General features: G+C 37.8%; 2 protein-coding genes and 1 long non-coding RNA gene across 6 annotated transcripts; 2 read left to right on the top strand and 1 right to left on the bottom strand.

Moving 5' to 3' along the window:
- The first annotated feature begins 8,083 nt into the window (after nt 1-8,083).
- LOC311086464 lies at nt 8,084-14,774 on the top strand. The gene is made up of 3 exons (XR_014607080.1): nt 8,084-8,242; nt 12,300-12,605; nt 12,922-14,774. It is a non-coding gene; the product is annotated as an uncharacterized lncRNA (long non-coding RNA).
- Nucleotides 14,775-46,342: 31,568 nt separating this feature from the next.
- Nucleotides 46,343-47,709, top strand: rasd4 (rasd family member 4). The gene has a single exon (XM_084119124.1). It carries the CDS (start codon nt 46,499-46,501, stop codon nt 47,123-47,125), a length of 627 nt encoding a protein of 208 aa, XP_083975250.1. The 5' UTR covers nt 46,343-46,498; the 3' UTR covers nt 47,126-47,709.
- Nucleotides 47,710-51,416: 3,707 nt separating this feature from the next.
- On the bottom strand, nt 51,417-71,789 carry prpsap1 (phosphoribosyl pyrophosphate synthetase-associated protein 1). 4 transcript variants are annotated; one of them, XM_084119039.1, is made up of 12 exons: nt 70,605-71,789; nt 70,070-70,122; nt 67,902-67,968; nt 67,394-67,566; nt 67,109-67,224; nt 66,948-67,003; nt 63,866-64,011; nt 61,336-61,374; nt 55,366-55,436; nt 55,127-55,273; nt 53,553-53,741; nt 51,417-51,806 (listed from the first exon to the last, which is right to left on the bottom strand). In XM_084119039.1, the coding sequence occupies exons 1-11, from the start codon at nt 70,685-70,687 to the stop codon at nt 53,583-53,585; spliced, it is 1,110 nt and encodes a 369-aa protein (XP_083975165.1). In that variant the 5' UTR covers nt 70,688-71,789; the 3' UTR covers nt 51,417-51,806; nt 53,553-53,582. The 4 variants fall into 4 exon arrangements, with proteins under 4 accessions (XP_083975165.1, XP_083975164.1, XP_083975167.1 ...); XM_084119038.1 differs by having other exon boundaries at nt 51,417-53,741; nt 70,605-71,785; XM_084119041.1 differs by lacking the exon at nt 61,336-61,374 and having other exon boundaries at nt 70,605-71,143.
- Between the last annotated feature and the right edge of the window lie 300 nt (nt 71,790-72,089).

Raw genomic sequence — 72,089 nt, 5'->3', positions numbered from 1 at the left:
GCGTTGCCTCATCGTGGGCCTGGTCTAGCGGGTTTTCCTTACAGGAAATATGTACGGCGGCGGGCTGGGCCTCGCCGTCTACATTCATAAGGTTCTACAACCTAGAAGTTCCCGCCCTGCAGGCCAGGTTGTTTTCGGTTTAGCCGAATCAGCTGTCTAACCAGGACACTGATTTCGCAGGCGCACAGCGCCACCGAAGACTTCACCGCACTTGCAAGCCAAGTATTTTCGGTGTATTCGAGTCAGCTGTCTAAACACGGCACTGATATCGTAGACGCACAGCGCCGCCGAAGTTTTCTGGGCAGAATTGTGTAAGACCCATGTTTTTCCCACATTAGCCAGGCTCCCTCCTGCCTATGTGATGTTATATCGCGTCTAGAACGCACCTATTTGGGCGAAAGTGTGTAAGTCCCACATTTCCCACATCAGCCAGGCTCTCCCTGCCTATGTGACGCTGTATCGCGCTTAAGGGCGCATCCATTTGGGCGAAATTACGTAAGACCCACATTTCCCACATTAGCCAGGCCTCCCCCTGCCTATGTGATGTTATATCGCGTCTTAGGACGCAGCTATCTGAGGGTGGTTGTCCCCCCCCCCCCCCCTCCAGACTCTCCGAAGTCTACCGGGTGATTATGCACTGTATACCTGGACTAGCTTCCAGTGGTCGGTGTTTTCTCATCCCAGCACGCACGGCGTCTTACAAGTGGTTCCCGCAGCGTTCTACGAACGCAGTACGAGAGAACTCTCGTAAGAGAACGTACTCGGTTACTAACGTAACCTCGGTTCTCTCTAGAAGAGGGAACGAGTACTGCGTTCCCTGCCGTGCGCGCGGTTCGCTCTGGTTCGCTTCGGCGATGAAAACCAGTTGAATCAGCCTACTCGAGCTCCTTTTATAGGGGATGGCCACACCCGTTTCGGCGGGATGTGACGAGGAGCGCGCGAAGCACTCTCATTGGTCTGATGTTGCATCAGCCCTCGCTCGATAGGCTCATGCAGTTGCCGCAGAACAGCCAATGAGTGAGCGAGCCGTCTCGCCATGGCTGTGCACTGCCGCAATGCGTTTTACAAATATGAAAATTAAGGATAATTTTGCTTCAGTATTTCGTGAAAAGAGACTTTTCCCGCAGCGTTCTACGAACGCAGTACTCGTTCCCTCTTCTAGAGAGAACCGAGGTTACGTTAGTAACCGAGTACGTTTCCAGCGCCTGTACTGAACTGTAATGGGCAACATCGAGACTATGATGAGAAAAAAACAGGTACTTGAGGATCCTGTCCTTTTAAGAGTTGTATCTTGTGATATCACATCCTGTTTTGGTTCCTTTAGATGGTCCATGTTGAGTTCATATTTCAGTCGAATCACATCAGAGTTCGTTTGAAAGGAAATGAAAAGTTGGGTTTCGGTCCGTTTTAATCCAACCAAACCTACCAAGTGTGAACACACCCTTAGTGGCTGTTTACACGACACCGCTTTCAACTAAAAACGTAAAACATTTTTTGCATTTTGGCTATTCGTTTACATGACAACAGCGTTTTGGGTGCCTGAAAACTCAAAGTTTTGAAAATGGGTTGTAAAATGCGATTTTTTGAAAACAGTCTCTGTGTAAACAACAAAAACCCAAATCTCTGAAGACGATGATGTCATGTACATTGCGTATTATATGTTCAATCTATAGTGTTTCATCGCCATCTAATGGCCTGGCAGCAGAATACAGGGGTTTTATTTGTTTACGCGGATCCGTGTGAATGGGGATCATTTTGACAATGGTGTCGTCTGTACACGAAAAACTCAAAGGAAAAACGTATCTGTATTATCGTTGTCGTGTAAACATACCCTCAATCTGAAATTATTGAATTGGCTAAAAGGTTTTTTTGTTTATATGCATTTGTTTTTTATATATAAAATGCACATGCAAGAGGATGGAATCTGTAGCTATTTGTGAATGAAGCATTTGAGTTTTTTGGCTTCTCTGTAGAAGATTCCAGAAGAGTCTGTAAACAAGTTACACCTATAGGGTACCTTACACCGACATTTAGTGAAATTAAGTGCTTGTATGTTAATTACCAGCAGCTGTTGGTATCAAATATGAAGCAGATTGCAGTTATATACTCAGGCTACGTTTACACGGAAACGATCTGAAGAGAAAACGCAAAAGTGATCACTTTTTACTCTGCGTTTAGACGAGCGTTATGGGGGGGGAATCTGCGTGCATACGGTGACGCAAAAGTGTGTGAAATTCAATGTAGTATGCACTCCAGGCGGCTAGGTGGCAATGTGAAGCACTGATCGGTGCCTTCACTGTCTAGCAGACTTTTGCGTTTTTACCGTTTAGACGGAAACGCGACGGTGGAGCGTTTTTAAGATTTCCACTCTGGAGGGTGGTTTCACTTTTTTGCGTTTTTAAGCCCCAAAAACGCCGTCGCCGTCTAAACGAAAGGCACATCTGATAAAATATTTTTACGTTTTCACCCGCGAGCGTTCTCGTGTAAACAGGGCCTTAAGGATGATCCTGTCTGTTTAACAAACATGCCAGTCTCATTATCCTTTAAATATGTGGGTGTAAACCAGTGGTTCCCAACCCTGCTCCTGGAGTACCCCCAACACCGCACATTTTCTTTGTCTCCCTAATCAAACACACCTGATTCAACTCATCAGCTCATTATCACATGGGTTAATGAGCTGATGAGTTGAATCAGGTGTGTTTGATTAGGGAGACAAAGAAAATGTGCAATGTTGGGGTGCCTTCAGGACAGGTTTGGGAACCACTGCCCTAAAGGAAAGATTTTTGTTCATTTTTGTCTGAATGGTGAAATCAATTAACTTAATGTTGCGGATCAGAATACCAAAGAGAATGATAATGATTCAGAAGAAAGGTATTTACAAAACTATGTAGCCCAGGAATGGACTGGCCCGTCTACAGCTTGAGACTCTGAAAGGCTGCAGACATAAACGCACAGCAACAGTGTCATCTGCTGGTTCATAAATGTCACACAACTTTCAGAGGACTTTTGAGACAAATCAGCATCCAGCAGACTGAATAAAGTAAATAAATAATCATAATAAGCACAGACGACACATCAGCACAAAGCTGAAGCTGCCATGATAAGTGACATGAAAGTTTTTGAGCCGTAAATGTCATTTGATTAATTATTACCCATAATGCACCTGAAAGTCATTCACTACAGCAACCTTGGCCCTGTCCCAAATGGCACACTCGATGTGAACTACCAGTAGAGTGCTGGAGGGATGACGCATTTTTGTAAGCCAACCTGAAGCAACACTGGTTCCCTCAACAAAAACTCTATATGATTTTTCCATTGCAGAAAATCAGCTCTGAGACCAACATAAGTTTGTTGCACGTAAAACGATTGTTCATCATGATAATATTCATAAATAAACACATCTTTTATGGATTTTGAAGCCCAAATACAACTGTCAGAAGTGTATAGGATATAAACAAACCACAACGGTCGCATGACTTCAATGACAACTTATTCAGACTTTATATAAATAATAATAATAATAAAAATAAAAAAACATTTTCCTTGAGAGTTTGAGTTATAGTTTGTAAGAGTGTGATTAAAAGCACAATAAGGCTGTGAAAGTCACTAGTAGATGAGTTTATAAGTAAAAATCACAAGGGGTATTACTGATGTATTTTATGCTGTAGAGTAAAACGTGAAAATATCTTGAGCTTGTGTTAATCACAGACCTTATTTCAGACATTTAACCAAAAACCCATTCAAACACCTCATTGACTTTGGGACAATGGAAACAGGAAGTGCTAAAATGCAACTCGTTTCCCAGTTTTGCCCTACAAAAATATGTCAACCCTGCAGGACTGTGTAGGGACTGATGTCCATGCTAACCAGCCAAACACTGATGCTTTATTCTTAAAGGATAAAATAAAGTCCAACCCGACAGCATTTTCTTGCTAAAAATCACTCAGACGTATTCAAATAAGTTACAAATGGTTACATGTTAACTTTAATAATTTGATTTATGCTGCATTTCCATCATGTCAGAATTACATGATGGAAAGTTTCTGGATTGTGAAAAAAATGCTCATGTCTATGTAGTTTTCTGAAAAATGTATATTTTAGCCTAAACCATCAGACTTACAGAAAACATTTACCTTCTGGAATATATTTTCTTTACATTCTTTCTCCCATCAACCTCACAAATCTCAGCCTAACAAACTCCCTCGGAATTCTGCTTTTGGGGGTGAAGAAGATAAGGCTCTGTTTTGACATTTAAGATATAGAGATGATCCATGGAGCGGCTACACAAAATAATTGAACCTTCTCTACGACATTCCTCAATTTCTCACCCATATTTGACTATTGTCTACACTGAAAACAATTATATGATCAATAAGTTAGGACAACACATGTTTTTACATTGCTTTAACTCATCAAAATAAGTTAAGCAATTTTCTACTTTTTTTTATACGTTATACAAGATTCAACTCATTCTTTCAGACAGTTTATTGTAATTTAAGTTGAAATGACTAAAACATCCAAGCTGATTGTACTTAAAAATTTAAGAAAAGGAATGTTCATCATGGCAAACTTTGATTGTTGTCCTGACAAAGACATTTTTAAAAGGTTTAAACAATCTGAACATCGGCAATGAAAACTTGTACATGTTCAGGTCTGGAAACCTTTATCTCTTTTTAGCTCTATTTTTCCCCTTTCCTTTTGCACCACTAACACTGTTTTGTCTTTAAAAGAGCACTTCAACATTAACAACAGACATAGAGCTGCACTTTTGAGCTCTCACTGTCTGTGCAAATATTTGTTTAAGATTGTTTTTTAAGATGTGGTATGTAGGTGTTGTACATCTCATCTGAGATTTCAAGTTATTTATCTGATTATGCCACTGAGGTTCTCTCATGCTTTCAGACTGAGGAGGAGGAAGAGCCAGACTTTGTCATTTCATTACTGATAGAGACAGTACATTTACATTTATGAATTTGGCAGATGCATTTAACTTTTAATACCATACATTTTAAAAGTATTTTAACTTTTATGTGTTTAAACGTTTTAACATTATATGATTTAAATATTCACATTATTATTATTTAAAAGTTTTGCATAAAAAAAAATGGGTTTGGATATTATAATATATAATATTTGTCTGCAAAGCAAATTTCAAGTATTTAAGCATATATGTCAAGTGATGAATCCAAATTTTGACTGTTAGTAATTTCTTAGGGCATCACATTGTGATATTTTTTTTATAATTATTTTTTTTTTTACAAACTACTGAACTGCAGGATTTGGGGATTTTGAAAGGATTCATTAATGCTGCCTTCAAAACAGAATGTTGCATAAACACTGGATTCAGACGTGCCTCAATGCCTCCTACTTCAGCATTTTACAGGTTTTGAACAGAGCCAAGAACATCAAAGACAGAACCCTAAAAATAAAAGCTAACAAAGAACAATCAACAAACCCAGCCTTGTTAGAAGGATATCAAGCTGACTCAACAGCGTGGAGCAAGACAGCCCAGGATTATGTTTACACAGAATTTCTCATGCTCGCTGATCTGTCAGTTGCTTCAGTTTTTGCAGGTTGAACACAATTAGATAAAAAGCATGTTAGAGCAAAAATTGAGACATACCAGAAAAGTTTAAAAGTTCAGAAACGTTCTATGCATAGGAGGAAAATGCAAAAAAAAAAAAAAAAAATTCTAAACTACTGTGTTGTAGTTTGAGTATATTATTTTGAGTGACATCATATAGGATAAGACGTTTTAGTAACACTTTACAATAAGGTTCATTAGTTAACTAACATGAACTAAGAATGAATACTTCTACAGCATTTATTAATCTTGGTAAATATTAATTTCGACATTTACTAATAAATTATTCAAATCAAAAGTTGTGCTTTTTAACATTAGTTAATGCACTGTGAACTAACATTAACAAACAATGAACAGCTGTATTTTTATTAACTAACATTAACAAAGATGAATACATACAGTAACACATGTATTGCTCATTGTTAGTTATTGTTAGTTAATAATGTTAACAAATGAACCTTATTGTAAAGTGTTACTGACGTTTTTATTATATGTTTTTGATTGACAAGTTGTCTTTTGCTTATGTCTCAGCCCCTCTAAAAATGCAATCTCTTTCTATGCTTGCTAAAAAGTGCTATCTGAAGGTCAGTCATGACAACTCTTTGTATAGTGTTAGCATGTTAGATATGACAATGTTCATGTATTTGGTCTTGGCGGACTAGATCTGCTACACTGCTGTTATAAATTCACGGACACGCTGCTGTACACGATCCTGTAGCAGATCTATGCAGGTGGAGCTGGGGAAGGTGGAGGGTTTCAGAGGAACTCGGATAACGTGCTGCAAGACTAGCTTACAAACAATGAACCAGGCTATTTAAATGCACTGCAAAAAATGCTTTTGTTTCCAGTCCAAATATAAAAAAATTCTTAAATCAAACCATATATATTTAGAACAATAATATCTTAGTAAAAACCTAAAGTAATATTGACAAATAGCAATGCGCCAACAATCCACCTGAACACACCTCGTTTTCAGACCAGCAGCCCATGGGCGCACAGATGGTCGCATATGCATTTGCTATTTAAACAGCGTGGCGCAGGACGTGAAGATGATAACTGCGTCGGGCTGAAACTAGCAAAAAACACTTGCGTCAGCCTGGCGCCGCATTGCACCAGGTGTATGATAGTATATATATATGATAATATATATATGTGTGTGTGTGTGTGTGTTGTGCATTTTTTTTTTTTTTTTTTTTTTTTGGTGTGTCTTTAACTCTTGCTATGTAGTTTATCATTATTTTAAAATAATAATAATTAAACAAATATATAAATTTGTTTTCAGTGAGTCACAGCTGCAAATCTGGTCAGAGAAGTTTTGTAAATGTATACCTTGAAAAGCGTCTGCCAAATGCATAAATGTAAATGTAAATGAAGATGTCTATGAGAACATTTTCTGACTGAGATAAGGAGCTAAAAGATTGTTTCCAGTTCGTTTTGAGTGTTGGGTTTCTTTTTGACTTAGAGCCAGATGAGTGAACCTCTGTAATATGAGTGGGAGCACAATTCCCCCTCTATCCTGTGAAGACAGATGTCTCCCAGAGCGCATGTGTTTCTGGATGATTTCCACTTTTAGAGATTAGTTACACAATTAATCATGAAATGTTCTTTGCATCTATAAAGCAAAGGGGCAAAGAAATGAACCCCTAAAGGCATTATGACATAACTCAAACATAAAAAGACACTTTATATAGTCATATTTCAGCACAGAAGATCTGATCGCAACCACTGACTGTTACCACTGACATCCACTGACTGTTAAAACATCCCACCAAGGCTCATCAGCCTTCTGTCCTGCATTGCCCCAGCATGCCAGTGCAGCACAAGTGCCTGTCTGAACATTCAGGAGGTGTTAAAGTATCAGATAAATGCAGGAGTTTGTGTCTCAGTCACCCGTGATTGTGTCTGCAGAACTGATCATGATCTCCAATGTTTACTTTAGAATTTAAAACATCTGCTACAATAATATTGAAAACATGTCAATTCAAAAAGACAATACACATTTTTGTAAGAGTTCCAAAGATTCTGCCTGGGCCTGCTGTTTAAAAAAAAAAAAAAACTTTTATTGGACCAATTCATTGCACAATAGGTAAGTAATGTTGTGTGAGCTTTGGTTTCTGGCACTGGTACAAGTACATTCCTGGAAGAGTTTACTTTTGCCTTTTAAAACGGTAAAACTCTAGTATAAATGCCGTAGCATTCCAGATATACAGTAGGTTAATGAAACACCATGAGGTGTTGGATGTTTGAGAGAATCTCTTAATAAGTCAAAGGATGGGAGGTATATAAATATCCCATGCAATCCCTTTATTTAATGGATATTTCAAGAAAAGTCAAGACACAGACTAATGACAAATATGTTTGCTTTTTGAATTCCCTTTTAAAGCCAAAGATGGTTAGTCTGACATTGCTTAGGGCAAAACGATAGAGGAGAGGGGTGAACAAAACGTGTCAGTTACAGGGTGGGCAAGTGGCTACTTGTCAGCTTTAGGGGAAATTCGCCTCTTCATAGTCAGTGAGTCAGAAAGAGTGTAGACCGAGACTGCCGAAACTTTCTTCTTCCACTCAGCACATATCTACCAACTTCTGAAAAACAAAAAAAAAAGATGTTAGTCATTATGGCATTTTTAATTGTTCTCCTGGTATCAGGAAACACCACAGGTAAGACATTTCAGACATTTAGTTCTTCATAAGTTAATTGATGACTTCCCTTGCATAAATGTATTATGGTTCACCAAATTACTTTAAAGAAGTGCACTTATTTTGATGTGTTGACTAACATACTAAAAAACACATATAAAGTACTTGATTGTAATTTTAACTGCAGTGTGGTTTCTGATATTACATTTAAAGTTAATATATTTTAAATGTACCAAATTGCAAATTCATTGGTCATGTTCAATTCAAATACATGACATACACGTTTCAATAGATATTGCATTAAAGTATATTTGAAGCTTGTCAGTGCATTCAGCAGTAGGGGAGCGCAGGGCACAACCTAACGCTGGGTTAAATGTCACACGGACCTTTTACATATAGATATTGGAGAAAGTGAAGATATTGGACAAAGAGTGTTTTGACACCATGCAAGTACATTTTTTCATCATACGTTTTTTTAGGTTTCTGAGTTGGGTTTGTACGTCACCAAATCTATCTTTATATTACCTTAATCACTGTCTTGTTGGCTAAAACATAGGACCATTTTGAAACATGTCAGCAAGTGTTAGCTAGGCTTAAACTATTTTTTACACAGCGGGGTTAGTTGTAGCACAGTGTTACAACTAAGCCACCAAGTGTACACTGATAATGCAATGAAAACAGGGAGCCACACAACTTTTCAGGTTTGAGTATTTATTTATATATTTATTTTGCCACATTTAACTTTGTTGGACTTTCACAAACAATGTTGGAATTTAAATGTCAAAGTATGATTTTTTTCCACATGTGTTTACTATGCATTTTTCACTTGTTTATTAAGAATAGCCTGCTTTTCATGCATTAATTTTTATTATTACTGTTATTAGTATTATTATTAATAATTTTGCATGCAGCTGCCACACACAAATATAATTCAATTGCAATTACAATATCTGATGATTTTATTTATTTATTTATTGCAAAACTGTGCAGCCCTTTCCTATATCTCTATCCATGATATTGATCCATAATAAGGATTATTGGATGAGGGATGGATGTTTGGATATCTATCTATACAGATGTACAAACAATAAAAAACTATACAAATAAAATAGTACTGAATTATGTGTGTTACACACAAGTCTACTGTCTCTGTCTGTTACAATTTACACAAGTCAACCCTCTGTCTGTTGCAATTAACCCCGCATATGGGGTAAGTTGTAACATTTGCACTTTCAATGCACCTGGTAGGTCCTAGAAAAAAACTTTAAGTGTCCATTTGTAGCAGAGAAGTGTATGTTGCCTGTGTAAATAAAAAAGATTAATCTAACTTATTTTTTTATATATATATAATATATAGCCAAAACCAAAATGTGTTAGGTTGTGCCCCGCTCTCCTTCCCTATCAGTCAGTCACTACGAGTTACGTCAGAGACTGACGAATAGGGGTTTCGCAACAGAGCCCTATGACCTTCGCGTTTCAGCGGATTCACAATCCTGCTGCTGGTCTGTGCAGTGGTTTACACACGGCTCATGTTTCTCCCCTGGACGTTTCAGCACTGCTGAAAGAGTTTTTCTTTTCTAAAAGAGCTGCACGGGCACGTTTTTTTAAAAGATGTCTCACCCTTGTGTTTCTGGATGTGGGCGCATGGTCCATCTGCCTGATGGTCATGAGCGCTGCCTAGCCTATTTGGGCTTTAATCATGCCCAGGCAGCGCTCGTGGATGAGTCATGTTCCCTTTGCGGGAACATGCCCATCACGGTGTTAAACCTTTAGAACCTGAAGCTAAAATACTTTTTCACATATTTCGATTTTTTGACTGTTACATTCTAAAACAATGTGCTATCTTCATGTGCAAGGTGTCATCTTTTTCAGGAAAAAAAAATAGCTTTCAACAAATTACAGTTATTGACCATTACTGTGTGGTGAGTTTGTAAATATAATTTAAATAGAAAAAAAAAACGAGAATACATTTACTGATTTTTATTTAGAAATAAACAGAACAATCACGAACGAAAGAAACTAACACTTTAAAGTTGAAAAATTAAGTATAATACATATATACAAGTCTTTTTCATTTAGGACACTTTTTTTCATACACGCACACATACAAATGCATGCATTCATACCAGGCACGCACACATACACATGCGCACACCACATGCTAAGATACGTGAAAGAGTAACGGCCATCCGCCTCCCAAGTTTCATTAAAAATCATCCCAATCCCCTCTTCTCCTGTCTAACACTTATTTCGCCATGTATTTGTTTGTTTCTTTTCATTTGATGCAATCCAAAACACTCGCTTCGTATCTCTCTGTTCAAATCCTTCCTTCCCGCTCTACCAGAAAGCTGCTGTCATTTGCTGACGGAAAGCATGAAATAACCGTAATAAGCCGTATATTGCCGAAAAGCGCATGTTGTCTACTGTCAGGGGCAATTTGAATGGTTTTGATAGTGTAAACAATTGAAGAGTTATGGTAAAATAAATATAGCTTGCTGGTATGTCTCGGCGACGACACAGCCGGTTTAAAAGGCTTAAGGTCAAGACTAAATGACCTCCGTGGAGGTAGAGTCCCCTGCTTGCCTGGGCAGCTGAGAGCATTGGGTTGGAGTGGTGCCCTCACCCGAGCGCTCAAGGCTGGATGATTGGTTTTGGTTCCAGGGGGCGGCGCATGCTGTTACCGGCCCCCAGTACCTTCCGGAAGTGCATCAGGAGGTCACCAGGTCGTGGAAGTCCCCGATGACTTCCCGTGGCTCGGCAGCGTCCTCTGCCTTCTCTTCCCTCGATGGCGCGGCGGCCAACGAGTACACTGGGGTCCCCCCGGTGGAGCGCGCTGTGGCGATGCAATTGTGTGATCCAAAGCACCCCTGTAGGTTTTCGCCCATTCTCGTTGCCAAAACCTATAGAGCTGCGGGGCAGGCCGGCTCCGCTCTGCATGCCATGGCCATCCTTCCAGTCTATCAGGCAAAGGTGCTCAGGGACATGCACGAGGGAAGGGCTGACCCGGGGCTCATGCAAGAGCTGTGCACTGCCACCGCCCTCGCTCTACTGGCGACAAAGGTCATTGCGCGATCCCTGGGTCAGGTGATGTCCATCTGTGTGGTCCAGGAACGACATCTATGGCTCAACCTGGCCGATATGCTGGAGGCTGAGAGAACTTGTTTTCTCAACTCCCCCACATCCCAGGCAGGGCTCTTCGGCGGTGCGGTCGAGAACTTCGCACAACAGTTCTCGACCGCCCAGAAGCAGACTGAGGCGATAAAGCATATCCTGCCCCGACGGCCAGCTGCTGCCTCCACCCAGCTGTCGGTGCAGCCCCCTCAGTCTGCTTCCCACCGAGGCTGGCCTCCTGCGACTCCCGCCCCTCCTGCTCGGCCCAAGCAGCAGCCTTCACCTGGGCCGAAGCAAGGAGGTGGTCACAGGAAGGCGGCACAGCCCATCTCCACCCCTAAAGCCTGCCAAACGCAAGGCTAAGCGGCACTCCTGAGACGGGCAGCTCGGAGCAAGGGCGCAGTTCTTTCTAGGAGCTGGTAGCAGGACCACTCCTTCCCCCAGTGCAGGGCCGGGGGGCAATCTTTTGTTTTCCTTCCCCCGCCGCTGGCCTCACAGTCGGCGGCACCCAAAAATTGTTAAAGAAAGAACTGACTCCCGTTCCTCCGAGCCCCAAGAGGCCGTGGATGGCAGTGTGCGACACTATGTCTCGCCACTCTCGTCACCCTCTGTCGCCAGACCCCTGTCAGAGCAGGCCGCCGCGGAATACCCATCTATCCCTGGCCTTCTCTGTCAGGAGACTTGTCGGAACTTGACCACGCCTCCACACCGGGACAAGGAAGTTTCTCTACAACTTATGTATGACTACAATGTTGGAAGGAAATTTTCATGCTGTTAACAATGTAATTAATTGTTTTGCATTTTTACCACATAGCATGGGTTTCATGACAACATTCGAAAGCCTTTGATTTTCTTTTTGATGTTCAACCTTTGAAATTAAGGAATTATTTTGCTTAGCATTTATTAAGTTGTCAGAATGCATAGAAATGTTTAAGCCAATGCTAACATTGTTTTATGATACATGCAGATGAAAAGGTCCTGGATGCTTTCCCAAACCAGACAATGAATTGCAATGAGAGGACTGTCTTACAGTGCAACATCAGCACATCAATGGAGTTTCAAATTGTTGCAATATACTGGACAAAACAAGCAGAAGAAGGTTTTAAATGTGATCCAACATCTAGCAACAACCCTCCAGGATATGAGTGCAACTACACAAAGGAAGCATTAACATTAACTATTTTACATCCTACACCAGCAAACATAGATGTATATTTTTGTTGTATAATGACGAACTCTGGACACGGAAAAGAGAAAATCAACGTTTCTTTAGGTCAGTTCATTGTTCTATTATTATTATGTTCATTTATCAGTACAAAGTTGCTTGCATGATGCATATTTTAATGAATTCATGAATATTTGAATGTACGAGTGAATCAGTCACTTAATATGTAGAAAATGCTACATCCTTATGAGAAACTTAAAAAGTAATATTTTAAAAATAATTTAACATAAGTTTAAAATGTGTCAACCTTCTTTGTATTTTTAAAACATTTGTATTCAATTTAACAAAATTAATTTTATTTCGGAAAATAAAAACATCACATCATTAACCCTGGTAACTTGTGTTTGTAAATGTATTTACGCAGGAGAGTGCAGTGGAGAATTCTCCCAAAATATGACTGGGCCCGGACAAATGGAATGTAGCTTTAATAGTGTGTATCCAGACGGAATAATAAACTGGTTTCATTACGACGAGAACGTGACTTCCAACTCTAATATCAAAAGCCTGAAGAACTCTGATGGAACATTCAACATCTCAAGTATCCTAAACATTCAAGACAATAAGAGATATAACTGCTCTCTGTGGTCAATCAAAAATGGACGATACCTTAAAGATCAAGAGTTTGAAGTGGGAGTGGAAGTTGGTGTTGCTTACAGTCAAGAGGACACGACCAGTACTCAAGATAATATGCAGCATTGTTTATCATTGACTCTTCTCCTTCTTGCCCTGATGTTTTCATTGAGAACCTGTTTGTCTTTATAATCTTTATAAATCAACTCAACTCCTACCCAAATATCACAAGACCTGATAAAAAATAATAATAAAAAAAGATCTGGTGGGTTTAAATAAATGACATTTGTAAGATAGACTGATCATCTAATCAATATTTTCAGGGGAAGAACTGCCTGCCATGAAGAAAATCTAGATCTAGGGAAATTTAAGGCTAGGGAATGGTAACACTTTACTTGCTCATGGATGCAGTTGGTCTGACACTCCCAGCCATGTTGGCATGACTTATTGTGAGGTGAGGGATGAGTTATTTCTTGATTGGGCAGTCTTCATTGAAACTCATTCGACCTCCTAAAGACAGAGAAAGAGTGCAGAAAGACTAAAAACTTTTCTTTCTTTTTTTTCTTTTTTTTTTAACTAAACTAGCATCTGGTTATGGAAGCTATTGATTTGGTAACTCATGATTTCTAACTGTAAATAGAGTCTAACTATATATTATCTAACAATTTACATTAACTATAACACACAATATAAAATACCACTACTAGCTCGATTTCTGAGAGGTCAACTAAAGCGTTAAAACGCTGGTAAAAACTTACCAACCAGTGTGCCTGAGAAACACTGAAATTAATGGGGTTCAAAGCTGGAACTCTTCACAGACAGACTCCATACATTTTAATATCCTATGGACATTTTATGTCCATACATTTTAATGGCAATATATTTTTTTGTGTAGGTTGCCAGGTCTTTCCCAAATCCTCCCCAGTACATGGCTTGGGTCTCACACACACACATTCACACCTGCAGACAATGTAGCATCTCCAATTCACCTAAACTGCATGTTTTGGATTGCGAGGGAAACCGGAGCACCTGGAGGAAACCCACACAGACACAGGGAGAACATGCAAACTCCACACAGACAGGACTCAGCCAGAGTCCTCTCCTCAGCTCAGCTCAGCTCAGCCAGAGACTCGAACCAGGGACATCTTGCTGTGACGTGACAGTGCTACCCACTGAGCCTCCCTATTCTTTACTATATATATTTAGATATGTTTTGATCGTTGTCACCATTGCTGAGGTTTGTGAGTGTTGATGTATAAGAGTGTCTCCATTTTTACATAAAAGATGTTGTAAAATTGTTCATTCTTCATGTTTTCAGTGTTAATGCATTTCCATACTCTTTCTATTACAGAGGTTGAATTTATTTGTTTTTTTTTCTACTCATTAATGCTTCTATTTTTTTTTTGTTAAGTCAGTCATAAAACTACAGAAAAAAAAACAGTTATTTAAATCACTTTAATGCAGTCATTTACTACCCTTAAAGCAGACATGTTGATATGTTTTTTAATTATCTCTTTCTTTGTCATTGCAGAAATGTTCTCTGAAAAGGCTATTGTAATTGCATTAAAAACATTAAAAGTCAAGGGCCAAGAGCCCAACGAAAGGGCCAAGAGCCTCTCCTTGTTTCATTCTGTATTTTGTTTTTGAATTAGTAAAAAAAAAAAAAAAAATTAAATATGCTGTTGGTAATATATATGCTTTTGTTCCCATGAAGACACATTATTTTTTCTTTTCTTTTTTATAAATGCAGCTTTTGGCTTGTGGTAGACAATCAAATTTGACCCTTGTTTCTTAAATTGAAAAGCAAACTACTGCAAACTAAATAAGTCACAAACATATAGCCTAGTCCTTATAATGTTATCGGAGAGTATCGTAACTCTAGCCACTGAATGATTTTGCATTAGCTTGTCTTAATGCTTCTGCACTTTTTGACATCATGCCCATACACACAGATCAATGATGCCTTCTTTCCCCACTTCACAAGCCACCAAAGATTTCCATCTGAAATCCCATAAGTACTCAAACACCCTCATATAAGCTTATGTGATTTTCACTAGTACATTTCACTACTCCTAGAAGTTGCATGCAGTTTTACAAAACCCCACTAGGAGGCAGATTCACACTTCACTACATTTATCACTGGCATTGTGGTTCTCAGCTGGTTTTGCACCAGGATCCTGATTTTACATTAAAGACCAAGTGATGACCCAACACAGTAACAAAATAATGAATGATGATTTTGATGCCTACAACAAAATATATGAGAAATGTTTTCTCTTCTCAAAACTAATGAAATTTGATTTATGCTTACAGTGAGGAAAATAAGTATTTGAACACCCTCCTATTTTGCAAGTTCTCCCACTTAGAAATCATGGAGGGGTCTGAAATTGTCATCGTAGGTGCATGTCCACTGTGAGAGACATAATCTAAAAAAAAAAATCCAGAAATCACAATGTATGATTTTTTAACTATTTATTTGTATGATACAGCTGCAAATAAGTATTTGAACACCTGAGAAAATCAATGTTAATATTTGGTACAGTAGCCTTTGTTTGCAATTACAGAGGTCAAACGTTTCCTGTAGTTTTTCACCAGGTTTACACACACTGCAGGAGGGATTTTGGCCCACTCCTCCACACAGATCTTCTCTAGATCAGTCAGGTTTCTGGGCTGTCGCTGAGAAATACGGAGTTTGAGCTCCCTCCAAAGATTCTCTATTGGGTTTAGGTCTGGAGACTGGCTAGGCCACGCCAGAAAATTGATATGCTTCTTACAGAGCCACTCCTTGGTTATCCTGGCTGTGTGCTTCGGGTCATTGTCATGTTGGAAGACCCAGCCTCGACCCATCTTCAATGCTCTAACTGAGGGAAGGAGGTTGTTCCCCAAAATCTCGCAATACATGGCCCCGGTCATCCTCTCCTTAATACAGTGCAGTCGCCCTGTCCCATGTGCAGAAAAACACCCCCAAAGCATGATGCTACCACCCTCATGCTTCACAGTAGGGATGGTGTTCTTGGGATGGTACTCATCATTCTTCTTCCTCCAAACACGTTTAGTGGAATTATGACCAAAAAGTTCTATTTTGGTCTCATCTGACCACATGACTTTCTCCCATGACTCCTCTGGATCATCCAAATGGTCATTGGCAAACTTAAGACGGGCCTTGACATGTGCTGGTTTAAGCAGGGGAACCTTCCGTGCCATGCATGATTTCAAACCATGACGTCTTAGTGTATTACCAACAGTAACCTTGGAAACGGTGGTCCCAGCTCTTTTCAGGTCATTGACCAGCTCCTCCCGTGTAGTTCTGGGCTGATTTCTCACCTTTCTTAGGATCATTGAGACCCCACGAGGTGAGATCTTGCATGGAGCCCCAGTCCGAGGGAGATTGACAGTCATGTTTAGCTTCTTCCATTTTCTAATGATTGCTCCAACAGTGGACCTTTTTTCACCAAGCTGCTTGGCAATTTCCCCGTAGCCCTTTCCAGCCTTGTGGAGGTGTACAATTTTGTCTCTAGTGTCTTTGGACAGCTCTTTGGTCTTGGCCATGTTAGTAGTTGGATTCTTACTGATTGTATGGGGTGGACAGGTGTCTTTATGCAGCTAACAACCTCAAACAGGTGCATCTAATTTAGGATAATAAATGGAGTGGAGGTGGACATTTTAAAGGCAGACTAACAGGTCTTTGAGGGTCAAAATTCTAGCTGATAGACAGGTTTTCAAATACTTATTTGCAGCTGTATCATACAAATAAATAGTTAAAAAATCATATATTGTGATTTCTGGATTTTTTTTTTAGATTATGTCTCTCACAGTGGACATGCACCTACGATGACAATTTCAGACCCCTCCATGATTTCTAAGTGGGAGAACTTGCAAAATAGCAGGGTGTTCAAATACTTATTTTCCTCACTGTATTTGCTCATTTCAAAAGTAGGTCTTATTAGTGTTATTTAAAAAGTATATCAACTTTAATTCAAGGTGCAATGGCACAAGAAAAACAAAGACACAACAATGGCATATGGCTCCTGATAGCAACAAAGTTTGAGCCAAGTCTGGTTTAGTATTTAGCACTTGTGGTTTGGTTCTGGCAGGGGCATCGCAAGACCCTTTGGTAACACTTTAGAATACTCTTCCGCCATTAATGAATTACTACACTAACATTAGTTACTACTAATAACTAACAAGAAACTCTGATTAACAAATTAGTGTGTAATAGTGCTCAGTTGAATGTGGTAGTTCACTAGCTAATCAAGTTCCGTGGTGATAGGAAAATCCTTGAGTGCATTTGTTTCGCGATGACTTCAGGTCGCAGGTTTTGTATCCCCTATTTATATAAAGCAACTAGCGCAGACATCCCTGTGAACTCTTCTGTACAACTGAATAATACCATATTGACTTGTTTGGTTTTAAATGGGAGATGATCCATTTTTTACTTGTTAGCACAGTGTAGTTCAATAGAGCAGACAGAAACACCAGCCATGGAGAATCATCTTCACTTTAGGAGGAAGGATAGGTTTGTCTGATCACAGGAGGCTCTCAGGGACCATTTCCTTTTGCCTGGAGATCATGTCATGGATAGTAGATTTATAAGAAGAAGAGCACAGTTATAGTAAGTCGGTACCAGAGAGCTACTTTAAACAGACATTAAGATTACACTCTATGTACAGTAAGCATCAATTCATGCAAACGGCTCTCATGCATGGGAGACTCATCATCACATTATATTTGTATTGCATTTTATTACATTAATAAAGTGCATTGTGTAAAACATTTTATTGTCACTTTTGTTAACTGAATAATTATAGAGGGAAGTATCTGAGGAGTCTGTCTCATGAATACCGGTACATGTGTATTCTGTCTTGTATATTTTGCTGTTTTTATTTTTAGCTAAATTCGATTAGGCACTTTCTTAAAGTGACCCTATCTTGCTATTTTAAAGGTTCTTAATTTTGTCTTAGAGGTCTCCTACAATAGAGCTCCGGAGGCTGACGTCATGCAATCTAAACTCCGCCATTTTGGCAGTCAACCAGGAGAGCGCCAGAGCGGCTTTTGCGTTATCGATAGCGGTCGGGTCGAATAATAATTCAAAACAATTACTATTTCAACATGGTGGACAGCTGCTGTGCGCCTGGATTCCAGAACAGGTGGAGGAAAGCATTTAAAAGCATTTTAAATGCTTATGGAAAGTGTGTGAAAAAATGTGTTTTATGTTCAGTCACAATTGTGACCGGTGGGATAATGTGTAAACTAATATCAGTTTATATATATATATATATATATATATATATATATATATATATACCAGATACATTATCCCACCGGTTTATGATTGGACATAAACACAAATTTTCACACACTGTCCATAAACATTTAAAAAAAAAAAAATTTCAATGGGCAACTAATGACACATCATTCGGATATTTTCATGTCTGGGAAAAAATTGGGATTAAAGGATTAAGATTTCATACTGAGTCTACTGTTCTCACAGTGATATTGCTATCCTTGCTACAAACAAACAAGGACAGCAAGCGTCGATAACAACACAGTTGACTTGCCTTTCCAATGACGACAGAGCAGGTTTAAGCTGGTATACTCCAAAATTGAATATTGATAACAAAGTTTGATTGCATCCATTTGTACCCTCCAGGCTTTTGTAGGGCTTTAAAGAGTCTCCGGAATAGGACGAGGGAAAGTTAATGAAGTAACGTTAGTTATATAACGTTATATCAGGATACTGCAGTTCAGGAAAGCTAACGTTATAAGTTACTTCCTTTATTAATACTCATGAAAAGCACTCCGGGGGCATTACAGGGATCTGTTATGTTTAATCTATTAAAGGTAGGGTAGGTAGGAATTGTCTAAAAAACTTCTTTTCCAAATTTGTTTAAACTTTATTTATATATCAATACATAATTAAAATGTAAGTACTCTGAAAAAGAAAGTATAAAAATCGAGTGTCTGTAGACCTCTCACGACTGTTTTAAAGACAGCTCATTATTTCCATTCACTCCACCCCCTCCCTTCTGGGCTCCTTCCAAAGCCACGCCCCCAAAACACATGAACGCGCGACTCCGACCGCTGAACTGGAAGACGCATTATTTACCTGAGAGGAGTGGAGAGGAAGGAGCACAGTGCATGTAGTGACATCATGTCAGAATCACATGTAATAAAAAAATCGAACTTTATCATTATGAATATAAACAAATAAGATGTATTTTAGTACTCACTATCAAGCTAGCATATTGATAAAGTTTAAAATATATATTTTTTGATTCGCTAACGAGCTAGTTATATCTATAAGACAAAGCTAAAAACAGGTTGCATTGCATACACGTTTTTCCATTACCATCAGTTACACTGTACAAGATGAATTTCGTGTAAGATTCATAACATGGTGTTCTGCATGTAAGAGTTTACATGATGAAAGCATTGTTGACTCTGATGAGGACTACACTCCAGAGACAAGTACCGCATCGTCAGCTCGAGGACAGGTCCGGGGTCGAGGGCGAAGCAGAGGAGGTCGTGCAAGAGGCCGTGCAACTAGGGTCCGAGGATATTGACGCGTTTTATTCAAAGACTTTTTGTTCATTACCTTTTCTAGTACTGTCTTCCTTTTTTGCCTTGTTTGCCTTCGCTGACTGCATATGCCGGTAATGTGAATTTTGATTGCTCTTTCTCTGCCATTGTTTTACTATTCCTAGGTTCCGTGCCTCTTGAATTCTTCAAATCAAACGGGTGCGCGTAAGTGGGCAGATCCCGTGGCAAAAGGGTGGTAGCCATGGTTGCGAGAGAGTGACAGTCGCCTAAGCCAATCCTTTGTTTCGTCCCGAATGGAAATAATGAGCTGTGTTTAATGCAGATTAAACGGTCTAGAGTCACTCGATTTTTATACTCTTTTTTTTCAGAGTACTTACATTTTAATTATGTATTGATATATATAGAAAGTTTAAACAAATTTGGAAAAAAGTTTTTTATAAAATTCCTACCTACCCTACCTTTAAGTTTTGCTATGTACAGGTCTATATCTTTTTAATTAAAGTGCGCAGTGAACTCTGTTGCCTTAAAACTCATGCTGCCGTCATCCGTTCACGCTCGTCTCGTACGGCCTCTTTACTGCCAAAATGGCGGTGTAAACAGAATAGGTCACGTGACGTCCGGAGCTCTATAGGCTTTAATTTTCTCATAATTGCAGCATCACCTCTTTTTTTAAATGTTTCAATAACAGATTCAATCTCCAAACCCCTATTACCCCTGCTCTGATTGGTCAGATATCCCAGTCTGTTGTGATTGGTCTACTCTGCTCTGATTGGTCAGATATCCCAGTCTGTTGTGATTGGTCTACTCTGCTCTGATTCGTCAGATGGTCCAGTCTGTTGTGATTGGTCTACTCTGCTCTGATTGGTCAGATGGTCCAGTCTGTTGTGATTGGTCTACTCTGCTCTGATTGGTCAGATGACTCAGTCTGTTGTGATTGGTCTACTCTGCTCTGATTGGTCAGATGACCTAGTCTGTTGTGATTTGTCTACTCTGCTCTGATTGGTCAGATGGCCCAGTCTGTTGTGATTGGTCTACTCTGCTCTGATTGGTCAGATGCCCCAGTCTGTTGTGATTGGTCTACTCTGCTCTGATTGGTCAGATTGCCCAGTCTGTTGTGATTGGTCTACTCTGCTCTGATTCCTCAGATGACTCAGTCTGTTGTGATTGGTCTACTCTGCTCTGATTGGTCAGATGACCTAGTCTGTTGTGATTTGTCTACTCTGCTCTGATTGGTCAGATGGCCCAGTCTGTTGTGATTGGTCTACTCTGCTCTGATTGGTCAGATGACCCAGTCTGTTGTGATTGGTCTATTGGACATACCCCTTAGCATATCTGAATTTCCGCTCCGGATCCTCCTCAGTGCTTGTATGCATAGTGATATGAACAGTAACGATGGTGAAAGCTTTGCCATGTCAATTTGAACACGAGTCCTCATTCTTTAGACCTTTAACATTCACAAACAGTATTACACGTTATTACACACCACATGAGAGGTAATATCCAAAATAGCATAATTAAATAAAAATATCAAATCTGCTAATGAAACAACACAAAATACTATTTGCTTATGATATTTGCTTATCTTGTCAATGAATCTTCTTTTTGCAATGTTTTGATATTTTTACTGGACTACAGATGTAAAGTGGGTCAAATATATTCTTATTCATAAAACGAGTACAAAATATGTCAATAATGTGAAAATAGGAATATAAAATTGACTATTGCCTTGTTTCTCAGTAGGTTAGAGGTTCAAGCTCCTCTGCAGTGAGTTTCATTGATTGTGGTTCTCAAAGCCCAGTATCACACAGTCACACACCTGAGCTTCTGCCGGCAGAGTCAGCGTTGCCATGGTGAACGCAGGTTTACAATGCTTCTCGCTCACGAGGAAACATTTCTGAATGCCAGCTACACAACAACAGCTGATTAGCTCCACTTATTTTATTCTCTCCAAATGCACTCTAATTAGTCAAAGATGGGTTTGAAAAACAGCACAGAAATCTGTGATGCATTATTCGCTGTGAAATGTTATTTAACAAGAACAACCAACATGACATTTTACATATTTATAAATATCTTACAATTGTGTATGCTTTATACAATATGCAAACCCCAAGGTTTATGTTTAGGGGTCAGACTTTCATGGTGAAAGTTTATCTACACTTACAAATCATACGAATTCATATGAAATAGCCAATTATGTTCCTTCAGCCAGGGCTTCAGAATATTTTATCTGTATTTTTTTCCTGTCAGCAGGATAAATCTGAAAATTGGCTGATGGGCTTCTCACTCATAATCTTCAATAGCTTTCATTCCATCCAGAGGAGATGTGCAACTCACATTTTTCTATTTAGTTCAGATGTGAAGTCTTCTTTTAGCAGTCCACCTGTGTCGTACACGTTAGTCAAGTTCCATCATCATAAATTGGATGATATTCTGTCAGCACTGTATATAACTCAATGGATATAAATGCCTTGGCAGTTAAAAGCAGAGAAAAATTAATTGGCCTAGTCTGCCGTAAGGCTCTGCCTCTGTCATTCAGTTCCAAGAAGTATCTGCAATGCAGATAGTGTTTGATTAGTTGCTCAGAGGTGCATCCATAATGTGTTAGCAACGGTGTTCCTCATCACTTCTATTAACTATGCAAGGTATGATTTATATTTGTAAATCATTTGTTCATTTTTTAGAAAATATAGACATTAAATCTTGTGAGCTACCATGATATCATCCCCCTCATCCTCTAAAACCATAAGCATAAATATGCAAGGTAAAAAAAAAACACACAAAAAAAAACACATTACATATAAAGCAGCTTCACTTGCAGTGTTAAATATTGGCTGCCGAGAGCAGGAAGGCATCACAATTTAAGAAAAATTCAAAACATGAATTATCAATGTCATACTATTTAGGCTGCATATATTTGATAGATAACACAGTTAAAACTGAAATATTGTAAAATATTATTAAACTTTCAAAATAACTGCTTTCTATTGTAATATATTGCAAAATGTCATTTATTTGATGGAAAAGCAGAATTTTCATTACTCCAGTCTTCAGTGTCACATGATCCTTCAGAAATCAATCTAATATGATGATTTGATGCTCAAGAAACATTTCAGTCTTGAAAACAGCTGTGCTGCTTAATGTATTAGTGGAAACCCTGAAACAGATTGGGCTCTTTGGGATTCTTTCAAAAGAACAGCATTTATTGCTAAAATATACATTTTTGTAACACTATCTTTACATGACATTTGATCAATTTAATGTCCTTTCTTAAAAATAAAAATAAATAAAGCTTACTGACCCCAGACATTTGAACAGCATGTGTACACAGACCAACTTTAGATGTCTGGATGATATTTAACCCACTATGGAGTTTAGGGAGTTCAATTCCCTGTATTTACACTGAAATCCAAGGTGTGTAAATAGAAAGCTGTACTGACGGCTATTGTTCTCTGTTTACCCAATTGCATAAGGTGGTTAAAGTCAACACCACTGCAATGCAAATGCCCATTAAGGATGGCGGTGAATATCCTTCTTTGACCGTCTGTGTTAGGGGTTGTGTAATCTTTAAACCACTGCTTGCATCTCTGATTATTCCTGAGGAAACACCCCATCTGTCCTCTCTGTAAGAGCCCAGATGAATAGCGTCGTGAGAAGTTCAGAGGATTCGCCCTTTATAATTCACAACACATTTAGTGGGAACAATGCAAGATGCACTGGTTGAACATGTGCGAGACTAGACGTGTTAAACAAAAGGTAGGAATTAAACAAAAGCCCATATATGAGTCCTTTGTATAAATAAATGGAGACTTCAAGAAAGAGCGTGTGCTCGGCATGTAATGGGCTTGTCTTGGAATATATTTCAGTAATATTGTTCACATGAATCAAATCTTACTTGGACCTGGGATATAAAACCCTGTAGAACATCTTACATCTGCACTCTTAATAATTGTCAGCACACACTCAAGAGTGTGATTTTCCCTGTTCTTCTAAATTGCATTATTGCGTCACGACCCTGTAAAATCACACAACACAGAACCTGTTACAAAGCTCTTAGAAACACCAATTTTTATATTTTGGCAAGACAAGAGAATTAACAAGAGTTAAATCTACAGTATCAATAATATGATTAAATTCAGTTCAAATGGCACAGTAAGTAACATGGAAGTCAGTAAATAACCAAGACCAGCAAAATGTGCCAAAAAACTTCTACTAGTATAAATACTTGCAGGATGATTTTTCCATCCAAGCTTCTATAGCTGCAACAATGATGAATTGTACCTGTGCTTTATGTGCCAAATTAGTGGAGGACATGCTGGCCTCTAAATCAGTCACAATATTGTGCAATTAAAAAAAATGCCTGTCTCTGATCCAGTTTTGTCCACTTTCCTTCCTTTTATAGAAGCATCACTACAATACCTCCCAAATGCAATTCGGCAATTACCCGTGCGATGGATTGTGGGGGCTGAGGTAAGCCTTTGTGATGGATATCACTGTATCATTCTGTTCAGGGAAAATGGACACTCCATACAAATGATTTTAAATCTTTCAGCTGTGCCTGGTTTATTTGCCCATTTATAGACATTCAGTCTATGTTCTCAGCATGATATGAAAATTGTGCAAAGAGCATCTTGTGCTTCAATGGAAATAAATACAATTCTGACCATCTCTCAAAGATTTCAGCGCATTAACAGTTCAGAAACTTAAACGTTTCTCCATAATTTAGTTGTTTAATTTTTTCCTTAAAAATCCTAAATATATACAGTATTCAGCGTGCTCTAAGACTTAGGTCTTAGGTATCTACTCTGTTAATAAATAATTTTATAAAAATAGTAAATATATTTCATACCATACACTGGAAAAAAAATCTAAGAAATAGCAAAACTATTGAAAGAACATTTAAGTACAGGCTAATCAGTTCTTCTTGGTGGCTTTAAAGGGGTTATGGCATGATAAATCACATTTGTATGGATTTTTTTACTTTTTTTTTTACATTTTGACAGGTATTTGTATTTAAACATTATAATCCCATTATAATCACTGACGCTGTCTACACTGGATACAGTTTACGGATGCACGTTCAGTTCAACAAGGCACAGAGTAATAGAGAGTTTGCAAAGAAACTATTGTTAAAATATAAAGCAGCCAACTGTATTGCATCTCACAGCAGCTGCATCACAAACCGTAAGTAGATGATTTCATAATGCTTTGTCTGTAAATTATGTTTTTTGTGTGTGTGTGTGTGTGTGTGTGTGTGTGTGTGTGTGTGTGTATGTGTGTGTGTGTGTGTGTGTGTGTGCAAAAAAAACATACTTTAAGTTTACTTTTAACTGAACTGAAAGAAAAAACACAGCAAAAACTTAGGTAGGTTGGTCTATCTTGTAACGTACTTGGTTGTAGCAATCACTCGCACAGTGAAGAAGGAAACATGTAGAAAGTAACCAAACATTAATAAACATATGTAGACCGACAGCCACTGGAAGGAAAATAATGGTTTTAAACACTGGGACTAATGGGATAATTAATGAGACAACAGGTGGGAATAATGAATGAATCATTACACAGCAAAGCTAGGTCACTCAAGGAACTCAAGATGACCAAACATGTAACACCAATACAAAAAAAATACAAAATGTTTTACAGTGATGATAATCTTAATATGTCGTGTAAGTGACGGTAAAGTAGATCTACTTGTCCAAGAAGGACTTTTGTTTAAAGATCTTCCCTGTTGTCCTGTTTGCTCAAACAATTTATGAGAACAAAACATTCTGTCCGCCTGAAATAGACCCGAGATCTAGATCTTGGCACTCTATTATTAAATATTAATTCTTCTAGAACAAAGCTTTGTCTTTGTCTTTTGTCTTGTTTGCTTCACACATTTCCTCTTCATTTTATCAAGACAAGCAAACATCGTCTGTCTGGTGAACAGGTTTACCTTTCCCTCATATATTGAACGGCACACATCTGATACACTTCAACTGACAAGGGCACACGCCACCTTACTACATTCATTCATCTCATTCAGTTCATTTAGTGCCTTCATGCGGATCTTAAACTTAGTCGTGTGACCCTCTCTCGGTTTAGTGGTTAACGTCATCGCTCGCGTTGTAGGCCATTAATATGCCACATTAAACCAGCAAACACATCATGACCACATGGCCGCTCAAACCCAAACACAGAGTCATCATGGTTGACTACGCTGTGTTGACAGTGGTGCACATTCAGTCCTTCAAGGGAAGGTTTTGTTATAATGCCATTTACTCACCCTGTATAGGTGAGTTTATCTCGAGGTGTGTGTGTTTGGTAGTGAGGGCATGTTATATGGAGGTTTATGGGGAGTAATAAAATCTTACTAGCTAATAGTATTATGTATTCTCATTGGACATTCGGACACTTACTATTAAACTTTGATAGCAGTGACAGCCAATAGCCATGATTTTATTTATAACAGAGAGCCCCATAAGAACTGTTCTTTTAAAATATGCATTAAAAATCGAGGTTATGTGCTTTCATGCCCTAAATACCCCCTGGCCTCCCCGAACTGCATTAAATATAGATATAGTTCTAAAAATCGTTCAGAATATAAAAGAATAGAAGAGTTCACACCACAACTATATGGATGACACAGCACAGGAAACGCTGATCAACGATTAAAAACAATAAAAGCCAATCAGAATCCATCCTGCTTTAAAGAGCTCGAGCATTTAAAACGACAGATGACAAAACTGAATAAACAGAATGATACCGTCCACGGGTGTGGATGCTAATATAGTTGTTGTTATAGTTATCTTTATAGTTAACGTTAGTGGTGTTAATGGGCCTTAAAACCAATGAATCTTTCCAGCTAAAAGCATGATGCAGTTTCAACAATTGTGTTGCCATGGGAATGGTAGTCCACAAATCTGTTATAAAAAAAAAAATCATCATGTACACAACACAGATAAAAGAAGTTATACAAAACTCACAACACAACTGAACATCCTTTGATACATTTAACTCATTAATGTGCATTGTATTAACAAAAATGAATATAATTTGCATGTTCCCATCTACTCATTTAATGGGTTATATAGAATAAGAAATGGCGGTTCTCTAGAATCGGACAGTTACGGCCCTATACTTTGGGAAAATGTTTTCTTGAACATCCTGTGTTTTTGTGTGTGTTTTTTTTCAAGTGAAATGATATAAAACATCACAATAATAAAGAAAAATGACCTGAATTTTTTCCTCATAATGACCCTTTGATTCTATTCTGTGTGTTTACCGTTGTTTTGTTACTGATGTTTGCCTTACACTGTGATATATATATATCCCACAGGGTCACCATAGAGAGGAAACTAAACAAAGTCATTAAGACAGATAGAGGCCAAATGTGGCAATTCACTGGAACTGGATCATTGCACTCACCTCTAACCCAAATCAAAGAAAGCACAGGGCATAATCGGTTGGCCTGAGTTAGATAATACTATTCCTGTCAAAACAGTACTTTTTGTCAAGAGTGAGAGGTAAACTAAGCCACGGTGAGTTTGGAAATGTGTTCAATGCGGAACATATTTAAAATCCATTATAGTTGCAGTCAACATACAATCAAAATCCACCTTGTTTTCTCAATGCCTATAGCTGATGTTATTGTGTTATTCATCAGTGCATGTTATTCCAAGAACAAAATGTTTATCTCTGTAATATTTCATCAAACTCTAATAACTTGCTCCACTTGTGAAACAAATGTCCTTTTTTAGACATCACCAGGCCCTTTTCTAAAGAAGCTTGTTTTTGCAACATAATAAAAAAAGTTACTAATAAAATAAAATAATAAAAACGCATTATTAACACTCTAGTAACTACTATTAATTAGCAAGAAACTCTGATTAATGAATTAGTAAGTAATAACGCTCAGTTGAATGTGGTAGTTCACTATTAGATAATCAGTAACTACTACCTTTTTATCATACCTCCCAGAGGACTACTAATAAGGTAATGGTAACCCATCAATGGTAACCTGTGTTTATATTCCTTTATTAAAGACTTTCCATTGATAGTATCTGCGCCAAGCGATTTGGATTATACCTCATTGTGACACTCGCAATTGTGAGAAAAAAAAGAAAATATTATAAGAAAAAAAGTCAGAATTGCAATATATAAACTCAAAATTGTGAGATATAACTTGGAACTAAAATAAAAAAATCTGAATTCTGAGAACAAAAATGTTTTAATTTAAATTTTTAGTTGAAAACTCGAAATCGCAAGAAATAAAGTCAGAATTGTGAGATATAAACTTGCATTTGCCTTTTTTAAATGTATTTTTATGCTTTATTCTGTGGCGAAAAAAAGCTACCATACTTGTCAGATCTGTCTCTCTAACTACATGGGAATACCCAATCAATCTCAGATAAAATAACTACTTCCTACATTTATTCTCACTGACTCACTCAGATATATGTCAGAATATAGCAGAGTGTTTCATGTAGACTTAAATGTCATGTCAACCCAATCTCATTAAATGCATCTCTATAGCAGGCATTGTGTTTATTGCGCAATTTATACTTTTTTTAATGTACATATGAAACGCACTGTAAACCCCTTGAGTAGCATTATAGGGTAACATGCGTATGATACATTTGGGTAGGATTTGTGATGTGGGGTATGTGGGTATTACATGCAATAAATTGCGTATCATATGCACGTGAAGACTGCGTATCTGTAAAAACTAATTTTCGCATTTAAGATCAGGCTGGTCATGTAGATATTTGTTCGTACTATGTGTATCTGAATGAATACATGCATTGTTTTGCAGTAGCTCATATACTGTAAATATACACTTTTATTAACTGGAAAGTACTTTTAAAATATTCTTGTAATAACTGTATTTCAGAACGAGTATTTACTTACATAAGCATTTGCTTTATAGCCTGAAAATGCCACATTTTTAGTCTTTGAAAGGTACACTATATAAACACTGAAAACCTGGAACCTGGAACAGATGATTCAACCATCCCTGAAACACAATCTTCTAAATTTGCATTACCCTTTTCATGATATTCTTCTACATAATATTTACCAGATTATTCAGCACATTGACTGTTTTACCCCCATAGGCAAAGGTTGCTCTGAAATATCCATCATGGAGAAAGCTGTGAGTGAAGGGCAGACTATAAACTTCAAGATTCAAAACCAACATTGCAGCCTATATCTCTGTCGCCAAGGGGAGTGTGATAGCATCTCATGGATATTCATGCGGAGAAGAAGGAGATAACAGGGCAGATTTACAGTGCAGTCAATGTTGTACACTCATTCGAGTTGAGAGCAAAATCCATCCGAGGGGTTGGATGCTATTCCTGTAGGATTCAACTGTACTAATCCATACATCTAAAGGCTATGTACTCAAACCTTGCCCTATCTGAAGTGCTAATAGCAGTTCTGCTGTCTCTAAGCCTTTAATCATTACAGACAACCTGACGAGTGATGATCCGAAAAGACTGATTCAAGCCCCACAACAAAACCACTATCTGCCATTTCAGAAACTTGGTACTTTCATGGAATGAGACTCTCCCAGAATATCAAGTAACTGCGGCTACGTCTACACTTATCTGGAAAATGCATCTTTTTCTATACGGTTTGGTCTTCCATCCACACTAAGATGGTGTTTTTGTTTTTGTTCAGATATGAATCTGAAAACGGTGTATTGGTGTTGTAGTGTGAAATGTAAAAACGGAAGTATTTAAAAATGATGACGCATGTTTAGATGCTGCTTTTGTCCCTGCAAAAAACAACAACAACAAAAAAATGCTTTTTAAGGACAAAAAAAAAGCTGTTTTCACATTGTTGTGTGGACTGTGAAAACAAAGGTACTTGACTGTGATAATGCATGTTTAGTCATGTGATTAAATGTATATTAAACGTAAGATATATTTCGGTATTAATGTTTCTACCAGTATGTGCCAGCTATGTGCTATCCACTTTCACAGTGTTGCACACTGATCAACAACAGGTTCTGTTCGTGGAGTGTTAAGGGCCCTTAGGAGCTTGTTGTGCAGCACAATCTCATTCGACAGCCTCAATGCTCTATGGTGCACGTCTTCAAATGTCATCTGAAGGACAAATGGGGAGAAATGCAGTAAAACTGCACGGGCACATCTAATCATAGAGATTAAATTCAAGGCAGAATTTTACATTACTGTCAATTTGGTGATCAATATGGAGGAACTGAATATAAATCACACACCCAAGTTCTCCCAATAAGGTTTTACATTACAAATTTAATTTTCTAAAACTACATTGCACATTCATCCAAGCAAATTATACACTGTGAGCCAAAAAACATTGTGACAAGTCACAGTTGAAGCAAATATCATTGATCGTCTCCTAACAAGGTCACATATTAAGGTATGGGTAGATTAGATGGTAAGCAAACAATCAGTTCTCATAATCAATGTGTTGGATGCAGGAGAAACAGGCACGCATACATATCTGAGCGACTTTGACAAGGGTCAAATTATTAAGGTAAGACGACTGGGTCTGAGTATTTCTGAAAAGGCTAGGCTTGTGGGTTGCTACACAGAAAAATCCCCGGTGTTAAATTAACACTGCTCTGTGTTTATATGGGAACCACCAGCAGAGTTCATGAAAAGTAACACTGAATCAGTGTTAGAGTTTCACAACTAGGGCTTAGACTAAACCAGTATTAGGCCTTAGTTCAGTTAAGACATTTATACTGGTGTGCATCTTGAGACAAAACAATGGCAGTGACATATATAAGATATGTCAGTGCAAGTTGCTTTCAGTTAAAACAGCTCAAACATGCATTTTACTCTGGGATTATCTTAAGACTTGTCTGTGAAACCTGGGGGTAAATCTCTCAAGATTTCATCAGAGGAGATTTAAATAACTCCAAAAAACAGCTTCACTTATTACTAACCAGTTAAAAATTATTGAGAATTAACAGAGGTTTAGATGTTGATGTTTTATTGAAAATAATAGTTTAGTTTGAAGTCACCATTATGATGATCAGTGTTTGTTTTAATTGGTCAGTTTGACACTTTTTTTTGTTGTTGTTTTTTTTTTTTGTTAGTTTTTCCTGGACGACTAGACAAGTTTTCCTAAACTTTGCAGGACAGTGGGTCTCCAGTAGCAGGTTTGAAGTCCTAGGTCTGATCCATGGTGATTCTTTACCAAAGTGATTTCCAAGCACAAAATATTGTGTCAGTAAGTACATAAGAATGCAAGTCTTGAGCTAATCTCAGTACACAACAAACTAATGAAACAATACAAGAATGTCACAACAACTCACAGCCTCTACAGGCAAGTCCTTTATACCTGGGCAAACCAATACCATGTTTAGATACGCTGAGATTAGAATATTTTGAAAGGTCTCTAATGAGATCTGTGAATGAATTAATTGCCACCAAGCAAACTTTCTAGCCTGCAAATGTATCTTTTTCTAGAGGCTAATTCAAAAATGGCAATAAACACCAGTGGCTGTTGGATGTGGTTAGACCATTGTGTTTACTGTGTTGCCATTTGTTGATGTTTGTTTTCATCGACTGAAAATGTTTAGTCATCCTTGTTGGGTCATGAAATGTTTGAGCAATCTGGTATGTCTTGATCACTATCTGTTTCCATTACAATAAGGTAAGCACAGGGCGTCACTAAAATTCACCATTATTTATTTATTTAATTTTATTAAAAATATGAAAATATTGTTGAAATTAAACAGTTTGTTGAACCTTTGGACAAAATATAAAAAAAATAATAATCTAAAAGTTTCCATGTGCTTTTTGTTGGCTCATATAGTATGATACAGGGAAATATGGAGATCATACTCAAAGAGGGAAAAACACCTCAATTTTAACCACGTGTAAATAATCACATTAACTATTAACATCATCCATTGACATTTGGCAAACGCGACGTGCCAAATTACATTTTATATTCATTCAAACAGTATATCTATTGTTTTATCATTTTAAACCTAACAAACAAAGGAACTTAATACAAAACTAGAAAGAAAATGAAGAATGAAACAGTGTGGTAGCAACAAACAACACAAGACAATGAATAGAGTGAACTGAAGGCCTTAAATACACAAGATAATGAACTCAATACAAAACAGGCGTGCACTAATCAGTCAAACAATGTACTGTGACAACCAAACGAAATAGGAAATAGAAAATACAGGAAATACTGGACAAACTAAAAGTCCTCTAAAATTACAAAACGTGACATTGATAAAAATGAGTGTATTTTTCTGTTGTCTTCAAAAACATACCATTAAACATTGCCAGCTTTATTTACATCCAGGATTTTTAGTATGGCCTCAGACTTCTGAAATCAGCTGTGTGTTCAAAGTGTAGCACATAGTGAATTACATGAAATCAGAAACGGATCAATAACAGGTTCTGTTCGTGGAGTGTAAAGGGGTTTGTTGTGCAGCACAATCTCATTCGACAGCCTCAATGCTCTATGGTGCACGTCTTCAAATATCATCTGAAGGACGAATGGGGAGAAACGCAGTAAGATTGCACCGGCACATCTAATCATAGAGAAGAAATTCAAGACAGAATTTTACATTACTGTCAAAATGGTGCTCAATATGGAGGAACTGAGAATGAACCAAGTCACATCCAAGTTCTCCCAAGAAGGTTTTACATTCAAAATCTAAGTCTCTAAAACTACATTGCACATTCAGCCACACAAATTATACACTGAGGAACCAAAAAAAACAAAAAAAACATTATGATTGTCATTGAACATCTCTTAACAAGGCCACATATTGATGTATGGGTAGATTAGATGGTAAGCAAACAATCAGTTCTCATAATCAATGTGTTGGATGCAAACAATCAGTTCTTGTAATGAATATGTTGGATGCAGCAGGAGAAATGGGCAGGAATCAAGATCTGAGTGACTTTGACAAGGGCCAAATTGTTATAGCAAGGCAGCCGGGTCAGAGTATATCTGAAACGGCAAGGCTTGTGTGTTGCTCCCAGTCAGTAGTGATGAGAATTTACCAACAGTGGTCCGAAGAGGGACAAACCACAAATCGTCGACATGGTGTTGGGCGCCCAAGGCTAATTGAAGCACAAGGGCAACGAATGCTATTCTGTCTGATCCGAGCCAACAGAAGATCTGCTGTGGCACCAGAAGTCACACACAATTTGAATGATGGTTATGGGAGTAATGTGTCACAACACACAGTGCATCTGCTGCATATGAGACTGCGTAGCTGCAGACCAATCAGAGTGCCTATATGACCCCTGTCCACAGCTGAAAGGGGCACACGAGTGTTGGACCTGGACCTTGGAGGAGCTGAAGAAAGTCGTATGGGTAAGTAAGGGACTTGCTATTGCCAATACATACACTGTACAATATAGCATACATTAATTACCCGTAGCAGATCTATACAGGTGGAGCTGGGGAAGATGGAGGGTTTCTGAAAGCGCACTGTAACTGCTACAGCAAACGCTGACCAAGTATTTGAAGGATGTTCAGCGAGCTCATTGGCTACTCATAATACAGTAACCAAAGCCCTATAGAGAATGATGTGAATGCAAGCAGACTGAGTTGAGGACTTATCAGCCTGCGCCATCTAGAGTTTCATGACAGAACTTTGTATATATCCGACTTAACTTTACAAACAGTTGTTGAGAGAGTGAATTAAAATAACAAATATTTTATTTTAGTACTCATTTTGTCTTAATTGTCATCTTGGGGCCATTGGGTGAGAATCACTGTCTTAGAAGGATCTACTTTTAAAGGAGAACTCCAGTCAATTTTAACATTGAGCTCATTTTTTTGTACATTTGGAGTGCTGTCAGTACAGAGAACAACGACAAAAATCGGTGTTGCCTACACCGTGTTATCCTCTTTTTAAAATTTGCACCCTGTTGACTTCAATGGGGCAAGTTTTAAACCTGCTTTTAGCCTCTTAACATCCTTGATGTGTCATTACAAGTGCACAGGTCATGTGAGTGATTAATTCAGAGTGAACGCGGGTCAATCTGACTGCAGTAGATGTGAAAGATATGAATAAAAATGATGTTATTTCAGCCAGCGCACATACCTGTATTTACATCCTGTTTTCGGTCGAAGTCCATAGTAATCGATTGTCGAGTTCACGCGCGTGATCATAGGTACTAAACCAATGCGCGTGAATTTGACAATCGATTACTATGGACTTCGACCGAAAACAGGATGTAAATACAGGTATGTGCACTGTTAAAAATGTTAAAATTGACCGGAGTTCTCCTTTAAATCCACAGAGAGGACATGATTTATTGAAAAGAAACGAACTTATTTGATTCAAAAGTTCAACCACTTTTAAAGGGTACAAACAATAAAAGTGGCCAAATACACTGCGTTGAAGACCAGCTTAACTCTTTCCTCACCATTGACAAGTTATCTCATGTTTTATGAGAAAGCTCTTGCCCGCCAAAGATGAGTTTTTACGGCTTATTCGGTAGGGGACACTATTACACATCTTCTGAAAGAGTACTGAATCTCCAGATCAAAACACAGGTGAAGAAGATACAGAAAGACCCTAAGCTTGATGGTTGATTTTGCTGCTTTTTTAATAAACCTTACCCATATTCAAGTGTTGTTAAAAAAAAAATGCATGAAGCTAGAATAAAACATTTTTGTTGTTGTTGTTTAAAAGCAGAGGCTCTCTTCTTTCTTTTGACATATTGCATGTTCAGATATTCATACAACAAAATATTCTGGGGGCCATGAAACTATTGTGAAAATGATCAAAAATGCTGGCGGGGAACAGCCAACTTTAAAAAAAAAAACTCTGGTGGGGAAAGAGTTAAACAAGCAGCATGTGGTGTCCTGGTCAAACTTGTCTCCTAAGCCTGTGTTTCACTGCGATTTACCATTTCTGAACTATTGTACTTTTTGAGGGAAATATAATTGTAACCATAAAGAAGAATATATATATATATATGTAATGTAATGTGTTCAATGTGATCTAAACATGATTAAGTCTCTCCTTAAAATTATTTTTTTAAGCAAAACAGAGTTTAACAGAAAGTGATGAATGAAAAATTTGAAAACTACACCAATATAAAGATCAATTAACCTTTTAATAACATAAAGGTGATGAATGGTGATATGCAAACCCGCTGATACATTTTTTTTTTATTTAAATGTATTTATTAACTTTATTTTGCATTACCAATTAATTGTATTTGAATCTCCAATAAAAGTAAATTACAGTGTAAATGTACAGTAAGTGAAGTGAAATGAAGAGAAGTGAAAGCCAAGTATGGCATCCAAAACTTGGAATTTGCCCTCTGCATTAAGTGCAAATTAGTGCACACATTAGGAGCAGTGAGTAGTGAACACCCACCCACACACACACACACACACACACACACTGCAAAACGTGGACACACACACCCGGAGCAGTGGGTAGCCATTCACCGGGGAGTGATTGTCAGTTGTTCTCAGTTGTTTTCTGTTGGTATTGAGAATCGAACCTGCAACCTTTGGGTTACAAGTTCTGTCTTAGTAAGTCAACTGGGCACAAATGGGGCACAAATGGCACTGTTTCCTGAGAATTACCCAAATATGGAAAAATTTTCAACTTAATTTTTTCTAGACATTTTGAAATATGTACTTCTCAATTAATTTTAGATTTCCTGAGGAAAATAACAAAAGGAGCCCAGAGTAGAAGTCTGACTACAGTCCCATTACTCCTGCATAAAGAACGAGTCAGCAGAGACTATTTTCCCTCCACTCTTCTATTTTAGGCTCAGAAACGTCAATAAAAGGTCTTTCAAGTCTGCATTATACTCCAGCCTTCTTAACATTTGTGGTTTCAGACCAAAAGCTCCTGAATGATACAAATCCAATTAGGCCGCATGCCTTCAGAGCTTCTGAAACTAGGTCATCGGTGAAGAAGGTTTTGTGTGCAAATAAAAAGAGTACTCGCGTTAACATTTCTGGATGAGTCATATGGGTCATTGGCCGGCGGGCTGAGCTCAAAAACGATCCCCTCGACATCTTTGAGTGTTTCTGCCCATGAGGCAGACGATGAATGTGCGGCCGCAGCGGACTGTGAGAACGGCCGTGTGCACAGTGCTCTCATTACGACAAATAATCGTCAGCTTGATCTGCTTCTCTGCAACCGCACTTGTAGGTCATCGTAAAATGGCTCTGATGGAGGATTGCATGGTTTGCTGATTTGTGCAGAAGGGCAATATCGCAAATTAGGGCAATTTTCAAATCGCAGAGGCTGAGATTTAAGTAATTATATACGTAACCGGTTTAAGAGTGATACATGTCCTTTACACACGTGTAGTTCCAAGCGGTTCCAAGAACGGCAAGGAAAGGTTCAAGTTATATTTCCACTTAAGCCTGGTACGGCACGGCACAATTGACCAATAAGCCCCGCCCCCCTTAGTTACTGTTGCTATCTCGGACAAACAAACAGAGTCGCTAACTGTCTTACAAATGACAGCTGTCAGTGTGAAAACCTTGTCCCAAGATGTTTTTGATCAATTTTTGGACACAGAAAGACCACCTTCTCATCGAGGAAATATGTTGGGTAACAAGATTAATTTGGAAGCAAGAGTTTGCAGATCACAATGCAAGCGGGAAAAGCCTCAGGTTATGGTCGTCACGAACATCCAGGATCAACACTGTTCATGTACTGCAGGGTGAGATTAAATTAATTTACATTTAACCAGTTTAATATGGAGAGACACTGAAATGTAGACCTTCATTTACGTGTTTTTGACCTACACTGTACATGACGTGAGAACAGGTAGCTATTTAGGTTTGTACGTTAGCATGAACTCACTAACTTTAATTGCAACTTAATGAGAGTATGACAACCAGAAAATGAATGTAATCGTCTTCATTGGGATTGGGATTGGGGTTGAATCCTTAGGGAACTAGGATACTGCGCCCACATCATTGATTTTACAGTATAAATAAACCGGGCTTCAGGCATATTGCACAGATAATTGGTCCGTTCGCTCAAATATTATCACACTTTTGAAATGCGTAGGTGAACGCGCACACAGTACCCATGCCCATCCTCTCAGGATGCCTGGAATCAGTGTTACAAGTAAGTCAAGTCAAGTCAAGTCAAGTATATTTATATAGCGCTTTTCACAATACAGATTGCATCAAAGCAGCTTCACAGCATTAAACCAAAATAACACAACAAGGTTTGTTTCTAGTGTAAATTTATTGATTGATAAAATTAAATTAAATATCCCCAAAATATCCCCAACTGAGCAAGCCAAAGGCAACAGTGGCAAGGAACCGAAAACTCCATCAAGTGACCTAATGGTGTCCTAAAACTCCATCAGGTGACCTAATGGAGAAAAAAAACCTTGGGAGAACCCAGGCTCAGTCGGGGGCCAGTTCTCCTCTGGCATTTATGAACTAGAGGCCAGATTGTAGTTTGAACAGTAAGATTTAAAATGTTATATGAATATCTGGCTGAAGAGATGCGTCTTTAATCTAGTTTTAAACTGGGAGAGCGAGTCTGAGCAACGAACAGTATCAGGAAGACTATTCCAGAGTTTTGGAGCTAAATGTGAAAATGCTCTCCCTCCTTTGGTGGATCTGGATATCCTAGGTATGACCAAAAGCCTCGAATTTAGTGATCTTAAAGAGCGCGATGGATTATAGGACGATAGAAGATCCGTTAAATAGACTGAAGTACCGCAGGCAGATCATTTTACCATTTTTGTAGCATAAAGACCATCAAACCAATGAGAGCTTTGGATCTTCCAATGTTTCTCTATAGCAATGAAACCTAAAGATGTCAGAGTTCCGGTCCCCGTGCAACTGATACTCAACTGCCATTGGCTCATCTGTGATTGAGGGGAGGGGCTTACCGGTCAATTACAAACTGTTCTCGGCCCGAGCACAGAGTAGTAGTGTTTATTTGAGCACTTCCGTCAATGAAACATCACACTAAAGCCTGTAAAGCATTGAAATAAATATCAGTACATAATATTAAATTAACTTAACTAATATAATAAAGTTAAATATTTAAAAAACATTTGTTTTATATTTCCACACAAAGACGCATGATATAGCCTACCACTCTGCGCTTTGAGAGGGATCAGGGATGTCTAATATCTTCATGTTTTCTACTTGTTGTAAATTTCGCTAATTTTATCTTCTACAAGGACAAGGCATTTAAGCTATGTTTTATTTTGTGCTGCCAGAGAAAGCGAAACTAAAATTGCCCGCGTGTGTGAAGCACAGATTACAAATAATCTTGACGCGCCTTACCAGGTATAATAACAAGCACAAACTTAAAAAGAATTTGACGTGCAAGTAAAAAGGTAGGCTATCTTTCCTACAGTGTTTTTCTACTTTACCACAGTAAAGAATGCAAATATAATAGGCCTACTTAAAAGCGAACCAAAGGAAGAAACGTTTATAATCCCCTGCAAAAATGGGTGAGACGTGAGTGAAGAATTGGGAAAAGAAACAAGAGATTCCATGTCCAGTGGAATAACTAATGGAATATTGTTAAATTCGCTGATAATCGAGTGACCGGGTCACAAAACAGAATACAAAGCCGACAAAGATTAAATGTATGGGCTCACGCACAACTCTCTCATTCGTCATGAATCCAAATGTTTCCATGGCTGCGATGTAACATTTAATTGCTAACCTATTGATGCTTTTGTAAACAGAGCTTTGTGCTTCACTCCTTTCATAATATTCATATAAAACAGCTTTCACATACAAAAAAATGTGTTTTGGCGCGGTTGTCAAGTTTTCCGGCACAGCCCCAGCACAGTTTATTATGTTTATTATACACTTTTGAGCTGGTTGGCTGAGCTATTGAACATTTTTGAAAGGCCCTTTAGAAAAAAGATGAAAGGGAAATACATGTCTGCTACCAAGGCTGCTATAACGCCACTAGTGCTCTTGACCTAGTATATAAATTAACATTCAGAATAAGTGAGCTATTGAACTGAATTGGCCTCTGCTGCAGCGGAAACACTTCCCAACTGTTCTATCATCGTCAACTTATCCTGCGTAATAAAATGCAGATGCAAGTGGCTGACACATCACAGCGATCCGCTTGGGTCCGATGTGTCATTTCAGCTGAAGCTGTCTTTCAGCTACATCCACAGTCAGCGCTGGAGACGGCAAATGTAAAAGATGTTGAGCAGGGATAGGATCTTTTGATCAGCTCAACACATGCCTGGTCTGGCCTTGTTTATCGAGCTTTGAAACATGAAACTACTTATATTTGACCCGACAAGTCCGGAACCGAAGGCATAGAAACACTGTTTCTTATTTTATCTTATGTCACGGTCTCTTTGAACCATTATATATGAAATGTATTAAAGTGTCACATGAAAAATATAATACTTGGTAAAGCAATGGAGAACCAAGAAGACAGTCACATTTGGACTGACCATGGGGTCAGGCCATATATTGATTGTTCATGATATATAATTAAGCGAAAATTCTGGGTAAGAATTCTGGGTTGCACTTTATTTTACAGTTTGTGCACGTACCTAAGAAAGTACTGGTTAATATAAGGTAAGTAGGAGTAGGTTCAGGGTTACTTAGTTATTACACAGTTATTATAATTAGTATAATAAGTACATACATGCGAAACAGTTGCCACAAATTTTGCCACAAAGTTTCATAAAGAGATCGTCCTTAGACTAGTTTTGTCATCCTTTCTTGTTGAGAATGTTAAAAAATATTTTGACCTACTGTATAATTTTTGATACAATTAAGTTTTAGCAATAAAAAATAATTTGGTAACACTTTATTTTGATGGTCCCTTTTGAACGTGCTGTTGACTAGAAGTAACTTTGCAACTATATGTCAACTAACTTTCATTGGAGTATTAGTAGAGTGTCTGCTTAATATCTGCAAACACTTTGCTGTGATGGTCCTCCAACAGACACTCTACTGACTATAAGTAATTTTGCAACTACATGTCAACTTAATCTAACTCTAACCCTACCAGTCTATTAATACTTAACTAACACTCTAATGAGAGTTAGTAGACATGTAGGTGCAGCGTTACTTATAGTCAACAGAACGTGTTAAAGGGACCATCAAAATAAAGTGAAACCAATAATTTTAGTACATTTTTAAAAACGTCCGTCTCTGGTGCTCACATGTATTTTTTGCTGTGAAATCTTTAATGATTTGTATATAGTAAATGTAGGAATAACTATTATATTGCTAGTAATAATTCATAATTTCTTACAAAAATCATGTTAAAATGAGAGTATTAAAGGAGAACTCCGGTGAATCTCTGGTTAAAATTGACCGGAGTTCTCCTGTAAGTATTAGATTTTATCATAACATTAAGGATTTAAATATTATCATTAAGACATTATTGGGAGATATAGAGTGACAACTGAGATTTATGCGCATTTTCAACTGCACAAAATGTCATGTTTTTTTCTTAGTTTGTCATGTTTAGGTTGTAGGAAGCACATGAAGATGAAGACCAGGGTTCAAAAAGGCTTTAATAATCCATACGAGCAAACAATCCAAAAGGAGAAAGCAAACACAACTTAACGTTAACGGTGACCGGACAAAGAGTGACTGTGAGGGTACAACTTATAAAGCAAACACAAATGAGATAATCAAACACAGCTGAAACACAAAACTCATAATGACAGTAACCTAGGAGACAAACGAGTGGCGGGAAAATAGAACAAAGGGAAACTAATGAAACTAAACGCCCATGATAATGAAACTGAGGGTACGTTTACGTAAGGGATAATGTGCATCCAGCCGGTGGTTCTCTCAATATAACCCCCGACAGGATGATGAGTCTTGATGAGGGTTATTATGAGAGAACCACCGGCTGGATGTAAATTATCCCGCTTATTACACAGCTACTTGCCACATAAGTAAATATTTAGACACGAAATATTGATCTGAGTTTAAATATTTTATTAAAGGGGTCATATAATGGTACATGCACTTTTACAAGTTGATTGTACTGAAATGTGTGTTGGCAGTGCCTGTACACAACCATCATAAAATGATAAAAATCCATCCAGTGTTTTTTTTTTAATCTTCTTATATGTTTCCTCCTGTCTCAAATCAAGCTGTTCGATATTGTGACGTCACAATATCGACGCCCCTCCCACGATGGGTGATTGACAGCAGCGTTTCAAACACAGACCCGCCCTCGTGAGCGAGCTGTCAATCATAGCACGCGCCGACACGCGTTCATTGTTGATAGCTGGAGTGCTGAGTAGAATGGCGTCTAACGAATGTGGTGTTCTGTTCTTGGGTGTAATAACGAACACAGCAGTCATATTGATGATGTTTCTAAATCCGTACAGCTGAAGACGCAGTGGCTGAGTTTGTTTTCGAAGGGAATATTCCCCACGATCAACGTCAATGCTGTCATGTTTGCGCGAATCATTTCACCAGACTCGAGACTGCTTTACAAACGAGGGTCAGTATAAAGCTGGATTTGCTAAGAAGCCGCTCCAGAAAAAATGATCAGTACCAACTATTCGTGTTCCTGCTGAACCTCTAGAAGAACAAGTGAGTGTAACGTTTTATTGAGCTTTATATTAATCTTTATATTAATCTTTGCAAATAGCTTGCACGCTTCATGATGAATGTGACTACACTCAGGGTACATTATGGCATGTTTTCTATGTACGACGTTCTCAATATAATTCATAATCCCACGTTTATAATGAACAACGCGTTATGGTTTTTGTATTATTATTTTAAACGGTGTACGCACAGAACAGAGGGGCGTGGTGAGCAAAGCTCATTATCATTTAAAGACACATGCACTGAAACGGCGTGCTGAAAACAGAGCTGTTTTTGACCAGGTAAAATGAGTGTTTTCTTACAATACTAATGAGAATTTTTAATTAAAGTATATTACAAACTTTTAATTTAGACCCTAAAGAATCATATTAGCTTGTACAAAAATTACATTATATGACCCCTTTAAGTCTTTAAACGCAAAGCTTCCGCGGAGAGAGAGCAGTTGCAGCGCGGCAAGTTCAAACTAGATGAGATACGGTATAAAGTCACTTATTACACAGCATTTCGCTACATAAATAATAATGGGGATAAGATATATTGATTTCAGATTAAACTGTTTTATAATCGTACCTGTTTGTATCTCATAAAACAGCGTACAAAACAATAGTCACAAAATGGCAGCATCTGCGTTTGTATGAAACAAGATAGAGCGAGTCCACGATACTGGGTGGCATAATTAAATAACTGTACACAAAATATTGATTCGACTGAGTTTTAATATTTTATTAGCTCACCAAGCGCAAAACTTCCACGAAGAAAAAACATTCCTAGCATGCGTATAGCGCCGCTGACTTCAGTGACCCGGATGAGCCTGCGTTATCAGGGCTGCGTTCAGCCCCGACAAAACGTTGCACAACGTTTTTTAAACAGAAACGGTGATGCGTTGAACACACTGTTCTGATGACGCAAGAGTTGCAACTATGGCAGCTGAGAAGGCCATTCTTTGTGTTCTTTGTGAAGAATTTTCTGAGCCTGATGAAGTCGTTATAAATATGTGTTTAATACTACAAAATATGCCCGATGTTACAGTTACTGCACTTGCCGCCCAGAACAAAAGAGAACATCCCAATCGAGTGAAGGGATTGCTGAAACTGAAATGGAAGCACACACCTAATTCAGACTAAAACACATCTATTTAGCCTCACATACTGACTTTATTTGTAGTTCATACTGTTTTAATACCCTGTATTTTCTTTCTCATTTTTAGGAAAAGCACTTAATTACCATTGTTTATTTCTATACCAAATGTCATACACTTGCAATGAAGCTAAAAATATAAACAACTACATCATTGTGTTGATATCCTATATTTTTACAATAAAACTTACGACAAACATGTCTTCTAATATCCTCAGTTGTTGCGTATACCGAGCTGCATCGAACACATTTGTAAATTACTTTCCTTGAACTCATTGTGCGAGTTCACTTTAATACCGTGTGCTTTATATACATGTTGCTGCTGATTGGACTGCAGTTCTGACACACCCACCAAACAAGAGAAAACGTATCTCAAACTCCGTTGCACACCGGTGCACGCCGTTTCCAGGAAACGTGACGTTCAACCCGGAAACCGTAGCAAAACGTTGCGCACCGTTTTGAACTTGCCCCTGTTTTGAGCGGTTGTTATCTGGGAATGACACACCGTTGGATGGCACTATTGACCAGTCAGAATCAAGTATTCCACAGAGCCGTGTAATAAACAACAAATTTCCTGGAGAAGATTTTCCTTTGAGTTTTCTGCGTACAGACGACACCATGGTCAAAACGATCCCCATTCACACGGATCCGTGAAAACGACTAAAAACGCTGTATTCTGCTGCCAGGCCATTAGATGCCGATGAAACACTATAGACTGAACATGTAATACGCATGTGTGACGTTATCGTCTTCAAAGATTCGCATTTTTGTTGTTTACACGGACACCGCTTTCAAAAATGTGCACTTTGAAACCGGTTTCAAAACTTTGCGTTTTCAGGCACCCAAAACTCTGTTGTCATGTAAGCGAACGGCCAAAAGCATAAAAAGTTTTACGTTTTTTAGTTGAAAACGGTGTCACGTAAACAGCCCCTGAGAATGAGTGTCTGTGACAGTTTGGGCCTCTGAATAAAATGTAGGTGTTTTTTTCATCCTCGAGTGTGAGCTCCATATTCTAACGTTTCATATGAGTCATAAATGTCTGATGTATCAAATATGATATTTAAAGATGCAATAGGTGATGCTAAATTTAGCCTGCTAACATTGAGACCATAAGATCCAACCTTCGTTGCAAATCGCTGTCCAAACCTCGCCTCCAAAACACATGTAAAAATGGTCTTTACTAAATATTTGAAAGATTTTTCTAACTTTTTCAGGCTTTACAAGGTCGATGGTGTCTCTGGCAAAAGGGCATTAGAGCTTATTTCAATTCATTTCCATGAACCAGTTCAAACTGTCCATTTCAATGAATTGATTCAAAATTGTGCTCAAAAAATCGGTCATGTATTATAAATTTCCATTAATTAAAGTGTTTTAGTACGAGTATTTGTAGGTAAATGTTGTTTACTATCATGTATTGATACATTGGTGCATGCATTAAATGGTTAAATCATGATCATTCTTTAGTGAAAAACTATATTTGTATGTATTTTACACTGATTGTTTTACATTCTCCAGCTCTCATTGGCCAGAAATAAAAAGAAATAACATTGCTCAAGAGTCTTTTAAACAGCAATTTCAAGCTCAAACTCTACAAACACACTTCACATACTTCACAGTGCCACATTATCCTTAGGTCTCTTCCTTTCTGATCTAATCAGTAAACTAATGTTCACACGCTGATGAGGGGACATCTAAAATTAGAGGGGAGAAAATGACCCTCTCAGCTTGTGCTTCTCTGAGCATCATATCATATCTATTCAGACTGAGACACATTTGTGAATCACAGCTCCAAACTCCAGGACATATTTCCATTTTTATTTTAAAAGCATCATTAAAATGCAAATTATTTTTAAGCATGTACATTTCTTCTGCAAGATCACTTACATTTTCGCATTTCCCCGTTATATGCTTCTTGAACAGATATGCTCTATTTGAACAGAAAATGAAACGGGTATGAGTAGAAACTCAAAAGAAGGGCATTCTGGGATCTCACTGAGATGTTAAAAAAAGAATAATCCTCTAGATAAATTGCCTGGTTTGAGCCAAATTTATCATACACAAAACAGTCAAAACACTATTTCAGTCTTTTATTTCGTGACAATTTATTTTTTTCCCTAAATGACACTCATTTGCTTTGAATGCACTATTTTTGCAATTTTGATCAAAACAATAGTAAAACTAAGAGAAACTGCACCATACATGAGAAAGATGTGACAATATATAGAGAAAAGACACAATGAGCTTATCATATCATATGCATACTCTGAATTGAGGCTTAATGAAGGATTGTCAGTGGTGTTCTTCTAACAATAGAGGTTGAGATAAAAGAACAGCTTCTTGAGTGTCAGCTGATCCATACATTCGAGCATTTTTTATTATTTTTTTACCTCAGCTAAGGGGTATTGGCTGAGACTCTTAAAGCTCAAAAGGGTAAAAAAAAAATATATACTTTTTTTTAATGGAATACTGAAAATATTGACAGCCTGTCTGTCACTCACATGAGATCGATCAATAGCAAACAAGCATCCAATCAATTTCCCATGGACAAAAACCCAGTCCTGCCTTAATTTATTCTTACTGGAGAAGGTTATTATGAGCTCGGTCACGTCCTCTTTTCGCCAGCAGACTCTCCTCTGTTCGGGGTTTGTTTAAAACGAGTGATTCCCTGGAGGTTGGAGACTTAGCTGCTCCGTGTCAACCTTTCTCCCTCGTGACAACTTTCCTTCCCTCTCCTCTCCCACACCATTTTTATTTATTTTTTTCTTACAGCGATGTACTTGGATTTGTGACATCGTGTCGTCATATTCTATAATGAGACTTGTGCCACTTCAGACTTTATTCCACATAATAATCTGAGCAACTAGTATCAATTCTAATGTAAAATACTGATGTGGTGTTTCTGTGTGGCATATTAGATCAGTGTTTCAGATTTGTGATCCAATTGTACAAATTGTGTGCACTTTTAATCTAATGCCATTTCAGGACAAAATCTGTCTCTCTTTCGGTCTCTCTGTCTGTCTGTCTCTCTCTCTCTCTGACACACTCTCACACACACCAAATAAAGCCATGCAACTCTCTCTCTCAAAATCCAGCAGCAATTGCCTTTCTCCCTTAAAAATGTCTCTCAGTATCATGATATGTCTTCTATACTAAACATAGTGAGCATCCAAAATCGAACCCTGTACGTGACAGATTTGAAACGCTCTTATATCCACCACATAAATAACACAAATTCTCATAATTTTTGAACTGGGATTGCCTTCTCCTTGAACAAAACAAGGTATCTTGGAAGCCAACATGTTAAGAATACCTCCCGAAGAACGAAGCTCACTGAGTTTTGCAGCAGATAGTGTGCAGCATAGATAAGAATGCTGCTTTAATGAATGCTGTATGTGAAATAATTCACATACCATATTAATCAACCAGTATTTACCATGTAGTATTTTCACAGGAGTCAGATAATACACTCTTAAAAACAAAGGTTCTTTATTGGCTTCTATGGTTCTATAAAGAATCTTTAAACATCCATGGAATCTTTCCATTCCATAAAAGGTTCTTTATACTAGAATTTTTTTTATTTTTTATTATTATTATTATTATTATTAAATTATTAGATTATTAAAATTTCTTAGATTATTTAGATTATTAAAAAATGTTTCTTTCAAGAACCATTCACTGAAAGATTATTTGAGGACCAAAACATGATTCTCCTACTGCAGGGCGATACACACACACTACACAATGTGCAGGCAAATATAGAAACTGCCAAAATGCTCCTGGCAGATTAAATTTACACATTTAAAAACCTGACAACCGCTGTATCCTAGACGCAAAACCCATCTGACAGCTCTCCACCACATCAACAGCAAGAGCTTGCATCTCATCTGCATAGTGTCTTGTCATTGGCCAGTGGCTTAACAAGAGGAGATGCTGCCACAAGCTGATTGGCTGAGCTCTGAAGAGGGCTTGCGATTGAGAAAGGCCATAAATAGGGCACGAGAACACACACCAAACTCAGATGCAGCTGAAACCATTTCTCACGCTTCAAGACTGCCACAATCAATAAGATCCACGAGCTTGACGTCTGCAGGGGAAACAGGCAAATCCAAACTCTCAGACTTGCATTCAGGAGAGAGCTTGTGCATTTGGGATTGGGAATCATGTCTCTGGAAGTCAAGGAAAAGACAGAGGTGCGATTGGTGTTCATGGGAGCGGCGGGTGTTGGGAAAACAGCCCTGATTAAACGTTTCCTACAAGACAGCTTCGAGCCCAAACATCGGCGCACAGTGGAGGAGCTCCACAGCAAGGAGTACGAGGTGGCCGGAGTCAAAGTGACCATCAACATCATGGACACGAGCGGAAGCTACTCCTTCCCGGCCATGAGGAAGCTCTCCATCCAGAACGGAGACGCCTTCGCCCTGGTCTACTCCGTGGACGACCCCGAAACCCTCGAAACCGTCAAGAGCCTGCGCGAGGAAATCCTGGAGGTCAAGGAGGACAAGTTCACACCCATCGTAGTGGTGGGCAACAAGACGGACCGACTGCACGAGCGAAGGGTGTCCGCGGATGACGTGCTGGCGAAGGTGGAGATGGACTGGAACAACTGCTTCCTGGAGGCCTCGGCCAAAGAAAACGAGAACGTGATGGAGGTGTTCAGGGAGTTGCTCCAGCAAGCCAACCTCCCCAGCCGCCTCAGCCCGGCCTTGCGGCGCCGCAGGGAGACCTTTCCCAAAGACACGGGTCTGCGGCCGCCCATGAACAAGGCCAACAGCTGCTCAGTCTCCTAAAGCCCGCGGGAACAAGACGAGCGAGAACGGCAAGGGCTGAGTTTCTTCTCAACGCCGATGCGGAAGCAAAGCGATGACGTGGAAGGCTCTTTTAAGGCACTTGAAGACGCTTTTGTTACATAGCGAAAACTTCCCATAATCCCGCTCCAAAATCAGCATCCACCGCAGTGATGAAAGGGAAAAGGGACAAAGATTTCAGAGAAAGGGGAGGACGATCAAAAGACAATGAATCTGAGAATCTGTTGAATGTTTTGACCGTGACGTTGAGTTCCTGAAGTTCAGTTGTGTGATCCGTGTCATCATCATGCTATCATGTGTACGTCAAAATATTCTGACTTTAATAGCATTGCAATATTGCAATGCCATAAATGTTTATTAACATAGTTTGACTGTATGACATTCATTGGTTTACAAAGCATTGCACCAAGTATTTAAAGTCACTGTGTTCATTGTTCAGTTGCATATACTTTCAGAATCTGTACATGCACTTTTATTCTGTCGAAAACTCGTATGTTGCACTGATGTCTTTTTTTTTTTTTGTATCTTGTTAAAGAAAAATAAATAACTAATTGCAGCTCAAAGGCTTTCTGGCAGCATTTATGTTGAGAGAATATGAAATGTGTCAAAGCACAAAGTAAAGACAAACTTTTGATCTTTTGAACTTTGTATCTACAAGATTTTATGAATGAAATACCTGTTGAAAAATCATTCTTTATCACTACACTGCAAAAAAAAAAGATTTTCTTACTCAGTATTTTTGGCATGTTTTCCGATATATTTAAATATTATTAAACCAAGATGCTTTTAACTGATTAGCAAAATGACACTGGATATAAAGTCTTGTTTTCTGAAAAAGTATCAAAATTAAGTGAGTTTTTACTTAAAACAAGAACAAATATCTGCCATTCGGGGTAGAAAAATAATCTTGTTTTCCCTTTTGATTTAAGTTTATTTTTCTGACCCCACTGGCAGATATTTCCCTTGTTTTAAACAAAAAGTCTTGTTTTCAGCTAACAAGATTTAATATCTTTAGTAATTTTGCTTCTCAAGCAAATGTGTCTTGATTTAAGAATGTTTAGATATTCGTACTGGGAACCAAGTAAGTATCATGTACAGTGTTTTTAAGAATAACAGTTTTCATGTGCTGTTTTTATCTATTTAAAAATAATATTAAAAAAAAATCTAATTTTTTGGTAAAAACATCAATTTATTGTATATTTATCCTCAAAAATAATTTTCATCTGTTTAAGTAGAAGCTATTAAATTAATTTTAATTCTTGAGAAATTTTTCATGCAAACCACAGTTTAATCAGTCATAAAATCCAGAAGGCAACATAAACCCTATGAAACATAACCATAATACCTAACTTTTATACTTTGATTAAAAAAAAGCAGCTATCACAGCTCAATTTCCATGTTCACAAGCATGCCGTGCACATACAGGACTTGTCAAATATTGCCACCTTGTGGTGCATCGACTGACTTTGAGCTTCTCATTTCACCAGCTTTGGGTATGATATGCCATGAATATGACAATAAAAGCAACGAGGAAATGTGTGCTGCGGATAACAAAGGCCTATTATCACGTAGACACCCAACAGGATGTAAGGTAGTTCCTAAAACATGTGAATGATCTATTGAATGAAAACGTAATGCCTGTTTAATGCATGTTGCATCTGCATCACAACATTCACAATGACAGACTTCTGTTTGACAATGCAGAGCTATACAGAAAATAAAGTGGGTTACCACATCAAGTATTTCCTTTAATGTATCATAAAATAATAAAAAGGTTATTCAGAGTTATCCAAACGTTACTTGGTTACTCAAGTATTAAAAACTTAATTGTCATGAAATCTACAATTACATAATGAACATTTAATTACACTGTAAAAGAACTGTTAATTGTTTATATACTTGCTTTCCAGTACTATATATACATATATATATAATATATATGTATGTGTATGCTCACATGTGTATATACTGTATACACAAAAGATACACTTACTTGAGAGGCAACATTGCATTAAATATTAAGTCTTGTTTTCATTGACTTTATATTGAATACATTTCGGATTTTTACACTTTCTAAACTTTCTTTAATACAAGTGACATACATACACACACACACACGTGTGTGTGTGTGTGTGTGTGTGTGTGTGTCACTTGTATTAAAGAAAGCTTAGAAAGTGTAAAAATGTAGAAAGTAAAAAAAAAAACTTTAACAAAATTTAATATATTTTTTAAAGTTTAGAAAGTGTAAAATATATATATATATATATATACACGTTCAAAAGTTTGGGATCGGTGAGATTTGTACTGTTTTTAAAAGAAGTCTCTTCTGCTCACCAACGCATTTTTTAAAAAAAAGTACTATTTGTAAATATTATGACAATTTCAAATAACAGTTTTCTGCTTGAATATATTTTAAAACATAATTTATTCTTTAATTAAGCTGAATTTTCAGCATCATTACTGCAGTGTCACATGATCCTTCAGAAATCATTCTGATGTGACGATTCGATGCATAAAAAACTTTCATGATTATCAAAGTTGAAAACAGCTTTTTTCAGGATTCTGTGATGAATAGAAAGTTATATTTCATTTATTTGAAATATAATCTGGTAAATTAATGCATAATTCATGCATGAATTTATACATGAATTCATGATAATTAATGTGCCCTTACCGTAATGTGTTGCCTATAATCTTTTGTAAAATTATAAATGTCTTTACTGTAAATTGATCAATTTAATGCACCCTTGCTGAATAAAAGTATTAATATATTTGATTTCTCTGAAATATGCCAATGAAGTGAAAATGGTTTAATCTGGTATGTTCCTCATACACACATATAGACTAGTAATATAATACACAAGTCACATGAATTACTTGTATGGTGCTTTTTAGTCCCTTTTGGAAATCATGGATTTTGGTTGCATGAAAACAAGCAGATCATCTCTTTTTGCATTAAATAGAAGTCAGCCATGCATGACTGGAACGACTTTAAGGTTTCCCAAAATGTCTGTGCACTAAAACACAGTTACCCACTGACACACACAAACTGAGAGTATTTCCCCTTTCATACGAACAGAAGATACAAGGTGTATTGTTTCCTGAGGCCACAAGTGGGAAGTGACCTCTAAAGGCTGCATGTCTAGTTCCTCTTTGAGCCAGGTTTAAACACACAGATGTCTGTTCGTCAGTCATCCACACACTGATAAGTGCCACTCTCACCAGATCTGTGTGTGACTGATAACAGTGTTAAACCTGCTACACCTGCACAACAACTGGAGGTACGTTTGGTTTAGTTTTTTTGTGTTTGCTATATGTTTAACTATCATTGTTCTTTTGAGATGTAAAGATCCTTGAGAATATTGTCTATATTTGACCGTTTTTAATAGTTCTCTATTATGCATTCACTTTCAATGGGTAAAACTTTTTAAAGGGTTAGTTTAACCAAAAAACCCCAGAAAATTCTGTAATTATTTACTCACCCTCATGTCAGGACTTTCTCCTGTGGAATTTGGAAGATATTTTAGTAAAATGTAATGTCCAAATAATCAATGTTTTATGTTCCACAATGATATGAGGGTTAATATATGACAGAAATGTAATTTGAAGGGACAACTTCAAAAAAAATTTTAAATGATATAAAAAATTAGATTTTCCTTAGTAAATATTAGGAAAATATAGATTTTAGGACCATTACAATGTTTTGCATTAAGCACCGGGCAAAAGAAAATAAATCTATTTATTTATAAATCTCGGTATTTTAAGGTTTAGGTATACCACTTTTTATTTATGCAGATTATTTTTATTTTTTTTATAAACATGGCAAATCATTGACAAAAGAAACCAGTAAAAAGTACAGACGAATTATGGTAACGACTATGTGTGCTTAATTGTAATGAACGTAATGTCACATTACAAAAAAATGTTTTATTATAATCATAATTATGCTAAAAATAGGCATAATTTTTTTACACATTTTTTTCTTTTGATTTTGAGGTGAAACGACACCCAGAAATGTTTCCATAGGTTCTTTTGTTTGGGTCACTTGACTTGGTCTAAGCTCCTCAGTGTCGTGTGTAAAACCTGAGGAGTTTAGAGCAAGTAAAGGGTCCTTCACGAACTCGTCCTCTAATCCTGAAGACATCACACATCCCGCCAGGAGCTTGACGGACATGTCCGAACGCATCATGGTACTAAATCTAACTCCACCTAAGAAAACTGCATGTGCTTTTCTAATGTTTCAGTTCAATAAAGATTCGACAGAGAGCGGGCATGAAGCGAATCTGTGTTTATTTACAAAAATAAGATTGCAAAGCAACAGCAGATACAGTACATTGTAGCAAAAAAATGTTTGTTCTCTGTAAGGTTGGACCATATTTGCACAAAAGCAAAAAAATATAACAGCTTCGAATAAGGTTGCCATAGCAACCACTGTCGCTCTCTCAGTTCGAGGCACTGGGGAAACAGCTAGTTGACATACAATTGAGGAACACAGAGATGTGGAAGATAAGGTTAAAAGAAAGAAGTGTTGCTGTGCTTCAAACGAACACCGACCGACCGACGGCAGAGGCAAACGCACACAGAGGAAGAATGGGGACGTGCGGGGGGGGGGGGGGGGCAGTGCTGGTGCATGTGTTCTCCATCCCTCAGTTATCCCACTCATCTAAGGTTTAATCAGGAAGCAAAAGCTAAATGGTTGTATCAGTTAACTAGCCATACGTTCACAGTGTACTGCATTCATTGGCCCAGTATTGCTAATGTGCTTTCAAATGCCTTCGAGATAAAAAAAAGGTTCTTGACATTAGCAGACAAATGTGATACACTGAAACTGAGGAACAGATTAGACAGAGATGAGTTTTACATGCCATTTTCACTCCTTTTGTTTTGTCGTGTAGGAGTATATGGAGAAGTATTCACAGTGCTTGCTTCATTCTGAGCTCTTTTGTTTTGTCTGTAACACTTTACAATAAGGTTTCATTTGATAACAATACTTAACCAGCATTCGTTAATAATTACATTTTTTTAAATCAAAAGTTGTATCTGTTAACATTAGTTAATGCACTGTGAACAAACATGAACGAACAATCTTAAAGGTTAATAGATGCTGTAAAAATGTTTCTCACAATAAGTTCATGTTAACCAATGCATTAACTAATGTTGAGGCCTTATTGTAAAGTGTTACAGTTTTGTTCGATGAAGTAAACATTCATGACACGTATAAACCAATCAAAACCAGTCAGAAACCAGTATGTTCTGCAACATAATATATTGATGTTCCTTAAGCCCAAAGTATACTTCCACCATCCGCGTGTCTGTGACGCCCGCGCACTGTTCGAGTGACGTCATTTTTGTCATCAGGAGGGTCGGCAACTGCACAATAGTAATGCACAACTGCTCATGCTCAAGGTCAAAGTTCAGACAGAAAAGACAGTAGTCGAAGAAGTGTGTGGAAAGAGGGATACAAAACAACATGCTGTTCCAAGAACAGTAAAACCAAGCAGCATATCATTCTCCATTGATTTGGTTCTGGTTCTTGTTATAAACTTTGCATGCAATGGCAGATCCGCTTCTTCTATCCTTCTGAGTGAATGCCATGCGAGTGACACGACTCAGTGTCACTGCCCTCTGATGTCTGGTAGTTTGGACGTTTGGACACAACTGTGCGCGGGACGGAGCGGAGCGCAGAAAATGAAGTATACCCTGGGCCTTAAATGTGAACTACAGATATCGTACAGAAGTGTTGAAGGAATAGTTCACCCAAAAAAGAAATTCAACATTTACTCGCCATCACATCCGGCCAAACCTGTATGAATTTCACTCTACCTTGGAACACCAAGAATAAAAAAATAAAAAAAATAGTCAAAGAATATTCTGGATGCTCTCATCTAAATAATATTGGCAAATAGAAACCTTTTTGCCATGCGTGTTCAACAGATGAAAGAAAGTCATATGGGTTTAGAGCAATATTAAACGAGTAAACATGAAAGAATTAGAATTTTTGGGTGAACTCTCCCTTTCATTTTGAACTTCATTAGGCAGAATTAAACCAAAAATGATCAGTTTTTTATCAGAAAAGTAGATCCATAACTGATGGTTTTAATACAGAACATCACTTGAAGGTAAAAACAGATGTACAGGAAAGTGAACACTTGCATAATTTCTATTCTTTGCACTGGAATCTAACTTCATATCTGGATGTGTGCGTAAATTTACAGGTTTGGGTAATTGTTCATTTATTTTGGAATTCATGTAATTTGGCAATGGGAGTTTGTTTAGATTGTTTTGACGAATAAAAGCGGTTAATTTGAGAAATTAAGGTGATTGTAGTGCTTGGTTGTGCTGGGAATGGGGAACTGCATTGGCACACCTCTCAACTGCATAAGATACTTCCCTAAACTCTACACCTCACCTTTGTCTCTAACCCAAATGTGTCTGTTGGCTAGTCGTCTACTGTGATATTGCGGAACAGGTAGGCCATTGACTCCCCGTTGTGAATGCGTCGAATAGCCTCGGCCAGGATCATACTGACATCCACAGTCTTGATCTTAGGACACTGCAGCTTTTGCACCTCGTGAGGGACAGTGTTGGTCACCACCACCTGAAAGACATCCCAAACATCTGGTCATGCAACATCATTTTAATATCTGTTAAAATCAACACTTGTTGATGAACGTATTAAGCATCCATGTACAGGAAGGTAAATCACTGCTGATGGACATTTAAGCTCATTCTCAAGAAATAGTGGCACTTGTGAACTTCATAAATATCTTTTTATTCCATTTTAAAAGAGTTACTGCTGAACTTTTTTTTCGAAGAAATCACCTTCTATTCCCAAATCACGCTTAACGTATCAGGGCCATATTTTCCATAGACATTCGCCTCAGTTTTCAAAGCAATGGTCAATTACATCTTTGAATGGCAGTTTCTTGAGGTTCCTCCAATCCTAAATGGTAAGGGCTGGTTAGAGCCTTGCAAAATGTAACGGTTACTAAAGTTACATTACTTTAACCCTCATCCTTCCCTCGCTCTTTCTAACACATCTTTCCCTCGCGGGTCAAAATGACCCGAAGCCCTAAAATTATACTTTTTTTTTTTTTCTAATTTCACTTTGATAATATTTTTTTTTATTTTCTTATGCAATTTTTGGGAGTTTTTTTGTTTTTTTGCTCCTTGTTCTTATTTTATTTACCTTTAAATGACTAGATTTGATCAATAAATAATAAATAAATAGTCATTTAAGCACATTCCTCACATTCTTTCAACTTAAATTCAAAATAACTCACAATGTCATGCATAACCCTTTTAATTCAGCTCAAAATATCTTACATTGGGTGTCTTTGCTGACCACTTGTGGGAAAAAATATATATACACATAACATGATATTTCATGACTCTTGCCACTAAATGGTCTTATTGCTATATATGGAGCAAATGAGCTGTTCCGCTGGATCCTAAAGTCAGTTCCTTCAGTATGCATTCAGATACAGACATTATAAAATGTTTTTTTGGTAAAGTTTTAGCATTTTTTGTTTAAATTTTGAGCATTTTTAGGTTTTTCTGTATGTACAGAAGCATTCCTCACATTCCATTCATTCCAATTGGGGTCAAATTGGCCCTACGAGGGAAGGATTTGTTAATTTTATTTTTAAATTTCAACCAGAAAACTCCTTGAATCCATTCAAATTATTATTACTATTTTTTTTTTTTTTTTTTTATGTATTCATGTTACAAGTGCGACAAAAGTCCCAGAGATTTGGACCCCTCTGATGAACACTCAATAAAAAATAAAAAAATTAACAAATGAGTTTCGGGTCAAAATGACCCGAGGGAAGAATGAGGCTGCGTCATGCCTCATGAGGCTGAACTGGAATTTTCATGCCTCAAATGTGCATAGCATAACTTAGTCTTTAACATGCTTTTTTAGAGAACCAGAATGTAAATGAACCAGAAAGAACCAGAGAGTAAATGGGCTGAAAGACTCACTTCGTCTATAGCGGACTCCTCGATGAGGCGCGGGGCGTCCGCAGACAAGAGCCCGTGGGTGGCCATGATGTAGATCTTATAAGCTCCTCTCTCTTTCAGAATCTCAGCTGCTGCCACAAAGTCCTCCACATCATCGATGATGTCATCCTACAGGACGGAAACCACATGCATTGCTCATCATGTCAATCAAAAAAAGTACTGTAATACTGCTAACTAGTTCAAAAATCTGCATTTCTTACAACAATGATGGCGATGCGGCCTCCAACATCTCCGACAACAGTGATGGGTGGTTTCTCCTTGGCCATCATTACTATAAAGACACATATAAACTGGTGTTGCACATCATTTCAGGAAATCGTTTTTATAACCAAGAGTCCAATCAAATCACATTCCATCATCAAAGTAGATTGGGTAAGATGGGGTAAGAAGTGTATATGTAATGGCCCAACCAACCCATATAATCAAATGGTAAAACTAAAATTTAAAGAGTCCTGAAGGGACCCAATAGCATAGCATAGCATAGCATAACACTAACCTATTTGTTGGAGAATGCTTCCCATTTTACCCCACCTACAATTGAATTCAATCCAAATAGCAATGAAAAAACTCATCGCGGCACATGCCATGCAGAAATCAAAATGATCATCTCTTGGTCCCCAATGTACCCAATCATAGAGGCAAATGTCTAGAGGTTTACACTAAGAGTCAGTGCAGGAAACTACACATCAATCAATCAATCTGTCCTCGAGTCAGCATGACAGACTCCAGGACATTACTGTAATTTAGGAGAGGTCAAGAAGGGCTAATGTCATTCATCCAGAGGAAAGACACTGGAACACAGCCAAAAACACACCGACCCAAGTAAACACGAGAGAGGAAGACTGGCGGGTCGATTTCAGAATACATAGGGTTAAAGGAGTTATGCATGCCTTCAACACATGCCTTTCATCAACAGCAAGACCCACAAAGCTTTTCGATATTTACACTATCAGATTAACAAGGTTTGCAGACCTTACAGGAGCTGCTGTGATATGAAAATCTAAAATGGCACATTTGAAAGGAGCAATTCACAGAGGACGAGATCTTGACTTAAAAAGAGCTAGAGCTGATGGAGTGCATTGGAGGCGCCAGCACACAAACATCTTTCTTCACTGGTGACCAAAACCCACATGCACAATGACCCTTTTTACAGACTGCGATAATGCATTTCCACCATTATTAACATTGTAAATCTAGCAATTTTAAAAACGATTTAAATTTGTTTTTAATGTACGGTAATGAACATCTAGATTTTTAACTCGTACTGTGTGTTACATTGGCTTTGCATTAAATTTCAGAAAACTAGTTTACACAATGAGCGTTTCTTACATAACGGTCAAGAGAGTGATGGTAAATTTGACATCTTTCTGTCGTCTGACCAACGTACTAAATTGATTTTTTTTTTTTTTTTTTTTTTCTGAACATCATAGAAACGCCATCATGGATTTTATTTTCTTCAGCTATTGAAACAAATGGGAAAGCAAAAGTTATGTATGTATGACATAGTTCCTGTTTACCACTATAGGAGAAGGAGAACTCCAGTTTTAGTGGCTTTCAGTGTGAAGAGGGCTTGACGTGACACAATGTCGTGAAATAGTAAAAAAAAAATGATAACGCACCGAATCTCTGGCAACTGAAAATATTTGGCCAAATCAGCAGAAAAAGGGAATTTATCTATATTTTTCTTATTGTGACACATCTAGTGGAGTTAATTTTGTCAGCTTTTTTATTTATTTATTTCTTTTTATTTAGTCTTAGTCCTGTGTCAAATGTACTTTTTAGTTTATCATCATATTTAGTCAACCATGTCATGTTTTAGTTTAGTCAAGTTTAAGTCAACTTAATAGCTGGGCATTTTATGAAATGAAAAAGAAAATATTATAGAAGTCAATGGGGTCCATCAACTGTTTGGTTTCTGACACTCTTTAAAATATCTTCTTTAGTGTTCAGCAGAAGAAAGTAAACCTATATAAATTCACATAGGTTCGGAAAAACTTAAGGTCGGAAAATAATGACAGAATTTACATTTTTTGGTGAACTATCCCTTTAAGGTTTTTCTATTAAAAATGGTTGCCAGATTGCAAAGATGAAGTAAAACACCGGGCAAAAAAAAATTATCCTTTTAACAGAAAAGCTCTGATTGGGGGATTTAAACTCCTAACATCTGGCAACCGCAAGCATGAAAGCTCATAGTCAGTGTTGCCAAGTTTTTCCAAGTTTTTTAGTCTGCAGGTTAAAGCAACCAGAATGCGATTTTTACCCCCAAGAACACTAGTTTTGGCCATGATCAGGCTAGTTTTGATTAGCAAATGGCCAGGAATAGTTGTGCAGACCTGGAAACCCTGCTTGAGGTAGAGGCTTGTACAGCAGTTTTTGCATTTTTTCTCTTTTTTTAGGTAAGGTTTTTATTTTTAACTACATATTAGTCTCGTTTTTTCGTCAACAATATTGCATATTAATATAGTCACAGTTATCGTTTAATGACCTTGTTGTCTTGTAATCAGTCTTAGCCATAAAAAAAAAAAAGTCACTGAAGAAAATCTTTCGTCATCGTTTTCGTTAACAAAATTAGACACCAAATATAGAAATGATATAAAATAACGCAGATGGAATGCAAGATGACGTCCTGTGTGAACGACCCCAACAAGTGCTGATAGACAACGGCAATTTTGAAGTCTGGTAGTAGATATTAACAAGTTTTCTATTGCATAAGTTATATTCTCAATGGTGAAGTTAAACTGTTTCTCACTGTGTATTTCTACAAGCTTATGTGACCACAAAGCATATGTTGACTTCACATATGCTAGCTTGTTTTTAAATTAGCCCTGTATCAAAAACTCTAACCCTTGATAGGAACTTTCAGTGAACACCTTCCTTTAGTTATCAAGGTCATGTGTTTCAAGACGATGCAAGAGCTTTGGATACAAGCAGCTAAAAGACTACCATTTAAAAACTCCAGTCTAGGGGTTTTCATAAGCAGGCATGGTGTTTTGATTGGCAAGATGAGCCTGGATCACAAATAAAGGCATATCTCTCGGACAGACATTCAATGGTTCCATTTCGATGGAACAAATGATGATAATTACATGGAAATAAAAAAATAAAAAAAAGCACTTCATTTGAGATTTCTTAGTTCTGTTTGAGTGAAGCACTCTGAAGCTTAAACATACATTTTTACAATTATTTGGTAAAATATAGATATTAAGGCTGGGCGGTATGGCAGTATCTATGGTGGATGTATTTGAGCAGCCATGTACAACAGCTTCTAATGAACTATTTCAAATAAAAATATACCATAAGATGAAGTACCTGATTTGTTTAATAGTTAAAGGGGTCCTATTATGCCCTTTTACGAAGTCTTGTTTTTGGGGTGTACTAGAATATGCTTTCATGCTTGATTGTTCAAAAAACACACATTATGTTTCACATATTTTACATTACAACACCTCTCTCCCCAGTCTGACTCGAATGAGTCATTTACTATGACGCCCCTCCTTCCGAAATACGAAATGTGCTGTGATTGGTTAGCTGGCCCAGTGTGTTGTGATTGGCACACAAATGTCACGCCCCTTACCATAACCGCAAGCTCCTCTCACATGTAAATATTAAGGATGGCGTCAATTTCAAACCAATTCAGACTTAAGAATGATAACATGAGGATCGTTCAGAACGGATTTCATGCACAGATTTCACAGGACATTTCAGTGTTTTTTTTTTTTTCTTGTGGTTTTTTTTTCTTATACATTTTAGATACGATGTTATACACAATTTAATCATGATATTTGTTGGAAAGTATGGTAATACAAACAGTAATCAATCTCAAAACCATGGTTAATTTTATTAAGGGGTGGTAAACAAAGGCGAGAGCTAACAAAAGCTACAGTAAACACTATATCAACACTAATGTTGGCTAGCAGGCGAGCGAAGCCAAACAGCTTTGCCCTTTGTTGCATCGTAGCAACAACATAAAACGTATAATTGGAACTGTTTATTGAAAACGCAACTACAAGTAATAAGACATACTTATAATTTGCAATCCACAAACAACAGATTGTCCCGACAAAGTGGGAACTGCTCCATTTAAGAAGAAGCTTTTGTGCATTGTACTCTATTAGGTTCTGGAAGCCGTTCTCCGTAAAATGTGCAGCACACAGGCAAACGTTTGTGTTTTAATGTTTAAGAATAGTGTTTAAAATAAGTCAAGCACTCTAAGTTAGTCCACCTTAGGAAGGTCAAACAAATGAGTTTTGGAAACGGGGTGGAAAAAACAGCATCTCTTTGACAGTGACAACAACGTCTTCTCGCTCAACCAGGCCTCGCACCGTTTTTGCGTATTCTGTGGGCGGGGATTATTTAAATGAGTAACATCTGGAAAAAAACGTGTTGTAGTTCTTGGAAAGTGGATTCTCTTAAATAAAATATCTTCCCTTTGGAGTGGACTTTGTAAACTTCTTTTTTTACACATTACACAGTAACTAAAATTGAAAAAGCATAAGACCCCTTTGATTAAAGTGATTATCCAAAAATAGTCAGTACGACATGCTTATTAAAATATAAACTTTTATAATTGAATTTATATTGAAAATAATTAAATTGAGATACATACTGTTTGCATACTTGTATTGTGATATTTTAGATATACCGCCCACCCCTACTCTTCGTAATAGCTTACAATTGCTATTGTTACAATAATTGTATAATTTTTAACTGCTCTTGTGCTCATAATAATAATACTAATGAGGAAAATATAAAGGGTTTGATCACCCAAAATCTTTAATTCTGTCATCATTTACTCACCCTCATGTTTCTCAAGAACCAATGAGGTTCATTCTTTTGTTATGCAGCACGTTTGAGCTTCCTCAAGAACCAATGAGGTTAATTTTCACGTAACGCATCACGTTTGAGCTTCCGCAAGAACCAATGGGGTTCATTCTCTTGTTACGCAGCACGTTTGAGCTTCTCAAGAACCAATGAGGCTCATTCTCGCGTAACACATCACGTTTGAGCTTCTCAAGAACCAATGAGGTTCATTCTCGCGTAACGCATCACGTTTGAGCTTCCGCAAGAACCAATGGGGTTCATTCTCGCGTAACGCATCACGTTTGAGCTTCTCAAGAACCAATGAGGTTCATTCTCGCGTAACGCATCACGTTTGAGCTTCTCAAGAACCAATGAGGCTCATTCTCGCGTAACGCATCACGTTTGAGCTTCCGCAAGAACCAATGGGGTTCATTCTCGCGTAACGCATCACGTTTGAGCTTCCGCAAGAACCAATGGGGTTCATTCTCTTGTTACGCAGCACGTTTGAGCTTCTCAAGAACCAATGAGGCTCATTCTCGCGTAACGCATCACGTTTGAGCTTCTCAAGAACCAATGAGGTTCATTCTCGCGTAACGCATCACGTTTGAGCTTCTCAAGAACCAATGAGGTTCATTCTCGCGTAACGCATCACGTTTGAGCTTCCGCAAGAACCAATGAGGTTCATTCTCGCGTAACGCATCACGTTTGAGCTTCTCAAGAACCAATGAGGTTCATTCTCGCGTAACGCATCACGTTTGAGCTTCCGCAAGAACCAATGAGGTTCATTCTCGCGTTACGCAGCACATTTGAGCTTCTCAAGAACCAATGAGCTTCATTCTTTTGTTATGCAGCATGTTTGAGCTTCAGCAAGAACAAATGAGGTTTGTTCTCATGCGTCAAGCAAATAAGGTTGAGCTTCTGTTTATGTTCACTCATCAATGTTTATATGTGAATAAAAGCCTAAATCAAATCTATTCATCATATAAAGTGATCTAGACTCTTAAAAAAAAATTGATAAACTGCTTGACTCATATGGATTAGTTTTACAATCCCTTTATGAACTTTTTGAAGCATCAAAGTGGTAGCTGTCAATGGAAGGACAGAAATCTCTCATATTTCATTTAAAATATCTTGATTTGCGTTCCAAAGATGAACGAAAATCTTACGGGTTTGCAACGACACAAGGGTGAGTAATAATGAAACATTTTTGGGTGATTGATAAGATAAAGACCCTATGGTGAATAGAGTAAGTACTTCAGAGTGCTGGGATCACAGACACTGAGAGACCTCAGCCACTGCACGCATGCAATAGGAAACATTTCAGCGTGTTCACTGATGTGATCGGTAGCAAATATAGTTAACCATCATACTTGGGAGCTCTATGCCTGGGAACGGAACTTGTTGTTTGCCTATTACCAATAAATAAACATCACGTTAAACAAAAATCCACACACAAATGATAGAACATACAAACAAGAAACTAGGACTTCAACAATCCTTATTAAACCTTAAAACATTTTTCTAAGCTTTCAAATTCATGTTGAATTAAGTGCCTTCAAATTGAGAACAAAGACAAGAGTGGGTCTTTTGAGGATTGTTAAAGTCCACACAAAAACCATAAATGTACATAGAGCCAATTGGAGTGAACTCATCTCAGGCAATGTGAGTATATAAAGGCCAAGACACATACCACACAAAATCTGCTCATAAATTAATATGCTAAATATCACAGTGTGTTTACGAACTTCTTATTTTAAGTAAACTGTGCGCTCAAGGGAAGACGCAGGTATCTTAAAATCTAAAACAATAGCACATGGAACATTGAAAATAATAGCTGTCTCTCAAAACCTAGATGACTTGTCTAATTCCTTTATTGGTCAGTGTCTACCTAAACAGCATGCCATAAAACTTTCGTTGTGGAAAACAAGTCTTGTAATGGTAACTAATAGGGCTGCACAATATAGCGAAATTATCGAAATATCGCAAATGTATATATTGCGATATGCATATCGCAACGGCTTGCAATAAGAACAAAAGACAAAGAGAAAATCCCTCACTGCTCTTGGCTGAATTACTTTTGTAGCTTTAATAAGCATCAGTATATATTTAATTCATACAGTGAAAACTAAGCAGTTTTATTTTTACATTTGATTATTCAGTTTCTGTTGTTAAATAAACCTAATGTAGGATAACCTGAACCCCGTGATTTACACTGATGTTAAAATAACACTTACTTCTTATGCTACAGTAAAACACTGCTGTTCACTTTCAGAAGTTGTAGGGATGTTTTCTAGTCACAAAAAATGTGAAACACGTGTGTAGGTTATATAATTTTAAATATATTTTAAAGATAATTTAAGTTTATTTTACACACTTTAAGCATTATCGTATCGCATATTGAATATCGCATTATTTAATGAGTTATCGTATTGCATTTTTCTTCAATATCGTGCAGCCCTAGTAACTAACATGAGTCAAGCATATTCTAAGAGTTTGTGCAGTTCTTTAATTGTTGGTTTATATGCACATGCTTCAGAGAGATATATCTTTCAAAGTTTGTTTAAAAATCTCAGGACCATACAGTATTGGCAACCCAATTAAACCCAAATCAATTTGCCGACCCACTCTAACCAATTGGACTGCTAGTAGGTCCCACTCAAAATCTTAAGAGTTAAAACTGAGGTCCCCATTTTTAAATATTTAGTTAGTTTCACTGTGATATACAGTATGTCACAATAGGGAAGAACTTTAATCAACTTCTAAATACTTAGACATTAATAATAAGACATTCTGAGTCAAGAGCTACCAATATTGCATAAACTGTTTTTCTAGTTTGGTGGCTTACTAGGTTTTGATACAGAACTGAGCGGATTGTCTAGGTAGCTCATGTACTGACTAGGTTTTGAGACAAAGCCTTAGTAAACATCTAGAGACAGTGCTAAATGAATGTGGGAGGGTTAAAAAACTCTTGACCTATCTTGAACTACTTAACAGATCTCCAGAATCAGCTATTCGGCAGGCTGAATGCTGCAATCGACCCCTTCATTAACAGGATCACGGTATAAATCTCACAAAAACATGTCTAGATTACATTTCACCCCAAAATCAAAATATATATATATTTTTTGGTACATTTAAGTTGCCAAAATTAAACATAATTGTTTCCCCACCAAGTCTTGTTTGTACTGTGGCTTTATTTTCATGACAGTTTTTCAGTCTGTGTACATTCTTACTGTGTACATTTTTTTTTTTTTTTTTTTGGTTTAATACTGGAAGCAGAAAGAAAAGAATATCATTTACAAATAGAATTTTTGTAAAGGCGCTGTTGTATCACTTTTCTACTTTCAATATTAAACCAAAAACTAATGAATGCAACACACATTTCCACCCTAATTCTCAAAACCACACTGCTTATATTCTACTTTTGAGTTTTTTATTAAATTCCCATATTTCTTGCTGGTAATTATTAATACTGTAATTTAATACAGTGAAAGATTACTGAAATACAATGTTTTTACTTAATCAACTTAAAGGCAGTACAACACATACTACCATGAGGTACAAATACTTCACAACCTAAATTTCATATCTTTGTTGTGTTTTTAATTAATTAAATGTTTTTAATCATTATTATTACACTAATAAGAATGAGATTTTTGCCAGAAAATAAAATCTCAATGTAAAATTATTAACATTAATTTTGTTTATAAAAAATAACCATTACTTTTTTTTTATTTCAGGGTCAAACATAAGCAGGACATGTTTTGTGAGGGTTTGAAGCCCAATCAGCTTTCTTGCTGGTCTAGTTAGTGTTTATAAACTAGTTAAAACTCTTAATAATGCTTAGTCACAGGGTTCAAGCTGCTGGGTCGTGCAGATCTACAGTGTGGTGGCTCTTACATGGCAACTCCAAGCCGGAGTGTCCAAAGGTGTTGCGGACACATGGAGGAGAATGCCGCCCATCCGCCATGTCTGACTCCGAACACTGAGCTTCTCCGTGCATGACGGCCAGACCGAGACGCAAACGCTCCGCATACGACTGAGCCCTGAAGAGACAAAGACAAGAGAGGGGACACGTACAGAGATGTTGCTTATGGGCCTCTTGCCTAGATGTTCATGAGTGTCAGCTTGTGATTCAGTGATTCTAGGAGTTTTTGTTCATTCCTGAACACTTCTCCTCGCTCACTCACTCACTCACTCACTCACTCACTCACTCACTCACTCACTCACTCACTCACTCACTCACTCACTCACTCACTCACTCACTCACTCACTCACTCACTCACTCACTCACTCACTCACTCACTCACTCACTCACTCACTCACTCACTCACGCGGCACACACACACACGCTCACTCGCGCACGCACACTCTGACTCACTGTTGCTCGCACTCTCACTCACTCGCGCACACTCACTCTCGCTCACACTCAACCCGTCGTGGAGGACCGTTAAAATTAAACATGCTAGTCTTTCTGTCGTGATGTCCTGAAGCATCGCAGACGCGTAGGTTGTCGCCCACTATGACACACTATACGAAATGAAACGATCGAATCTTGCGTCCCGACGCCCGTTGTCCTTTACGAATCTCCACGAAACGGATCGTGCCAAAATCGCGCTAAAATAGTGTAATCTGAAACAGGCAGGTAATAAACATTTGACCTATCGCGCAAAGAACCTATTAAAGCACTAAGACATGGGAACAGTATAGCTAACATTCACATATCACAAGTCATATCGACATCGCAATATTAAACAATGTTATCGCACATCGCAGCTTTTCCTCATATCGTGCAGCCCTGCCCAAAGGTCTCAACTGCTGCCAGAAATCGTCGACATGCTTATATTCTTGAAAAAGAACATGACCATAATCTTAGGCTGTTCTGTGTAGTTAATTTATCTCTTTTTCATGCTTGAAGAAAAAAATTGTTTCTGTTTGAACTTGTAGTTTTGAGAGAGCAGTACTTTGATTATGGATACACACTGTTTGCATTTAGGGCCTGCTCACATATCGCGTCTTTTGCGCGCGCAAGTTCGTTATTTCAAATGTAGCCGCGCGGTATGCGCGCTCATAATGGAAGCGACGCGGTCGCGGTGCTCGTTTTTTCCAAGCGCGTCCGCGCCGCATCGAGATAAAAACATCTCAACTTTTCAGAATGCCGCAAGCGCACCGCAGGTCACGTGACAAGAACCACGCTTAGCAACGACAGACGCCTCCGGAGCGCAACCACCCGAGCGCTTTGGAAAAAGGAGAACGCGGCGCGCCTAGCGTTTTCGACGCGTTTTTATGCGCGATATGTGAGCGCCGAAATAAGTGTTATTTCAGTTATTTATATTTATTTTATTTATACTGTTTTATTTTTTTTTATGTTCGATTTGTGGAAAGGAGTTAGATTTCTCATGTGAAATCGTACAGGGGAGAAGCCAGACGGTAGAGTTTATAGCAAAACATTTTGCAGTGTTTGCATGTCCTTTACTGCATAGAATTCATTTAAATAGAAGTAAAATAACATTCATTACAAGTTGATTTCAAAATGCACCTAAATTGTTTTGCATTTTGTGATTTTCAGTTGAATCAAAGACTATTTTCCATTCATATATTTCATCGAGGATTTCTTAAAAATTGTTTAAAAATCTCGTCTTGTCTCGTTCTCGTGAACCCAATCTCGTGTCTCGTCTCGTCTCGTGGAGTAAGCGTCTCGTCACACCCCTAGTTTACATGCATCCAAGGTCAAAAAACACTTTAATTTTCTCATAATATACATTGCAGCATCAGCTCTTTTCTCACAGTGTCTGAAACTGTTCAATAAAAGATTTGACCCCTCATTTCCGAGAGGGGTCAGATGACCCAGTCTGTTGTGATTGGTCTACTCTGCTCTGATTGGACAGAAGTCCCAGTGTCTTGTGATTGGTCTACTCTGCTCTGATTGGTCAGATGACCCAGTCTGTTGTGATTGGTCTACTCTGCTCTGATTGGTCAGATGACCCAGTCTGTTGTGATTGGTCTACTCTGCTCTGATTGGACAGAAGTCCCAGTCTCTTGTGATTGGTCTACTCTGCTCTGATTGGTCAGATGGCCCAGTCTGTTGTGATTGGTCTACTCTGCTCTGATTGGTCAGAAAGTCCAGTCTGTTGTGATTGGTCTACTCTGCTCTGATTGGTCAGATGACCCAGTCTGTTGTGATTGGTCTACTCTGCTCTGATTGGTCAGATGGCCCAGTCTGTTGTGATTGGTCTACTCTGCTCTGATTGGACAGAAGTCCCAGTCTCTTGTGATTGGTCTACTCTGCTCTGATTGGTCAGATGGCCCAGTCTGTTGTGATTGGTCTACTCTGCTCTGATTGGTCAGATGGCCCAGTCTGTTGTGATTGGTCTACTCTGCTCTGATTGGTCAGATGGCCCAGTCTGTTGTGATTGGTTGACCGGTTACAGTGCATGTCGGAAACCAAACACTATTACCATAGTTCTTGGAACTAGGGTGTCGGTTTTACCATATCAATTTGTAACAGGAAGTAAGACTGTAATTGCTGACGACTCATTTCAGGCAGTTCAGAAGTGCTTCTTTCTTTTGTGAGTCAACAACTCCATTTATCTGCACTATGATCTTCTAAATTTTGAAGACCTTTAACATTCACAAACAGCTATATTATATATTACACGAAAGGAAATATCTGAAAAAATCATAATGGGGCAATTTAAGCAACCTGAAGGTTTGGTTTCCGAAATACTTGTAAACAAGCAGACCCACATTCAATCTGCACTCACAAATCTCTGCAAATGTGCAGCCATCCACAAAGTGATATGCTTTATCTGCCCCTTGCATGTTATTTAATTGGATAACACTTTCATCTAAAAATGTAGCATTCTCAGCTCGGTTTAACCCATTTCACAATGTTTAAATCCACTCCCTCATCCACTTCCATCTAGGCCTGCTTTCACCCACAAAACAAATACACATGGAAAACAAATCCAGGAACAGTTACCGTTTTGCAGCAGATGGGGACTTGGCTACAATGATAGCATTTCTATAATCAGGAACCTATGCAAAACAGAAATAGGAAGAAGAGAAATTATCAATATTTATTAATTATTTATCATTTTAGCAATTAAAAAGGTGAAGTTTTTGGCTGTGAAAGCTGCCAACCTCCTCCTGAATGTACTGCAGCAGGAATGGAGAAGCCCGCAGGTTGTCCACGGGGAATGTAAAGAAGCCCTGGATCTCTTTCTGGTGCAGATCCATTGTGATTATATGAGTCAGACCTAGTTATCAATGCAGAGAGCAAAATGTTTTTGTAAAATGAATAGTTTTCATATAGAACAGCAGTCATCAAGTGTTCAGCATGCACGTATAATAATAAAGACTGAATGCAACGTCCAAACATTTGAGTGGTAGTGTGAAAACAGAAGTAGGAACATTATAATGCATTACCTGCTTTAGCTAACATGGAAGCGAGCAGTTTGCACACTATAGACCCTCTCTTCCTCATCTTACACTGTTTACTGTAAGGGAAGTAGGGGATCACGCCGATGATGTTCTTGGCACAGGAGGTCTTCAGTGCATAGGCCATAATCAGCAGCTCCATAATAGCCGTGTTGACATCTCTGACAGAGACAGAAAAATAGATTTTAGCTGACTGTCCTAAAACGCTTCTGGGCCTGAAAGACGACCACATGCAGTTCAGAATAAAAGGTAAGATGTCATGTATATAAATACTAAAAATCATGGCTTTTCACCTTTTGATTTCAATGGAAAAAGAGGGTGAGTAAATGATTTTTGAGTGAACAAACCCTTTAACTGGCAACTACAACTCACATTAAACGTATCACCTTGTGTACAATGATGCATTATATATGATTTTAGATTGCAAAATGCACAGACACAAATAAGTTTAAACAGCCTGAATTTACTATAAAATAAAAGTGCTTTTAACTCTTACCTGGGAATGGTTTGGATGATGAAGATTGTTTGGCCTCTCACAGACTCTTTGATCTCAACTCTCGTTTCTGTAAGATAAGAGCAAACGCATCGAAAAAGCAACATTAAATGGATTATTCAGTTGGTTTTTGGGTGACGTAATATTTCACCTCAAACAAAAATAAGAAATTTACTTTGCGACCATTGAAAAACATCTGTATATAGTTTGAAGGTGTGTAGTATGAATGAGGTTTGGACATCTGTCATCATCATGTGACATGAGCTTCACTGTCACAAATCCTCTCGTGTGGCCTCATGGGATAGTTAAGTGTCGATCAGATATATATTTCATACGTGGATACACAATCTGGCCGTATGAAGAAGGTCATCCGGGTACTTTTCACCTACTGGTTTATGAATGCTATGAATTCGGACATACTGTGTTTTTTCAGATAGTGTTTTTCTTCTACTATAAAGTTGGCTTATTCGGACACATGGTCACTAACACACAGATGTTATCAAGAGCAAATCATGATTCACCAACTTTTGTACTAAAAGTTGTTACTAAAATTGGTAAAAGTGAAACCACATAATATTTCATCATAAAGTCACCATGAAATTAAAATTGACAATTCTTACTTATATGGAATATTGCAGGATTTATTATAAACAATTTATCCATGCACATATTATTATTTTTTAATAAATGCATCTTGTAGTCTTTAATCAAAATATCTTCCCCTCCAGCATATCTTCTCTTCTCTCATGATGCATTTACCGGCGTGAGGGCGGAGCAACCTGTCACTCACATGAGATCCACCAATAGCAAACCACAACCATCCAACCAATTCCACACGGACACAAACAATTCTCGTCCTACATTTTTTTCTTATTCAAGAAGCCGTTTCACTCTGACTTACATTACAAGAAAGAAGAAAAGACTATTGCAGCTTCCATTTCGTCATATACAGTGAAATATTAAAAAGTAAGCAGTGTTATGGCTCATCTGCAAGGTTTCTCGTGGTAAAATCTGGGTGTTGTGTTTGAGCTGGTTTTTGCAGATGCATGTGCTCTCAGATACGTCTTCAGAGAAGGTCACGTTTGCTGAGCGTGACGAAAGGCTGTAAAGGAAGGGTCGCACAGAAAGCCCTTATTTGGAGATTGTTTGGGCGTGTTTTATGCAAACGACTATAACCTCGGGCACACGGTCGCTCATTTAGAATACTCCAGATTCATTAACATTAGAACGAGATTAAGAACAAATTCATGTGTGTGCGCATGTGTTGTCAATTAGCTAGAATGGTTTTGTGAGAAGTTCTCCTGTGCGTACAGATATGAAATAATCCTTTTAGTTTTGTGTGATGTAGGAACATTATTGTCATAAATAGTGCAGACTTTAAAAGATAGATCAGATAAAGCTTGAAATTGAAGAAAATGCAGTGATGGCCTTCTAATCATAGTAATTAAAAACAAATCAGTGATGTAATTCAGTAAGGAGAATCACGTTTTGGTTACACTTTATTTTACAGTGTCATTGTTACATATGTTACATTTAGTTACTGTAGTACTAAAATTATGCATAATTACATGCAATTAACCCTCAACCAAATCCTAATCCTCACACTATAGTAAGTACATGTAGTTACTTAATATTACTCAGTATTTAAATATATGATTACAGTGTAACAAAGACACTGTACAGTGTAATTATATATTTAAGTACTGGGTAATATTAATTAACAACATGCACTTACTCTAGGGTTAGGATTAGGATTTGGTTGATGTTTAGTTGTATGTTATTATGCACAATTTACTGTTATTACTATGGGAAGTGAATGTAACATGTAACCAAATAAAGTGTAACACTTTTTTTCAAGGAGTCCTTGTTACAGTGTAATTATATAATTAAGTACCAAGTAATATCAATTAACAACATGTACTTACTATATACTTAGGGTTAATGTTTGCAATTATGAATGATTTACTGTTATTATTACTAGTAAGTACATGTAATGTGTACAAGGACACTAAACCCATTTATGTATTAAGATTAGCATAAAAGATTTACGGTTTGCACAATATATGACTTTTTAAAATCAAATTATAGTGAAAATGAGTTCAGTCCATGTCAAAACGTACAGGGTATCAAGGGTCAACCTGTATTTGAGCAAAGCAAGCATTATTGATCACCTCTGTTTGACTCCTGGTAAACAACTGATTTCCCCAGCTCGACTCCAAGACGCCTGTGCAAACACAAGCAGAAAATCAGGACAGGTTTGCAAAGAGTTTCTTATCATGAAAGTAACTGTGAAGCAGAATTGCATGACAATGTGATTAAATAGTATTGTATTCCTTCAGTCAAGAGTTTGCAATGAATGCAGGACATTTCCAAGAGCCGTCAGTCACATGCACAGCTTATGTGATGAATAGCCCACTGTTCCTGATCTCTTCACGTGCACAAGATAAACATTACATTTACTTCCCAAAGCAAGTACACTTATTACATGTCCACTTCTCTGATGTTCAAGAGCACAATGGTGATGCTTTATAGATCAGCTATCAATCCCAATCTTTTACAACTAGCCTACATGAAATCATCAAAGTGATTATGCGAAGAAACAGGCCAGGATCTGCTGATCTACAGGCCACTGTCACAATAACATCACATTTACACATCAAGACCATGTTAAATATCGAGCAATTGGTCGTAGGATACTTTACTTACTCCGTAATCCTCTTAGAGAGCTCAATGCATGCGGGCGTAGAGTTGGCCGAGAAGACACGATAACCACTTTTAGCCACGTTCATGATCAACTACCTATTGACCAACAACACAACTGAGCCGTTTTACAGGTCTACTGCTACAGAGTCTCGTGGTTTTATCTTCGTATTTACAAAGGAAAAACTGTGAATGTTGTAATAGCTATTGAAGAAGACCAACGTTTACTGCGGTTTCCAAACAACCATACCAATTTCTTCTGCGCGAGCATCAATGTTGTCTATCAACGCACGACGCCTCACTACTGACGCCTAGTGACGGGCGTGCGTGAATCACTCCTTTGTGAAGCTTCGAAACCTTCATAAAAAATAGAGTCCGAAACCTTTGAGAATCATTTGGTTCGAATCAGTGATTCGGAGCGGGTGTCGCACTGCAAAAGTCACGTGATTTCAATAAACGAGGCTTCACTACTGTTTTCAAACGTTCCGTAATATCAGTTTATGAACCAGTGTCTATATAGTTGTACCTGATTTCTGTAGACATTGTAAAGACATTGTAATGTAGTCTCTTAGACTTGATTAACCAAGCAGCCCCCATAAAACAAATCAAGCCCTATATTTTAACAAAATAACACATTTTATACAGACACTTCATTTGTTATGGTATTATTTGTTAATAGCATTTAATAGAGTACATTTTCAATTAAACATTTGCTTAAATTGCGTACGTAAAAGGTGTTTTTATGCAAGTTTGGGATGAATTTTCGTCGCATTTACACGATTTGACCAGCAGGGGTCACCGGCGTGTCGCGTTTTGAGGGCTTCAAAACAACGAATCATTTTTTGTGTTTCAAAAAAAGCTGCACTACAGCCACTGTTAAGGGCACAGATCAACTCGTCAACAACTAGGCTGGTTAAGTAATTGCTGTAAACAAAACTTTTGAGGTATAGGCTACTGTGGAATCCATTACCACTGACATTTTTGTGACTAAAATAATTTTGATGACCAAGCAGCATGCCATGTCCACTGTGTAGAACTACTAATGCTTTGCTTGAAATCAATATGACAAAGGTTATAAATAGTAAGCTAATGACAGTAATAAAGTGCATTGTTTCAGTAATAGCTTTGTTTAAATGCATATGGTGACGACACTAACTAAGAAATGAATGCTAGGCAATCAATTGAATTGTAGGCTATAGTTATGTGTGTGTGTGTGTGTGTGTGTGTGTGTGTGTGTGTGTGTGTGTGTGTGTGTGTGTGTGTGTGTGTGTTGTTCATGTAAGAAACCTGCACTCAAATTGTCTTTGAGTGAGATGGTGTACTCTTTTATTAATTTATGTAATTTTTATCAGGGCTTCAGTTCAGACTAACTTTTTTTACTAGAGGCAATGTAGCCCCTTACTGAAACTTTCAGGAGCACAAGCATAACATTTAGGGGCACACCTTAAAGGAACACTCCACCGTTTTTTGAAATAGGGCTTATTCACCTTC

This window comes from Abramis brama, assembly GCF_963993115.1.
Source record: "Abramis brama genome assembly, chromosome: 1".
In the NCBI taxonomy this organism is placed as follows: domain Eukaryota; kingdom Metazoa; phylum Chordata; class Actinopteri; order Cypriniformes; family Leuciscidae; genus Abramis; species Abramis brama.
This window is presented reverse-complemented; position numbering and strand designations above follow the sequence as displayed.

What these genes read in the sequence shown, in the direction of transcription:
- rasd4 (XM_084119124.1), top strand. Translation starts at nt 46,499, where the DNA reads ATGTCTCTGGAAGTCAAGGAAAAGACAGAGGTGCGATTGGTGTTCATG.
- prpsap1 (XM_084119039.1), bottom strand. Translation starts at nt 70,687, where the DNA reads ATGAACGTGGCTAAAAGTGGTTATCGTGTCTTCTCGGCCAACTCTACG. An exon ending in TCCCCATCTGCTGCAAAACG is followed by an intron (nt 64,012 to 66,947) that starts GTAACTGTTCCT and finishes TTGTCTCTTCAG; the next exon opens with GGCTCAGTCGTATGCGGAGC. An exon ending in GCCGCATCGCCATCATTGTT is followed by an intron (nt 55,274 to 55,365) that starts GTAAGAAATGCA and finishes TCCGTCCTGTAG; the next exon opens with GATGACATCATCGATGATGT.